The following is a 72,089-nucleotide window of genomic DNA, read 5'->3' as shown; positions in this document are numbered from 1 at the left end:
TTTCTGAGCACCGTCACTGTCACTCGCTTTCGGCTCTTTTTTCTTATCTAATGTCGCTGTTGACAAGATGAATTGCAAAGTGAACACCATCCTGTTAACACCATTTCTTATATTTTGTATTATGAATGTTCCTCTCCTTGTGGCCCCTCCATTCAGGCAGCATTTACTTAATTCCACGAATCAATTCGTACTTGATTCATCAGCTTTTAGCACACATGAGTGACTCAGCATGAGTGTTATCGTTCATGGCGCAGAAGCCATGAGTTATGATATTGTAATTGTCCATGTGTTCTTAATGTGATGCAGCATCCGGTGGGCCAAAGCTTGACGAGAAAGTAAGATTTCTGACGAATTTCCCAGTCGTCAATTGTACATACTACAATATATGCTGGTTCTGCTGTGAGAGTGCAGTCAGATCGAGAACTGGGATACAACAATATAGTTATTTGGTAATAAGGGAATCATTAACAAAGTAAATATTAGTGTAAAACGTAACATTCTTTTATCTGTGAAATAAAATAAAAAGTAATGCACTAGATCCTTTCAGTGAACAAACTATTTTCAGTTTGTAAACAAAAAATGTGAAAATAAATCTTTTATCGTTGTTTCATGGAATCGAATTTGCAGCACTTTTCCTGGACTTGCGTGGAGTTGGCGCAGGCTCAGCACGTTTCTGCCAGCCGTTGAGGGCTTTGCGCGAGACTCCACGCAGAGCATGGGTGTGGCTTGCGCAGAGGGCTGGGAAGGGGGCGGAATTAAAAAATGGAGACGAGCATGCCCAAAATTGGACGTTCCGAGGGACGGCCTGCAGGCAGTCCATCGCACGCCCACAATTGTGCGCCACAAGACGTATTCATGGATTCGATCAAGTAACCTTTTTGTCAGGAAATGGTCACTTAAGTCTTCATTCGATCCGCCACCTGAAGGCAGCCGTAAGTACACTTGCATGTGGGATTTCGAGCACAGAGGTGGGGTTGCATGTCAGATTTTGGGATGGGTGTACTCAACCGGCATTCCGAACTTACTTAGGGGTGCGCGTAAGCAGTGTAGCGGGGTGCATGAATGGTTTACGGGGGTTCGAATGCAGATTTTCCGAGTTTAGACCGAGTTTTGATTTTTTTATACACGGTTATCGGGATGCCTGCGCAGTGTCCCATTGATGCAAGTCTGCTTGCGGGGGACCCCGCAAACCGTTTGAATGGTGCATCTATTTGTGCCCGGGGGAGCATGCAAACGTAGCTGATCTGGCTGTTTATGCTTTGCGAGTGGGCATGTCGGGGTTGAGATGGCTGCGACTTGTGAATACGATTACTTTGAGCAAACCATTCCATTAATACGCAAGGCTGGTATTTTTTAATCCCTTGCAGGATTTCTGCACACATTTCCATTAATTGGGCCGTAATTGTCAAAGAGCATCTGAAGGACCAAATCTAAGATGCGCTCCTTCAGATGCAATTTTTTTCCTCTTCGAGCATTTGCGCAAATAAGAGGGCACTTCAGGCATTTAATAGCGCATCCCGAATATTTAAACGTGATGACGTTTAAATGCCCTGAAATTACAGTCAACCCCCTGAGCCATTTGAAAGAGGAGAAGAGTGATGCACAAATCATGGTGGGCCATTTCTGACCCTGTCATGATTTGTCTTTTAAGTAGCATTTCCCTCCCAATACTTTTTTTTCCATCATTTCACTGAGGTCTCTGTGAAATGCGCTCCCAGCAACCAGGTGGCAGCTGCTCCTGAAATGCTCATATCACCTGTGTGAATAAAGTGCCCTGATCATTTCTAAAGATAGCACAAATGAAACAAACTCATTCTCTGCACTCCTTTCATCTGTGCTTTTATTTGAGAATCTGGCCCAGTAAAATGTAAAATGCAACACTTTATTATAACCCCAATAGTGATGTCATATTTTATATAACAGTTCATGCCCAATTTATACCAAGTCATAGAGTTTAATAACATGTTGTTGGGGTCCACTCAGAGATCATGTACACTCTGGTTACTTGAAACAGGGACTTTAATGTCAACTTGCACATTAACAGGTTAATGCTTCTTACTGCCCCCTGTGCTGGTAAGTAATTGTCTTATAGGGATGGAGCAGGATGTAGTGTGAGACCAGCTGCATAGCAGGTGCTGGGCCGATGTCAAGAGGAGCGCAGGGTATGCCATGGCACCTCTCAGCTGCCACGCTCAGAATGGCGATTCCCAGCCAGTCTACGCCTTCTGCCGGGTTGCGTCTTCTCGCGAGACATTGGGCACAACTTTTTGCAAGTCCGTCGTCTCCGCATACCTTTTGTTGAGCGACAATAAGTTATTCCATCCCATAGTCTGCAAAATGTCCAAGTCTTCTCTTTTCTCTTTGTGGGCAAGTCCCTTCTAATTCTCCCTTGCATGGCGAGGTTTCCATATCCACTCTTCAGTCCCGCAGTACTTCACCCCTCCTTGGACTGTTCCCTTCTTGAGCTTGGATTCCTTCTAACTGCTCCCTCTCTTATTCTGGCTGCTCTTTGGCTAGTGCCTTGTCCCTGCCAGAACTTCTCTCAGCACTGTCATGTTCCTGAACCATTGGACTGTGCAATTCTGCTCATCTCTGTTCGTATAGAGCTACACGATCCAGGTTCCATCTTCTCCCGTCTTGGGGTGCACATGATTGGTCCCACGCTGATACACTCTCACTGGTTGACTAAAATTGGATCCTCTATGTGACAGTTCAATTTTGATAAGGTCACCCTCTTGGATGGTACTTTGCTGTGGACCTCTCCTCCTGTCATTCCACATTTTCATGTGATCTTTGCTTTTCCTCAATCACCAGACTTATTCCTCCATGTCTACGGTGTCATCTTCCCTTATTTTTGACAGCCATGGTGGGACTAAGGTGGATGCTGCACTGCACCCTTTGAGGAGGTGGAACAGTGAAATGGTTGTGGTCCATTTGGGGGCAAGATGATAGGCTGCCACGGCTTCCTTTACTGTGCTATGAGGGTGATATCCCACTGCTGTGGCTAGTTGCATAGCCCCATTGATGAACCTGTATGTGCGTTCCACCAAGCCATTTGCTTGAGGATGATACATGGCCACCTTTATCTGATGGATATTAATTTCCTTGAGAAATATTTCCAACTTCTTTGGGACAAGTTGGACCCCATTGTCTGTGACCAGTTCCTTTGGTAACCCTTCTCGTTGGAAGATATTTTTGAGGAAACGGAAAACGGTGGGAGAAGTGCTGTTCGGGACAAACTCTACCTCCAACCACTTCGATAGGTGGTCTACCAACATGATTCCATGATTGTGTTCTGGTTTCATAAATTCTAATGGGCCTATAAAGTCCAGCCCCAGTTTTTGCCACACCACTTCTGACACCTCCGTTGGGTGTAATGGAGCTTGCCTGACCTTAGGTTTTTTATCACTGTTGAGGCATTCATGACACATTTCCATCAATGCTCGTATGTCCTGGTCCATGCCAGGCCACCAGTAGGATTCTCTCACTCGCCTCCTCGTCATGTTGCTCCCCAGGTGTCCTGCATGAACCCTGCACATAAACATGGTGCAATTCACTCAGAAGCTTGTTTTAGATCTAGAAATGTTGACAAAATCCAATTATTGATATATAGGGTTCCACAGAACAAGCTGCAGACACATGTATCAATTGTCAGCTCTCTTTTTGCTCTATTGGTTTCCTTGGACCAATGGGCAACTTGTTTGATATCCTAATGACAGAGTGTCTAGTTGGCCCCTTGTAGGCTGACATGTTCTCCAGGCTGTCATCATGAGACATGCACTTGAAGTAGTTTCATGGGCCAACGGCCAGTGGAATTTTCCAGGATTCCTGGTGTTTCCGCCTCCCTGGTACACAGATGGATACAATATGCCTCAAAAATGTAAACAAGCAGCCGCTTTACCTGTGGGGTCTGATGGCCACCAGGTCTGTTTGCAGGCTTCGCCTCAGTCTCAGCGCCAGTTTGAGGCTCATGCACCTGGGTGACCATGAATGGGGCAGTGTAGTTTTAAGGATTTCAATCAGGAGACACACACCTTGGTCTCGATCTAGTATGCAGCGCACGACTGAAATGTTTATCTCTGTATATAGATTCAATATTGAGATGGTACACCACTCATACCACACCCCCTTTTCAAATACTCTGGGTCACAATGGATCATGAACCAGGCTGGTTGGTAAAATACAATAATTATTTATTTATTTTAAAATTCAAAAGAAATCATACACTTTTTAATATGGTGCAGCAGTCACCAATGGGGTGATAATTACAACAAGAATGTAAGCAATGCACTGGGTTTATCCTTCTAGTGCAACATATATACAGCACAGCGGAATAGTAACGCTTTTTGATTTAGAAAACATAGCACCCAAGTTAGAATTTCCCCCTGCAATGTTCCCTCAACCCCAAATAATTGAATTCCGAAGGGATAGAAAGACACAGCACGTAATCAGGAATAATAGGCAAGAATCGGAATCCAAATCTGACCTTCCCTCTCCCAAATAAGAGAGAAAAACGGATTTCAAACCCCTTGCAATGTGATGAAATGACACTGGGAAATGGACATATAAATAATGAATGTGTGTTAAACACCTTGAAGCAAATACAATTCCTCACTGGAGCAACAATGCAACGACACTAACAATCACAAAGAATGGATTACCAAGAGCATACAATTCAAAAACGGAAGGAAAGTTTAAAACAGATTGCAGCCAATTGACGTGTGAAAGTTGCTTTTTTTTCTTTCCCACCTAAAATTAACCAAACAGGTTTTAATAGAAATGGGTGAAATACACTGATATGGAGTGCGGGGGAATAGAGGTACATCTCAGGTACAATATGGAAGTGAAAGTAAGTCTCTAGCTGGTAATGGTATGATATGGAAGGTAGAGTGAGGTTCATTTTTTGGAAAATAGAGCAGTGAAAAGAGGAATTGCTTTTAAAATTGAAAGGCAAATCTTACTTAAACTAGATTTAATGGATAAGAAAAGAGAAAAGCCACCCGTGAATATATGCTCCAGTTGTAACCCTTCATGCTGTGTACCCCTTTTCTTAAGGGAAAATTAATTTATTTAAACACAATATCGCTGAATGATCTATGCAAGACAGAAATGAAGAGAAACGTGGCGCTAACACTAGAAATCAAGGGCAAGGTTGCATGGATAATTCTGACAGTTTTACAAGTTATCAGGATAAGGATAGGATGACTTAGAGTGGGGATAGGGACCAAGGCAAGAGAACCTATACTATGGGTTTCTATGGGATGGTGATCTATACTTACAGTCCACTTTTAGTTTGGGATTTTTGGACCATCAATGGTTCTGGTCACTACACAGCAGCACGCCTGGCAAACAGCGGGCAGTTCTGGTCACTGAATGGCACTTCTGGAATGGCAATTCTGGTGTCTGGATACTAAAGGTCAAGTGGATGGCAAGATGGCAAGATAGCAGGATGGCAGGATGGCAGCGGTTAATGGGCAGCAAGCCAGGCCGGTTGCTTCCCAAAAGAATACCACAGCTTTCCCCTTTGGTTATTTGGGAATTTTAGTGGGATTTCAGATTTGAGGCCTTGCTCAGGATCAGCACTGCTTGGGTTCAGCTATGCTTTGGCCTTGTAGTTGGGATCTGGAATCTGGATGGATGGAACAGCAACACAGCACAGGAACATCACGAAGAGTGTGTGGCCCTGATCACGACTTGGCTGTTACTGCTAATAGCGCCGGATCACGAGTTTGGCGGTAAAGTAATTTCCCATTCCCCATTGAGCCCATTCGGGAATGCCCCATTCCCCATTGGGCTCAATGGGGAATTTTTCGCGCTCTTAGTAGGCGGTAATAGCACGAATTTTCGGCGGATTTCCCCCAGTTCAGAGCTGGGGCGCAATCCGCCGAAGCCCTGATTCGGTGGACCCTTAAATCCTGCGGTATTAGCGCTACCGCCAGATTTAAGGGTTACCGCCGAAGTCGTGATCAGACCCTGTGTCTAGAGTCTTGTCAGGGACTCTTATTTATAAGGCATAGTGACATCATAGACTATATTGCTGGGCCGGCTTAACTAAGTACGCTTCTAAACAACTCAATTGGACAGGGGTACTAGTCCCCGCCTCACTCTTAGCTGGTTGGATTTCCAGACAATTATGTCAGATTTATGATGTGAGTTTTACAATGTCCAAAAACCTCCCACAGTTATTTTATAAAATTCAATTTTGCCACAAACGTACATTTATACAATTGCAATGCCTTGTCAAATTATATACACAGGTTATATATTTTGTGCAGCACATAGCAGTCAATCCTCCAGTCCTGGAGACCTTGTATCGCCCTTCTACCAGTTTTTTGCGATTTTCAATGGGAATTATATTACTCAAAATTATATAACTTTATACATGGGTGTGGATTATCATAAGGGATGTCACATTTGCAACATGGATGCTGTTTGTATAATCCGCAATACTTTGCCATTTCTGTCCCCAAGGTGTCAGTGAATTCTACCTTGTCTTAAAAGGAAGCTCAAAAAATCACTTTTAAACTGCGAAAATCTTACATTTTTACAAAGTCTTGCTGCAGAGATAAACCGTCTTTAAAGTTTATTTATGAAATAGTCTTTGGAAACAAATGGTAGTCCTTTGTCACTGGATCATTTTCTTTCTTTCTTCAACTGCTATCAACTGTCATTTCCTTCAAAGCAAGGAGAGGGTTTCTCAGCTGGATTGAAGGTTTATTGCCCCTTCACACTTCCAATGTCCTTGCCCTGGGAGTTCCATTGTCAATGGGTTAGCCTAGATTAGATCCTTCCCAACCTAGTAATGATCATTTAGGTGTTAGTATCTGCTGAGAGTTTATGGTGTGGCTCCCTTGCTCAGGGGGGAAACTTTTAGCTCTGCCATCTGGAATATCCTGTTTTTGAGAGCTTGGAAATCCACCCCATGTGGTTTAATATCTTCATTTTCTTATTTTGGGTCATGAATTAAAATAAACCTGTGAAATAAAATAGCCCATGTGTATGTTATCACCAACAACACAACCCCTTTACATCGCTAAATAAGGCAAACTATCATTATTTTCCTTTAGTTTGCAAAGGCCGATTTTTACATGTGTGGTGAAAAGTTAGCATTTCTTTCTTTAAATTCGGTTCTGCAGTTCCATCAGATTCCCACACTGTCTTTGCAGCTATAGTCATTTTCTTGAATGCATGAGTTTTATCGGAAGCACAGATACATCGAAACTGATGTGGCTCAGATAGTTAGAGCCTCTTTGAACTGCATAGCTTTGGATACTTTTGTAAAGAAATAAATGCATGTTCCTGTGTGAGTAAAGTGAAGTTCCTTGTTGATTTCTTTCAGAGTTGGTTTGACAGGACCTGTCATTCAGAAATCATGCCTGAAGCACAATGCAATATGTTGGACATGGCAGGGCCTTTTTAATCACAGTGGTTTAAGGATGGACAGATGGAAATAACATCAGAGCAGCATTTTTAAGGGGGATTTTGAGGTTTTGCAGCAAAACAACGCTGCTTTATCCCTTTATTCCATTGGTAGATGTTGGAAAACATTGGCAACCTCCTTCAGTGTGTCCCCTTGTCCCATCATGCCCCAAATGTGCTTGGAAAGAAGGCGCAGCCATCTTTTTGTTGCGGCAAATGCAGTTTTGAGGCCATGATGATCACAGGAGCTAGAAAAGCCATTTTGCTGTTTCTGCGCAAATGTAGCTTGGTGATGTGGGGAAATACTGTTGAGTGGGTCAATATATCCCAAAGTAGATACTTGGTCTGACTCTAGTCTGAGAGGCTGACTGAGGCTCTCTGGGGATGTCTATGTCCTGGGCACACTGGAAAATGGTCACGGTCACAGACCATGGCAGTGGTCACTTTCTGTTGGCTGGGATTGCCAGGGCATGGTCAACGGCACAATGGGCCTATTAAGTTTCTGGGCTTACCTGTGATAGGGCTATAGCCCCAACCAAGGGCAAGACCTTACACCAGGAAAGGTTGCAAGCTAATCAGTTGGCTCACATATGCCTGGGTTAGGGGCAAAGACCCCTGTCAAAGTGACCACAGGGCAAGGCCAAAAACCATGAGCAGTGAGTTTCAATAGTATTTCGGAGGTGCCCATGGCAGGGTCAAAGACACTCTTGATGTCAATGTGGCCAATTCACTTGATCACAGGCTATGGCGATTTGGCCAACCAGGTGACTAGGGGATGTGAGGAAAGTGAACAAATACATTCTCCAGGCAAAGCCAAAATTGCGCATGAGAACAGAACAGTACCAGTGGGCTCATCAGGTGGTTCTGGGGAGCAAGGGGCAAATCCAAACACTCTATCCTTAATAAAGTGACCATTGTTCCTGGCTTGCTGTCATGACCAATGTGTCCATAAGGTGGTTCAAGGGAGCCCAGTGCAGGGCTGCATGCACTGCTGATGTCGAACTGGACCAAGGTCATGGCCTTCCGCCATGACTATTTAGCCCATTGTGGTACTGTTGTGCCCATCGTAGTCAACCTAAAAACGGAGAGGCTTAACAATGCCATGCAATGAAAAAGGATCCAGGCACCATTAAAATGTTCACTGGGTGTGCAGGCAATGCCCAACTAGTCCATCAGATGGCTTTACAGGGAAGTGCCAGGACAAAGGATCTGGCTGGGATGTACAGCTCACTCAGCATGCACGCAAACTATGACCAGAAGCTATTTTCATTATGATAGTGTATAGCATTGAAAGCTAAAAATAGTCTGTGGAAAGAAAAAAACGGGAACATTGATGTCATGATAAACAAAATGAAATGAAATTAAATGGTGTTTTCATATCAAACAAATTAGAACACCTGCAAATTGATTATTTTGTAACCAAAAAAAGTTGATAGTTGGTATGTCAAAGCGCCTGTCTGAAGATGGTCAGTGGATTTTGCTGAGGAAAAAAAATAACTTCAAACGTACGTTTGATGTGTTTAATGGGCACCGTGTGTTAAGAGGTTTCCAGACATGTATGCCATTACAATATGATGAGGGTTGTTGACAATTGTTTAACATCAGTATCTCAAGTTTAAAAATGTATTTGTTTGAAAATCTAGTGAGTACTCTCAGAACTAGGGTTACACCGATTATTGTAAGAGCATTTCAAAAGGATAGCATATTTAGTAAATGGAGTTTACTCCAACTGGGTGGAGTGTGGGGGCCATGTTCCACTCTGTTTCACATTCTGGAAAGCTGAGATGCATTAGACATGGCTTGGTGTTATTTCTTATGCATATATCTCGTTTCTACTCCTTGATCCTTATTTAATATTAATTTGGTGGAATCCATGTTGGATACTTGATGAAAATTAAAGTTCCAATGCATGATGGAAAAACATGTTTTTTATTAAGGGCAATAAGTGGCTGTGCCATTTTATGGAGGGATGAAACAGAAGAAGAATGTGAAGGAAGGTCCCATGAGAGAGCCATGCTTGAAAATTGTCGTATCTAATTAAGATGCTATCTGACCACCTGTCTACTTTCCATGTGCTTGTTGATCAAGGCACTAGTTGCGTATACACAGTACCAGAGGCAGCCTTCCTTCCACCATACCAAAAAATTGCAGAATCAAGACTTTGATCATCAGCTTTTGTGGTAGTGCACAATTCATGATTGATATTTCATGAATAGATTTGTATAAGTGAGCATCTGATAATGGTTCTTCTTTGACTTTGTAGTGTGGTTGCAGTGGGCATAGACTGCTAGCTGGCCTAGAGAGCACATGTGTATACCAGTGTCATAAAATACCCTGTGCAAGAGTTGGGTCAACATCACGAGATGATGTTGTTTCTGTATTGCAGCCCACGCAGGTGTGAACTTGGGGCCTTTGGAAACTGACTCTGAAATAGTTTATTTATTCCATAGTTCTCCATGGTTCTGACATATCTGTTCCTACAATTCTATGATTCTATGATTCTATGCATTGCATTGATCTGTGGGAAACAGAGGTATATTTAGACCACATCATTGCATGCTTCTCTCATTTACAAAGCCATACGGGGGAGAAACTGTAAAATGGGGCAGGGGGGGCTGTAAACTAGTGGGGGGGGGGTGTCCCACATTTTGAAGAAATAGATTTAACAGAGCACAATTCCACTGTATTTGAAAATTCTAAAGTTCTCCTATTATGTTGAGCCAATAGGAATCTATATGCCCTGTGGGAGAGCAAAATTACTACTTGCTCCTTGAATATACTCGAGAGTGCTCATCGAGCCTATGATAACGTTGCAACCCCTCATACTTAGAGGTCTCCAATCTACAAAGTAAAATTGATATAAACCATGTTGAAGATAAGGTGATAGCCTTTTCAACTAAATCGTTTGATTTTCCTGCTAATTATTTGATTGCCAAGGTGAAACAGGCTGTTAAGAGATTGTAGAATGATACAACCATTGTATTAGGCCCTGTGGCAATGGGAGGTTAGGTGGTTATGTGTGTCATTAAGGAATGAAAAGCAGAAACCTTCAGATATTTGGGTGATTCAATGTTTTTTAGAAACAATAAAGCAGGCTTTAGGAGTACTATAACATAAACTATTTCTATTATATTAAAAAAGTGGGTGAGTAGTGGCCTCATAGACCAGGAGTAATATGCTGTTCTCACCAATAGACCTAACCTAAAGCTTTCAAGAGTCTTCAGTCACCATCAGTGAGATGATTGCCACCCTTACAAATGATGTAAACACCCGCTCTTGTTGGTGTGAACAATTCAACTTTCGATTTTTGACATTCATATATTATTGGTATATTTGGCAATTTCTGGTAAAATAGGCACAGTGACCTGCAGTCATTTGGAGGGAGTGAAATTGCCATGTTTGGGTCTGTAAAGGAGATCAATTACTGTTTCATCTGGTAAACTTGTGATGCAAATGGTAATCTCTCTTGTGGATACAGTATTTCAGCGATACTTCTGAATCATGGAAATGTGAAAGAGCAGCCAAGCAGGCAATTATCAAGACAGACGCAGGAGTTCTTTGTGGTGAGCTCTGCTGCTGCCTCTGCTATTGTTTGACTAGGGAGGCTTAGAGTAAAGATGGTCTGCTTGATGGCCCACTAGGGGTGTCAGCATAACTGCTATGAAGAGGAGTTGCATTTGTATGTTTAGGGGGATTTTATATCCTAGCAGATGGCATGTATTGCAATTGTGCAGAACACATTAAGTGACAAGCATGTAAGCATGTATTGAATTGAGGAACAATTGGTCACCAGTAACATGTGTTCACACATAATTAACATATGATGCCTGTGTATGTCCTAAAAGGGTGTGCACTTGCAGTGGTCAAGTTGGCACTAGCGAATGCAGTAGAGAAAAGGCACAGAATGCAGGTCAAAAGCTCTATTTGAAAGGAACATGTGTAAAAAAAAAACTCTTTTTTTATCTCCAGACATGGAATTCTCAAGAGCATATCTCTTCAATATTTTAGTTGAAATGTACCTCTAAAACATGGCACATACACCCATGCTAGATGTTGTTGATCATTTTGCCTCTACTTGTCTTCTTCTCATTCAAGTGGTCAAACCACCTGCCCCTGCATACTGTAGTCAGCGGTCCGCTAATTAGTGCATAATAAAAACCACATACTCAAAACATGGAGCACAAACAAGGCAAGAAGCAACCCTGTTTATTACAGCTGGGTGAGCACAAAACATCCGGAACTGTGGATTCACTCTGATCGAGAGGCAGACATCTGAATGAACTATGAACAGCAGTTTTATAACAAGAAATACAATAGACGGAAGTCAGAAGAAACACTTGCAAGTTGGAGGATTAGTTGTTTCTGTGCTTCCCAGGAATTTGCTTGGTTTGCAGTCTCCTCCTCCTCGATAGTTACATTAATTAGTGAAAATGTCATTAGGGCAAACAGTTCAGTAGTGTCTCATCACCTCTCCTCCCCATGTGGTACCACATTTTATTCACAGCCCACCCCGGAACATCTTGTTATTAATTAAACAACATTTTTGCTGGCCTCCAGCACCATAGGTCAGCACCATTGAGAATGGGACACAAGACACTGTTGGCTGACTGGCTGACTGGCCTGCAGTTACCTCACACAGTTCTGGATGTCTAATTTCCGATATGACAAGTATATTGAAGATCCTCTGCCCTGTCATTGTGGTCACGTGTTTTAAATTGAAAACTTCCCAGATCCAGCCCGCTTCGAACGATTTCCCACTACGTGTATTTATGAATGTGTTATTTTGTCCCTCCTCTCCTTCAGCTAATCATAGAGCAATGTGTTGGACCAAATTTACATCCAATGTACTGTTACACCCCTACCATTCTTGGCGAAGTCCTTTATACAGTTTGTCTGTGGCTCAGAGTACCTGTGTTATTTGACATGTGGCCACCTCCATGGTGCATCTTCTTTACTTGCACAGTTGGTAGGCGCGTCGCCCTATCTGGGACTGAATTACCACCTTCAACACAATACCATGTACACAACACACACTGGAACACCATTCTAAGTTACAAAACTGTTCTCATGAGCATCATAGAGAGATCATGTTTTCTGACAGGTTAGTACACACTTCCTGATCAAATAGAGCAGCTGATTCAAGTGCTGAGATGTCTTAATTGTTACTTAGTTAAATGATGATGACATATCTGTGTGTGGTCTTAACCAGTTAATTGACCAGACTTACAAATAATAATAATAATAATAATAATAATAATAACAATAACAAATGATTCAAATAATACTACTTTTTCCCAATTTAAAATTGCATGTTGCAAAGACGGATCCTCTATTTGAAGGTACTCTTTTCCATTGCTTTTGGGAAGCCCTGCCCGTGTACAAAAAATACATATTATATTATGTGTGCATAGCCCTTTAATTTTCCAGGGTGTTGTAGAGAATTTCCACCCGTGAGTGGCTGCCCTTCTCAAAGCAGTCATCCAAATCTCACATAGATTGCTGGATGGGAAAAAGTATCAGTTTCAACAAAACCAATGTTCACCTTAACTCCCCCTCTTCACATGACAGGGCCTCCCTAGAGGTACAGTATTTATGCAAAAAAGAGCATCAAAGTTTGATTTCATCCCCACAACATGACCCCCATCTCATTTAGAGGAGGTATTTCAAACAGAGAAAAGTAGTCATTTGTATTATACAACTTTTGCTGCCATGACGCTTTTCTTTGTAATACTTAAATGCAATTGCGATTTTCCAAGTTGCAACATGATTGCTGGGTCAAGTCTGAACACAATATTTGACACAACCTAATCTATTAACAGCACTGTGGTCTAAATGACGACTGATAGAATGAGAAATAGTTATACTATGCTACACACGCAGCTAACATGTATGGATAGACCAGCGTTGGGACATGGGGTCAGTGTAATGAAAAGGAAAATACATCAGAATTAGAAGGAGACCATCCACCCACACTCTAATGACATTCCTGTGCCTCAGAGGATGTTAAGAGATGGTGTTCAAAAGGAGCATGGAAAGCTGTCTGCCCAGGTCAAGCAGCAGGGAGAAACACAGGGGACACTGGCATGGGTTATTTCTTTTGATATACAATGTATTGTTGAGGAACAACCCCAGGAGAAAAAAAAACATCACTTCTACCAAGCATTCCATTGCATCCTCCCCAACACCCTGAAATGTATCTGGCAGAGCTGCTGAGATAGTCTAGTCCTTCACACATTTAGCCTTCATTCCAATTCCCCTTATCCCTTCTACACCCTGCCTCCCTAAATTCACTGCTGGACCCCCAAAAACTACTCCCCCATTAACTTTGCACAACCACCCACTACCTGAGCACTTGGTCTGGCTTTCCTACATTGTTACACTGAGCTCTTTTTTAAAGTTTACATTTAGGGCGACTTAATTTGGTGAACCATTTTTTTACAATTTGGTCAATTATCAGGGTAGAGGGCCTTGCTCCCCCACCCCTTTAAAATCAACTAAAAGAGTTGAGCACACCATTATTTAAGAGGGAAATTATAATTTGCACAACTGATCATTTTCTCATATGGCTGGTGAAGTTTGCTATGGAAGAAAGTTTTAATAAAGTGTTAATAAAGCAGTTTAAGAAGACTGATGATAGTGAATAATTAGGAGTCATTGTTCTCCTTCATTGTTCATACGGAAAATAGGGATATTTTAGCAGCATGCTTGTTTGAGTGCGGTGATCCAAGTAATGTTCTGTGGCAGTGACCTTTTCATAGGGTTGCTAGTTATCTGCCTGCATATATGCTGGGTGCTTGAGTGGTGATATCATGAATGGAGTGTTTGGGTATGATTGAACGGAATGCTGTGTGGTGCATGTTCCACCCAGGGCAGTTGAGATGATGTATCAAAAAAGGTGGCAGGCGTGTATGGGGTTGCTGTTGGTATTCTTGTTCCGTGAGGAATTGCCACAGCATTTCAATGCTGGACTGGCCATGTGGGTGGGACAAATACTGATAAAATAATGGATATTTCCCATCTGTGAATGGTACAGTGAGCAAAATGTGTGTGCTGCAAACTCTCATCTCAGAACAGGTTATCATGCAATGTTCTTTCTGGAGAGGAGATGATGTAGCCTGGGTGGTGGGAGACAGTGGGATCAGCTCTGATCCTATACTTAACTGAAGAATCTCCTGATGACATCGAATTAAAGTAACTTGAAGAATCTCCTGGCGCCCAGTGTATCCTTTGACCTGTAGATCCCACTTAGGGTCACAACATAAATTGGCGACGAGGTGGTCTTCAAGAACCCTGGAAAGGAGGTACCTGTGTGTTTGGGGCCAGAGAGAGTGAAGAGAAAGGAAAAATGAAACTGACTAAGGAGAAAGGAGAAAGGAGACTGCTGCGGGGGGTGCAGCACAGGATCAAGAAACTGAGGGAAAAGGGCAGGGAGCCCACTACCCCCATGATGAGTCCCACCACCCAGGGGGCGAGAGGGCGACTTGTATGGGTTCCAGGGGAAGCTCTGTGTAAGGAGTTTGGCGTCCTGGAAAGGCAAAGGGAAGTGTGGCATAAGTTGACAACCATGTACTATGCCCAAAGTATTGTTCCATACGAGACAGTTAGAGCTCTTACGAGTGGAAGGATTCCTGGGCTTTTAGGACTCGGTGTGCAAAGTAGCCAGAGGATGACCCAGAGAGTGAGAATGGTACTATGATTCACCTGGGTTTTCATCCTGGGGCCCTGGGGAAAAGCAGAGTGAGGCTGCTGCCAGGTAATGCATACAATTTGGACTAAAGTGGGTGCCCTGCGATTCCTCGACTGTTGCTACTCTTGCTCGGGGCCAGAACTGAGAGGTTGTGGCCGTACAAGGAGTGTCACTAAGAACAGTTTATTGTGCTTATGTGAACAGAAGGGAGAGTGCTGACTGTTGTGACTGAAGGAGGGAACATGGAGTGATGTTGGGTTGATGGAAGTCCAAGCCCGGATGTGCAGTCAGCAGTTGCGACCATTGGGGCTGCTGAGACCTGCTCTGCTCCCTTCATCGTTCACAATGGTGACGTCATCCGACCCGATATGGCAGTCAGAGAACAATGGAACTCCAAGGCCTGGGAACGTTCAGGTGCTTATGGCGTTGTGTTTTAGGTGAACGTCATGTTTAAAAAAAAATAAGAAAAAAAGGACCTTGATGCGTGAAGGGAAGCGTCATTAACGTGACCAGCAAGCGGGGCGTCATCAGAGGATTTGAGAGCCTGGATTAGTGTGACACTCACCTACATTAACTTGGCCGTGGGCAGGAGTGCGATCAGCAGGGCGTCGTATCGGGCGCTTCTAAGAGGGCGCTTTTCTGCGTTTCTACAAAGAAAAGAGAACGCAGGTACTTTGGGGCTTATTGCTGATGTTTTGCTGACATTGCAAGGAAGTTTGCTCTTGTATTGAAATATGGTTGAGTGATCCTGCTGTCAGAGACGTTATTTGTCATCTTTGGAATTCTGCATTTACTACGGTGGTTTTTGTTTTTCACCCACTTGACTAAATGTAATGGAACTGAAGTGAACAGATGTGCTATCTTTACTAGTTTTATTGAAGTCATTAGTTAGATGTTGAGATTTTATCTTAGTTGTTTGGCACGCTTATTTAGAATGTTGCCATGTTAATGCGAGCGTGGAAAACTTTGCTTTATTGTGTCTGGTTGGAATGACTGAGGAGTTCCAAACAATTCTCGACGTGTTTAAGGGTTTACAAGTGGTGTGTGCGTGTGTGAGTAGTGTTGTGTTGACTATTTTCTAGAGTAACCCTTCTAGGCTTTGCAGGTGTTCAAGTTACTACATGAACTTTAAAGTTCATGTCAGGTTTCTTATATGAGTGTTTTGATGCTTGATGCATGCATGGGTGATTGAGTTAGTGTATTAACATTCTTTGAGGAATTTCAGGTTGTTTAAGTTGCAACCATACGGCAACATGAACTTTTAGGGTTCCATTGGTAAACGCAGGTGTTTAGTTTTAGGAAATGTTAAAATGTTTATGCTACACTTTCAAAAATGTGTGGCTGTTGATGTGTTATGTACCTTGGGTGCATGTTATGAGCATGGGTGTGTGTTGCCCATTTCTGTGTGTTACATTTGCAGTTGTTTAGGCGTGAGGAGTACATGCCTGAGTGTTTGAGCATGGTTTTGTAGTAACTCGTTGTTGTATGGGTATGAGGTTTAGCATGGGTTTCTGATAACCCATTCATGTTGTAAGGGGCATGAGATGCTCGAATCTAGGTGTTGTGGCAGGGGTTAAAGGTAGCCAATTGTTTAGGAATGGGTGTGGGGCAGGACGCTGGCCGCATTGCCACAAGAGTGGTGGGACGGCCTCATTTCTTGTGTCTGATGTTGTGTGTGTTATGGGTGTGGTTCACCCCAAGGTTACCAAGTGGTATGTCATCCAAGTTGTGAGATGGCTTGGGTGGGCATTTCTTGTTGTGTTAAATTCATTTGCAGGGAGTGTCATTGTCGGTGGTACTTTCCTGTGAATTTAGGGCTACGTATTTCCTTTTCCATCTGGTTGTAGGAGGTCTTCGCCGTTGTTAGTTGTGGTGTTGGGTTGAAACTTGACTGCTGATGGCTCAGTTTGGAACGGCCGCCAAGCTGGGATCAGTGTTTGGGTACTTGGATTGGAATTCCTCTGGTTGTTGTGGCCCTTGTGTGAATGAGGTGTGAGTGAGCGTTTGTGTTTGGCAAGTGTGTGCGGTTCTGGTGTCTTAGTAAGATTTCCCGAGTTGTTTGTTTAGTAAGTTGGCTTGTTCCCGCTTAGCTGGGGCAGGACCTGGTTTATCCCGATGTAGGGAGTTTGACCTTGGGGGTGGCAGCTCCATGATTTACCGGTGGCAGGGGTAAATGAAAAGAGCAAAGAGTTTGTTGAGGGTTTATTGTTGTGGATTGTGTGGTTGCCCGATGTGGGGCCGGTTTGTGCTCAAAGGTGGCAGCTTTGAGGTTCCCTGGTGGCAGTGAGGAGAAGAAGGTGATCAGTGTTATATGTTGGTTTGAGAGAATAGTTGAGGTGGTCTGGTCCTGCCCTCTGTAGGTTAGTTATGTTTGAAGTACATCCACCCGGGTGCCTGGAACTGGATAATGTGAGTGTGTGTGTGACTTGTTGAGTGGTTATTGTGTTGGTGGGAAGGGAGGTATTAGGGGTTCTTGGCTGAAGGAAGAGCGGTGTTAGGGTTGCTAGTTATCTGCCTGCATGTATGCTGGGTGCTTGAGTGGTGATGTCATGAATGGAGTGTTTGGGTATGATTGAATGGAATGCTGTGTGGTGAGTGTTCCACCCAGGGCAGTTGAGATGATGTAGCGAGATGATGTAGCCTCGGTGGTGGGAGCCAGTGGGCTCAGCTCTGATCCTGCACTCAACTGAAGAATTTCCTGATGACAGCTAATTAAAGTAACTTGAAGAATCTGCTGGGGCCCGTGTATCCTTTGACCTGTAGACCCCACTTATGGTCACAACATCTTTCTAATATGTACTTCTTCTTGATAATAACACAATAGTTATATTATCTAATGCGAACATAGAGGAAGAGATTACAATTAGCAACCAAGACATCAAGTTTTAATGTATGTTAAAAACAGTACATAATCCAAGGCTGCAGGGCCAGATGGAATCCTAGAAGCATGAATACGAATACATTCAAATGTTGAGAATTAATTATGTCTGTAGACAGAAACTACATAACTAGCAGATGATTTCCTTCTAGAATGCCTCAGGAACATCTTTATGAGGCAACTCTTGAAGTAACTGAAAGAATGTGAAACAGAGAGGCAGATAATGCCTTATAATTAAACAGGCTTTGTAAAGTGGGTGCCCACCGCAGATAATTAGCTAGCACACAAACATAATCTCTAAATACAATGGGCCTCATTACGAGGCTGGCGGCCGCGGAATGAACGGTGCCGGTAAGGGACCGGCACCTTTCATTCCAGGCCGCCACATTAGGAGGTCTGCAGCGTGTCCCGCTCTGGACGCCTGGCCAGACCAGATGTGCAGAGCGGGACCCGCAAGCAGTACAGGATGCTAACAACGGGCCCATCATTAACGGGCCCATTGTTAGCATCCTCCTCATTCCCATTGAGCCATATGGGGGCTCAAATGGGAATGGGGACGTACCGGGTCCGGGTCCCAAGAAAGGGAATTACCAGGCCTGCTAAAGTCAGGATGGCCTGGTAATTCCTGGCTTTTAGCCTCCCCAGCTGATGCATCTGGTTCTCTCTCTCTCTCTCTCTCTCTCTCTCTCTCTCTCTCTCTCTCTCTCTCTCTCTTTTATCTCTCTCTTTCTCTCTCTCGCTCTCTCTCTCTCTCTCTCGCTCTTACTCTCGCTCTCTCTCTCTCCATCAAGGTCTACACAGCTTGGGGCCTTTTCCAACTGACAAACGTAGTCCTCTCTCTCTCCTTCTCACTCGTCTCCCTCTGAATACACTTTTATCCATGTCCTAATCTCAGTGGATTGGGCATTCTGTTTTATTAGTACTCCAGCAGCCATCTTTTTTCTTACCTGCACGCACCACTTGGTGAATTTGCTAGCCTTACATTACCAGTAATTCCTTCCCTGACATTCCATCTTGCACGCACCGGTCCTCTTCATCGATCTTCTATTTTGCGGTAACCATGGAAAGGGAGAAGGGACTACATGTAGTCCCTTCTCCCGTTTCATGGCGGACATTATTTTCTCACTTTTTAATTTTGTTTTCAATGGCCACCATGGAAAGGCAGACCTTCTCCACATTATGTGATGGCCATTTTTGTTTCTTTTTTTCTTTTTTCAGTTGCAAAACTCTAACAGTGTATCGCAACTGAAAAAAAACACTATTACTACTCTGGTGTTACAGGCCGTAGTACTAATAGCAATAAGCCTCTCGTTAGTGGTGCATTACCATAACTCAGTAATGCCCCCCCTGGCTGAGGGCTTATTTCCCAAAAGTGACATGACCTTTTTTCGTCAGATAACAATGTCTATTAGGAGTTTCTTCGTCCAAGTATTTCATAGGGTCATGTGTTATAGTGTCTTTGTCCCAGTCTTGATACTTCATCAGATCTGGTATTGTAACACATTCCATGGAGGCCATTGTATTTACCACTTGAGGGAGTTCCTCATCGGAATCAAAGTCCTTGTCCACTAATCGGGATTATCTCCCCCACAGGGATTGTATTGCATAGTGGGCAATCTCACAGGGGTTGGGGGTGAATTTCGTCAATTCCTCACAGCAGTCTGACTCCTTTGTGTCTGTTCATTTTCTACATACTGGGCTCACTAGCAACATGTTCAGTGAATTTTGCTACTGGCCCCCTTCTTCTTGGCCTTTTGAGTTTACACTTCCCTAACCCACCCCCTGCCATCTGTGCAGCTGCTCCACGCTGTTGCCACTTTTTCTGGCACTGTGTTCTCTGTTTTTGCCCCACTTGCCTCCAGTACCCTGTGCAGTTCTGCCCTTCTCCCACTTTATCTGATGCTCTCTATGTTTTCTTCAGCCCCCATGTCCAAGCCCTCTCTGCTGCTCCTTCCCTCTCTCGTTTTTTTCTTACATTTCTCTGTTTGCTTTCCTCCCTAGCCTATCTTCCAGCCTCTGTGCAGCACATCCTCCTTCCCTTCTTGCTTTTACTAGTGTTTCTATCTCTGTTTTCTTTCTCCACTGGCCTCTGGATGACTCTGTCCCCTACCTCCCAAACCTTACCTCTATCTCCTCTGCTGTTTGTGCTCATTGGCAGTAGGTCATGTGAGGACTTCAACTGGCCATCTTCTGCCTGACCATTGAGACCATCTGCCCACAGCCCTCTGTGCAGTACCTCTATTCTCCAGTCTCACTTATTCTACTATCCATCTCTTTGTTTTCTTCCCCACTCGTCTCAATCACTATGCAAAATTCATCCACTCTTCTTCCTGCTTTTTCTGGTATTTGTTTTACTCTTGTTTTCCTCACTCATCCTACCCTCTATGCAACCCCTCCCCTTCCCATCCCACTTTTAATGGCATTGTTCTTGCTGTGTTCCCAACCAACTCTCATCACTCATTGCAGCTCCTTCCATCCATCTTCCCTCATGTTCTGGTATGTTTCCCTCTTTTTTGTTTCCTCATCTGCCTACATTCCTATGTGCAGCTCATCCCCTTTGACAATTTTTACATGCTTTCTCTCTGTTGTGTATCCCTCATCCACCTCTCACAATCCACGCATTGTCTAGGTGAGTGGTGGCTTTGGGTGATATACGGCATACAGCACATAGAATACTAGCGAGTAGTTGTATGTGTATTGGTCTTTCTTTTTTAGCTCTTAAATGCAGACCTTTTGTATTTGTGAGGGGACTTCCTTTGCTTTTCCATTTGGGCACAATCTCACTTACAAAATTAAGTTAAATACTTACTTTAGGGAAAATTGCAATATGCATTTAAGAAAATGCATTTTATAAAAAGAAATTGAGGCAAATAATCCAAATATATGGAATATACCTGTTCTTAGAAGAGTACATAAGAACAATGAACCTATTGAAGGAACACATTTATTTTAGCTTAGATAATTGGTCTTGTTTTGTTATTTTGCTCTAATGTGAAAGTGTTTCTTAACACCTTTCTCTGGATGAATCAACCAGTTCCTAAAAAAGTGATTGTACTTTTTAGAACTACTATTTTTGAAGAAGGAATTATAACATAACAGTCCAGGTTGAAATTGGCTGTTAAAAATTCCTGTGGTGGCCCAATGCCTTTCCACTCTTTCATCCCCACTTCAACCTTCCACTGGATAAATGCCATGGTCTACACCACAGTTGGACCTGATTGTTTTTTGGAGTGTTTCCCTGTCCTCCTGTGACATTTCCTCACCAGCTGTGTTTGTCACATGTACCACAGCACCAGTCAGACCCTTTCCGCCCCATTATTGTGGGATGCATCAACCCACTCATCAAAGCCCTGCAACTGTGCATTGCTGGCAGCAGAAACATCAGAATAGCCACTGGAAAGCATGCTGCTCGCTCAAAACCAGCCAAAAAAGCGCAGTAAAAATCTGAAAGATAGGCTGTCATCCACTTGTGCCTATCTTAGGGAGCACAGGAGATCACTGCCTAAAACCACCATTGGGCCATCCACAAAGCAGCCTGAAACTACTTGGAAAAATCAATGCTGATTGCCAAAAGCAACACAGAGCTGTTTGGGAATTCATTTTCTTGATTGTCAAAATGTGCTAAAATTATGGCTCACAAATCACCAAAAAGATCCAACCTTCTTGTTGGGTTTTCCACATTATTCTACTGCAAGAATCCACATCAATACAATGTCAGCAAGAATCATATGCTATCAAGCTAAATCTCCTTTTAAAGATAAACAGCTGTCAAAAATGGGTGTTGTACCATTACTCGCCTCCGGCAGGTGCTGGCGATTTAAAATTCTGACAGGAGAGCTGTGTTTCAGAAGCTAAATATGCCAAAGAAGATAATTCCATCAAAATGCCATGTAGGGTGCTACACAGTGATTTCATGTTGAAAAAGACTTGATTTAAAGATATATTGCTTATTTTAAGTTTATAAAATGTATTTCTTTTCACGAGGAACTCTGTTAAAATTGACTAGAAGGTAATCTGATTTAATTAAAACTTCAAGAGGCCTTCTGTCCATGGGAACCCTTCACATCTGGCCTTCCTACCAAAAGGAGAGGATATCGCATGGACATGTTAATTAGAACTGTTGTTAGAGGAGGAGATTTCCCCTGCTGGCAAGAAAAAGAGGCAATAGATTCCTGACTGAATAGAATATGCTGATTTTGGTGTGCGTGGTCAACAACTGCTCTAGCAGGAAGGCAGGCCATGTGACCATCTGACTCACCCAGCTCTGGGGGCGGACCAGACTGGGATGTGGATTTAACATTGTACCAAATATATGTTTAAGGGAAATGGTTCTAAATTATTGTAACAGGCTGACAAAAATTTCAAACTTTGAGACGGTTAATATGAAAAATTCACTCACAATTGAAGACTAAGCTGGACGTCGTGTGATGTTCTGAGACCAAACTCCGGGATTTTTTAATATTGCAGCTGTAGTGTTTTTGCTATAAACATAAGAACTTACAGTAATATGCCCAGGGAGGATCTGCATGCATGTATCAAATTTGGTTCAGGACCAATATTGCAAAACCCACCAAAAGCGCGAATAAGTTGTCATTTATGAACCCAAGCTCGTAGGAACATGGGACTTGAACAGAATGTACCTTAAGTAATATGTGATGTGTATATGTATTATGAACAACTTGTGTATCTGGGAAATGTGTTTGTTATGAAAAATTGATTTTCTAAATAAAAGCAAAGGGGAGTGTTCTTTCCTTAAGCCATAAACATGACACCTGATGACACAGGATGACACACTACTCCCTTCTCCAGTCAGGCGACAGGAAATTCTCTAACCTATGAAATCCTTAATAGGTTGGGCATGTAGAATCAGCCTCCACACCCACTTTGAAAACACATGAAAAGAGACTGCTTAGGACAGATAGGGGACATTCTTTCCACTCGTCAACCGATTTTTTGGCGCAGCACCCTGCCGGAAGACTCCAGATCCAAATAATATCCAGACAGAGACTCCAGATAGATCCAGAGACCAGACTCTAGAACCAAGCTCTAGAACCTGAAGCAGAGGCCTAACCCAAAAGCTGAACTCTTCTCAGCAGGCCTGTAGAATCTAGCAACCTGATTCTCACATTCAACAGCTGGGCTGAGCTGTTCTATTCTACCTAAGAACCCTGTGCTAGAACCAAGATCCTGAGAAAGCAGAGCTGTATCCAGGACCTGCTTGATCCAGTCTAAGAAGCCACGCAGACCGCCGTGCAGTGCTGATCGCAGACCAGGGTGCCTGACCTGTCTGGTGGTGAGAGAAGCGCAGCCCAATCCCTTGACCAGATATTGATGGGGCCCATTTCCATTCCATTCCAAAACTAGGAGTGAGTATCTAGTCTAGAACTGTACAAGACCAATACAATCTTAGTTTAAAGTAATCCTCTTCCATTCATTTCAATATGTCCAGAACTGCATTATAGAATTTTGTGTCCATCCTGTTGTTGGTAAATCTCTAAGGCGCATCTGTCATTCCGAAATCTTGACTTTATTTCTGAAAATCTACCTTCACAAAAACATCCGTATCTTTTGAACTGCATGTCCTAGAAGCGAAACTTAACTGTCATTTTAAAGCTAAGATCTTGGGCTTTCCAACAAACCCACAACAACATTCCAATTCATTATAGTTTGTCCGTAATCATGATTTACGCACGCGGAAGAATTGCTGCGAATTGCAATTTAGCTCCATTTCACCACTTGTAAAAATAGCTGCTTCTTGCTTTCCACTGCTGAATTTCGTTTCCAATTTGATAATCATTCATGAATCATTGCTAGTGTTTACCTGAACCAATCTAAAGTAACTATCACTCATCCTGAATCTCTTTAGTGAATTAAAATCAATTTAGCATATTTTTCCATCCATTGCAATCACATTCAAAAGCATTTTGACCTGTGTTTTAAAATCATTCCTGTGTCTCTCTAAGCTTGCTGGGGAAACTGGAATTGAACTGCATTCTTGATTGTATTCCTGAAATCTCTGTGCCCTCATTTACATCTCTTCATATTGCATAGGGGCGGGGAGTGAGTAGTCACAGGGGAAAAAGTGATCATATTATCTTTTGTTGAACTCATATCAAGTTTATTTCTGGGTTGCATTCTTTCCCATTATTACATTTCCTTGAATTACATAAAGTATTCTCTGCTACAGTACCCTCCATATTCTTACTCCTAAGTGATTAAAGAGAGTGTCAATTTTGTAATATTACCCATTGTTGATTACCGTCCATATTCATAATTGTGCTATTCAAATATTATTTTTGTTCATAAAAGTGTGATATATATATTGTTTAATTATTCAAATAAACCTTTTAATTTGCAAACCAAACCTACTTCTTGGCTCAGTGAGGTCGGGGAGATCCAAAGAGAGGGGTGTTATACAAGGGTTCATCATCCAAATTTAAAGAACTTTGACATAAAAATATATATAAATAAGGGCTTCCATTGGGCATCCCAGACTAGGCATTGACTTAGTCGGAGTCCTGCATTGAAGTCACTTACATTATTAAGCTTAGAGGTCACCTTTAGCTGAACCTCAATTTCAGAGAAGGCCCCCATTATTACATTCAGATGGCAACTTCAGTTTAGCTTCAATTTCACCTGGTTAACTACTAGATCTACTAATATTAGCTGCACCCACTACAGCAGATTGTGACTGCTGCAGTAGACTTTTTGAAATATTTCAGATGTTATGACCCCATACAGATTGGTACTACTGTTTTTCTTGGAGTTGGCACTTGCTTATTCTAGAGGGCATACATTGTGGTGCATTTTTCAGTTATGCTTCCCAGGAACTTGGATCTTGATTGCTTGGTCCACCAACATAGAAACAAGAAAATATATAAACATCTATTCGCAATACATCTGCAGTAGTCGGGGGTCATTAAGAAAAACAGAAATGCAGAGAAACAAATGTTTGCATTGTGAATTTGTTAATAAATATATTACATTGTTTCGAATCTGTCTGTTTTTCACAACCTAGCTGGAACAAAGTTTGCAGAAAAGCTGACATAGACAAATTGCTGATTGCGAACATTCCATGAAATTAAGCATTACCTTAAATTCCACATATTTGTCAGAGTCAGATAATTTGTGGTGCATTTTGATTTAACATTCCCTAAACATTGACAATCTTCTCTACCATCCTCCCTTGCAATTCCTGTTGTTACTACTTTTACTCTGTCGCATTATTGATTTTTAAATAGTAATAAAATGAAAAATATATTCATCACGTAAAAGATATTGTTGTTAGTCATCAATAATAGCCCACATGAATAACGAATTGGAGTAACTCATTGAAAATGCAATGTTTATACACAATATATTAAATAATAAATTAAAAACAATATTGACTTCACTTTTCATATTGCCTTACAAGCTCACTGAAAAAAATGAAAATACATTGTGAAGTATAAACATATCATATACTCCTTTGAATATGTGTTCAACCGTGTTGTAATTTCATTGTGAGCTTATCATTCCCCCAATCCACCCTGGACAGAAAACAAAATGTCTGTTGGAATATAGATTGCAAGCACATTGAGCAAAGAAAATGGTTGATTAAACAAAATGGCTTACCGTTCCAACAGCTCTGTTCAATGAACTCTCCTCCCCAACACTTTGACACTCCCCTGCTCTCCAGACCCACCCTGCCATTGCTCTCCCAACTCTTCCGTTGTGCAGTGTGTGTAGTACATTGAGCATCCTCAAATAAACCATCAATTGCAAAGATTACATCACAATACATAATCATTTCTTGTGCCCCCATGCTCTTCACTCCACCATCCATCACTACCAAAATGCTAAAAGCAAAACAAACATTTAAAAGTTCTAATACATGTGCTTAGAACATTCCTGTGTTTTAGCATGACAAAATGTAAGGATCACAAAGCAAGGAAGCATTCAAGATGTTCCAGCCATGAGGATGAAGTTGATCATCATTCCCAGGTCAGCCACAAGAGACAAATGGGAAGGGCATGTGCTATACTCTGTGTCTTCCTTGCTGCCAGCTGTGCATAACAAGCACATCTCTATAATCCCTCAGACTCGGATGTAATTGGTTTGAAATTATTTCAGAAGTGTTTTGCTGGAAACGTTTGAGGAGGTAAAAGTGAAAGAAAGATAGAGACTGGCGTAATCAGAGCTCAAAATGCTGAAATGGTGCATTGCTGTTAATATATATGGTATGTTTTTTCCAGCTATTGACAGAAAGTGTTGCACTTAACTGCATTAAAACATAATGAAACTCCTCAGTGAAGAAATATGGAGCCTGTGAAATGCACAGCAACATTTTTGATGAATTGATAATAACACCATTCACTGCAAAAAAGTTGAAAGAAAAATGTGAGACAGTGAACAGAGCTGGCATCTGTTTCTACATCGTCTGTAAACGTGCTGTCAGGCACATGAAAAAACCATAGTTTAAAAGATTGACATTACTAGTTTAAAACTATACCAGCCAATGAATTCGCCTGCAATTTCATAAGCCAAAATGTCATACGTTTTTTTAAATGATTAACAGCTTCCTATTACACATGACGAAAAGGACTTCTATTTGAGAACTGACTATGTTCTTACTTATTGTGTAATCTATTTCATTCAAAGCATGTGAATAATATTGAATGTAAAACTAGTTTATTTGCCTGACAATAGTAATAGTGCCCAGTCCACTATTATTGTTGCAGATTAAGGGATATAAGTTGTTGTGATACAACTATAAATGGAGAGAATCATATTTTAAATGTATGAACTGTCTATAATGTCATGTTAGATTGTTAGAATATATAAAAGGAATGTATTATCTTTAATCTGTTATTTGAAAGCGTGTATAGAAAGCCCTACTATAATTCAATATATATATCCTATGGAATTATCTCTCTGCTAAGTCAGTGGAGTGGGTGGATCCGGGGACAAAGGCCACTAGGGAGGTGTTTTCAAAAGGATATTGTAGCATTTTAGTGAGACATCCAATTTGCTTTCTTACTATATTTAAACTCAAGTGAGATCTGATTTCTATAGAACAAATAGCATTTTCCAGTGCACAGTATCTTTAAACCATAACCAACTGAATGCAAGTAGAATGTTGTAGCATGCTACTGTGAAAGGTATCTGCTTTCTGAGCATATGTAAAGACAAATGAAAGGCAGTTCAGACTGGAACCCAATAGTAGCAATTTGCATGGTATGCAGTCCCTTCCCCTGCAACCATAGCCAAGTAAACTGAACCTTGGATGTTTTCACAGGTACAGTCAATAACTGACAATATGACCTGAGGTTTGCGCTTCATAAACTAAGATATAATTTATAAATCAACACCTGCAAAAGCCCAGTCTTTAAAAAGAGATAGGGAAGCTTAGTTAAACCACTTCCATTCCCGTAGGGAATAATGCAATTTCAAATGAACAGTTACATATTGGAAGTGAAATTTATGAGGAAGTGAGAGGACGGGGAAATAGATGCAGCCAAATCATACAAGGGCAATTGGGGGGAATAGTTGCTGTTTTAGATTGATACATAGTTTAGAGACATCAATATTATGTGCATTCCAAATTAATAGCACATCCCCCAAAACACCGGATTGTACATTGTGATGCAACCGGCCAAAGCTTGTATTTCATTTACATGCACCTTCGGTACCCACAGAACCACCTCAACACTGAGGGAAAATTGATTAAAATGTAATTCATATTAATGCTGATTGTAGGTAAAATTTCTCTGAAACTAATGCTTATCATTGATATTGTCTGTGTTAATTGACATCCGCTCCATAAGCTCAACTCAAATACTATTTTGGATGGTGTTCTCCTCCAGGAAGTGCACCTCTATGACTACCCTGCACTATTCCCTTTAAGCAACGACCTGGGCATTTGTTCTCCCCTGATGTTTGTTGGGGTATTTAAGGCTTAAGCAGTGCCTGTGGCACTTTATGTCAGTGACTGTAAATCATGTTCTTGCCCTTCGTCTACGTGCCCCTCCCGTCCCATTTCTTCTGGAGGCTTTGGTGCAACTCACAAACTTCACAACACAAACTAAACTTCTTCTATTGGCTGCATTTACACAAGGTTGCTAGATGAACTCATCAGAAAGAGATGCTGTGGGATGTACTACATTCCCCAGCGGGAAAATCCTGGAGGTGGTTCCTCCACGTATCCACCCGGTAAACAAAATTAACTATGCCTGTCTTCTCAATAAATAGGTCCACGTCACTGAGGACAGACAGTAAATTAGATTATTTACATTTAGAACTGGAAAGGAAATGCTTTAATCAGCAACCCAGATCGGTTTTCCAGTTATATTGTGCCTAACGCTCATCTTAAAACTGAGAGTTAACCGAATAAAATTGTTCCCATTTATAACAGAGTTCTTTATACACAATTCAGTCTGAATATCTTTCCATTGGCAATGTTTTCAGATAGATGGTCTTCTAATTCCACCAAATGTTGTCCATTCTGCCGGGTAGTGATATAAATAGTAACCCATTTCCAACTGGACTGTCCAAGCTACTCCAATTTGCGCAAAATGTGGTTTTTTCGAGTTCTTTGTAAATATCAAGCTTGTGCATTGTCTGATGTAGTTGTTATCTGTAAAATGACCCAGTCGAGAGATGTTTTGTTTGCAGTTTCAGGTTATTTGTCCATGGATGATAATGTCAAAATTAGTAGGTGTATGATATGCTGAATAGAATGAGATGTTATATATTTTACTATTCGTTTGTTGCCAATGTATTTATACAGGTACACACTTTTGTAATTATACTGAATATTCTAAACGTATTGTGATTGAAGCTTTTGATGTTGTATTATTATCTGTATTTGCACTTTTATGGGCTTGTTCCCGAAATAAAGTATCTTATATTGATTGATAATTGAATGATATGCAGTGGGTTCATGTGAATGAGAGTGTGTGTGTTCCCAAAAAATGGTGGGAATTTGCAGGAAGGTTGATTTTCTTCTGCAGACAACCTCTCTATGGAAACTATATTGTGGTGACTTCCCCAGCATACATTGACCACCTTTAACTCTCAAAACAGAGAATACATAAAAAAACTGCCCGTTTCTTTTGCCAGAAATGTTGTGTTGTGATTGTACAATAGGGGGTGCCAACTCAGAGAATGTCCCTTAGAGAATTCAGGGGCCGATTCATGGAACAAATGTGCACCGAAAATCGTGGCGCAAGCTGGCGCAAGTGTGAAAAAGCAAGCGCACGCATGTGATTCATGGAAGGCCTGCGCGTGTTTTCCCCGGGATGTGTGCCAAATACGTGCATGGCACACACGGGTGCACACGTCATTGGAACATCCAGAATGCCATGCGCGTTGTGCACAGCGAAAGCACAAAACGTTAGCACACACACCAAAAAGGGGGCGGAACGCACGGAATGGGGAACAACTCGTGACAATAAGGGCGTAACAGGAGACATACTGCTGGGAAGTACACGGAACACCCACACGCACGCGAACTACACATATTCATGGAATCGAATAGGGGAAACCCACACACGGCCAAAGACATGCACAGGGCCAAACACGTCCGCCACACGAAGGAAGGAGGTAGCATCCCTGCGCATTACAAAAGTGCGCACAAACAACAAACACGTATATACCGCTACGATGAATGTCCCATTCTGTGTCCACCTAGGAGAAATGACGTGTCACGCAATGCTCAGACATCCCAAAAAAGCCAGACAAAGAGATACGTGAGCTCTGTAGCCCACGTGCATGTAAAAAAACACACGTAGTTTGCTGTGGCAGCCAGGAACACTAAAAATGCATACGTGATCAACACGCAGGCTAGTATACCCGAAAAAAAGGGGTACGCGACTAACAGTGACACCCGCAGTAGGAAAAATAGCATGTGCGACTCACCGTCTGCCTTGCATGTAGGCGAAGAACATGGAGCCAACACCCATGTCAAAAGAAGAAGTACGCACTGTAGCCGCTGTGAAGTAATCGCGTGTGAACCCCAGTGTCTGGAAAACACATGCACCGCTTTCCACAAAAAGCACGTACAGAGCGATGGAAACCCATGCGGGAACTTCAACCCGTGCCAGGGAGACGCCCGCGTGCACGTTACATCACCTATGCGCTTACGCGCCAAGGGCCTTTCCTCGGAATTCACGCAAATGTGCTGTTTTTCACGTGCCAAATCACTCCGTATCAAGCTGGCCATGCAACAACACACAGAAAACCACGCTCCTGCCGAAAAAGCTGAATTACGGCCCCACACAGCCCCGAGCAGCCTCGCACAAGCCATCTGCTGCTGCCTGCCTGCCTGCTGCCACTGTGCCCTGTCATTTGGTGCCTGCACATCTGCCATCTTCAGGGATCCAGGTGCTGTGACCACCCTTGCTGGAACAGAAGACTCCCGACTGCTGTTCCATCACTCCACAGCCCAGCCCCAGGACCCAGTTGCTCACCCACACCTGCCTCGGGGTTGCCATGTCCGACACAACACCTTCCGGCACCAGTGGCAACCCCCCAGCAGAGAGGCAGAGGGATACAAGCTTCAGTGAAAAGGAATTTGGTATCCTGGTGGAGCAAGTTCTGGGGCATTATGATGCCCTCTTCACACCATCGCGCACCGACAAGGAAGGGCGGAAGAGGATCTGGAAGGACATAGTGGGTGCCATCAATGCGGAATGAGTGGCACCCTGTGACATCAAACACGCCCAGAAGCATTGGGAGGACTACACATCCAGGACCCTCAAGAAGGCCCGGCGCCTCTTGGAGGCAGAGGATGCAGTGGGACGCTGGGCCCTGCTTACCACTCAGCAGATGAGGGTTCTGGAGCGCATTCGCCCAGTGCTTCACAACCAGATCCTCAGGATGCAGGCCCATCTGGAGTCAAGCGGTAAGTGGCCATGCATTCACGTTTAAAACAGTGCATGTTGCAGTGTGCTGGTAGTTAGCTACTTGGCTGCATGTGTGGCATGGGTCATGTTTGGATGTGTATGTGCAGGGACATGATCGTGTGGCATGTGAGTCCAGTCAGGCGTGACCCACATGGATGGTGTATGTGTTACAATGCATCACGCGGAGCAGCATGCGGAATGCACACATGTATGCATGCCTGTGTCTGTACTTTGACGTGTTTGGGGTGTGAGAGATGTGTGCTGCTGTCATGGACATGCATGATGTACATGTCCATGTGTCTGAGTAGTGTGTGTGCCATGGATGCATGACACATCTCCGTGATGATGTGTTGATTCACTGATACAGCCTACTCATCATTGTATCCACTGTATCTGTGGGTATACAGGGCCAGATGCATGACCCTCAGGTGATGCGTGTGCATGTGATCACCATGTCCCATGATGCATGTGAGTTTCAGCCCACCATTGGATGTTTCTACGGTGCTGTGGACATGGATGCAAATGTTTGTTGCATGTGCCATGCCGGTTCTTGCATGTGTGTTGCCTGCACTGGCCCATGTGTTGTTGGGAGACATGATGGAAGTAACGTTTGACAGTGCCACTCATGTGCTAATGATTTCTGTCTAGGGGACTATTGTACAGTAACCTGATGCTTGTGTTCAATGTCTCCCTTTACACAGTGGTGAGTGAAGAAGAGGGCAGAGACAGCGCTGTGGAGGAAAGCTGTGGGGATGCCTCCACAGGCCGGCGACGCAAGGCCCAGTCGCCCTCCCAGGAAATTCCATCATCCAGGCGTGAGGGGACTGGTGCCGCGTCCACCACTATGGCTGCAGTGGAAGGGGTGGGTGAGCCCCCACAGGGGCCTGCAACGGCGGAAGACAGTGCAGAGCCATCCAGGTTGTTGGTGTGTACAGAGGAGGAGGAGGCCACTACAGAGCCGCACATGGGGCCTGGAGGGGGTGGTACCACTGGTGCAAGTGGTGCAGTCCGGGGGCAAGGGCAGGAGGCAGCACAGGTCACCACGGAGGGGCCTGTGCATGTCACTGTCCCTGACACCGTGACTGCATCACCATGCACCAGCAGGGATGCCCCGTCCCAGGTCCGTCCGCAGGTAGGGGGGAAGGTCCACGTCATCTGGCACTCCTCTACCTGCGGACGAGGGGACCCATGACAGGATTGGGTCCGTCCTGATTGGGGTCACGTTGCGCACACGTGTCATTCGTGATGATGTGCATGGTTCCTGGGTGGATCACGCATGTCATCACGAAGAGCTGTGTGGAAACGTGTCCCAGTTGGGAGGGATGATGGTCGGGGGTTTCCTCCATGTGTCGGCCAGTATTGTGGCCCTCTCCTCCTCTGTGCACACTATACGCGAGTCGTTCTCCGTGCCGTCTTCCGGCCCAGATGACAGCAGGGCCCCTTGTGGACCTCCCCAAACAATGCAGCCAGCCCGGTGGAGATCCCATCCCTGCTACAGTCGGGAGTCGGAGGTACAGCAGGGGTGGCCACTCCACCAACTGGACCCCAGCAGATGGAAGATGTGCCTACATCATCGGGCAGGGCATGTGCATGACAGCGCCAGGGGATTCCATCAGCCCGGAGGCCTTCGTGGTGGCAGAGACAGTTGCGTCGGAGGCATCAGCAGGCTCAGCGTGGGAGGCATCATGGCTCGGGGCCATCAACACCCCGGGGGCAGGCATCGGCCGAGGGGCAGGAGGACCCCAGACTGGGAGTGTCTTCCGTGTGGCAGCGGTTCGGCCAGCATATAGATGCGGAGAGGGGGCGGGCGGAGAGGGCAAGGCTCAGGGTGGTCAGGGCGGAGAACTCCATGCACTGGGCATTGAGGCGGGTGGAGGGCCTCGAGGAAACTCGCAGGGAGTTGAGGGATTCCATGGCTGCATCCCTGCGAGACCTCGAGGCCAGGCAACAGGCCCACCTCAAACATCGATGTGGAGTTCGATGATGCCCTGGCCCAGAACATCACTAAATGAGCAGTGGGACTTGCCCACCGCCTTTTTACATAGTTCTTTAGGGTTAGGTTTCCTTTGTTTTACCATGGATCAGTGGTTTTCTTTTTTGTTTATTATTTAATTCATATTGACATTGGCGATGGACCACTTTTCTTTTTCATGTCGTGGATTTTTGTTTTTCATTGGATTTCCTTTTTTTTGGTAATAGCTTTCATTATTTATTCATTTGCAAGTTTGATTTTCATTAAATATTTTCATTATGTTGTTTAATACATTTCTTTTAACTTCATGATTGGTTTTGTGTACTATCATTGGTTTTGTGCATGTCTCAATGAACATTGCCCCAGTCATGTGTTGCCACTGTGTGGCTCTGTTGGGCATTTATGCATGGCCATGATGGTTCTTTTAAGACTCTCATGGCATGGGTAATTTGTGAGTGGGTGCGTTGGAAGGTTTCATGCTTGTAGCGGGGGGTAGGGGGATTCGAGTTGGCATTAGGGCCATGGGTCTGTTTTTTTAGGCCATGTTGTTTGGTGGGCCATGTGTTGGGCCTGCTGGCAGGTGCCCGTCAATTACATGAGTCGGGGCCTGCTGGCAGGTGCCTGCCAATGGGGGGTGGAGGGACATGAGTCGTGGCCTGCTGGCAGGTGTCCTCAATGGAGGGTGGGGGGACATGGGTCAGGGCCTGCTGGCAGGTGCCCATCAATGGAGGGGCGGGGGGACATGAGTCGGGGCCTGCTGGCAGGTGCCCTTCAATGGGGGGATGGGGAGACATGATTCGGGGCCTGCTGGCAGGTGCCCGTCAATGGGGGGATGGGGGGACATGAGTCTGGGCTCCCAACTGCATGGTGCCATGTGACCTGCCTGTGGGGCATGCCCAGGGGTCATGGCCTGCCTGCGGGGCATGCCCAGGGGTGTGGGGTGGTCCCCTGTGGTGTTGGCTGCCTGTGGGGCATGGGGAGGGGGGCACACACGGGAGGGCACACACTGCCAAATCGCATGTGAAACTCCACCCGCACCACCGGAATACACGTACCCCGCTTGCGCCATGCCAATCGCGTGTGAAACTCCACTTGAACCCCAGAAATACATGTACCCCGCTCATGCCAGGCCTATCGCGTGTAAAACTTCACACGCATGTCGAGGAATACACATACCCCGCTCGCGCCAGCGAAAACACGTGGAAAACTCCACGCGCACCCCGGAATACGCGCAGGCAGTCCATCCGCCCTCCCCATGCCCCGCAGGCAGCCATCACCCCAGTCCATACCCCGCAGGCAGCCCATCACCCCAGTCCATGGCCCGGAGGCAACCCATCACCCTGGCCGTGCCCCGCAGGCAGCCCATCACCCCAGTCCATGCCCCACAGGCAGCCCATCACCCCAGTCCATACCCCACCGGCAGCCCATCCACCCTGGGCATGCTCCGCAGGCAGCCCAATCCACATTGGGGACTTTTCCCATGTGTTTTCGCTGGGACGAGCAGGGTACGTGTATTCCGGGGGTGCGCGTGGAGTTTCACACGTGATAGGCCTGGCACGAGCAGGGTACATCTATTCAGAGGGGTGCGTGTGAAGTTTTACACACCATTTCGCTGGCACGAGCGGGCTACGTGTATTCCGAGGGGTTCGCGGGGAGTTTTACATGTATAAATCCATGAATACGCTGTGCGCCTAAATGGGTTTTGGCACATGCGGCTGGCGCAGACTGACGCACACACACTCTGTGCACCAGCCACGTGTGCCACTTGTGCGCCGAATTCTATGAATTACCCTCAATGTTTCTCCACAATAACAAATCTAACAGTTTATCAGTAGCCAACTTCATTCGCTCTACAGATATAGAAATCTTTAAATGCAGCGGTTTTTGAAGGGGAAAAACACTGCAACACTAGAGCACCATTTATGTTGGTAATAATAGCACATGGTTACGTTAATATCCACAAAACACAAAATGATGGAACGTAATGGCACCTGCAAAGAATGTCACAACTTATTGAAGTTTGCAAATTGCAAGTCACCTCGCACAGCTCTAGAACTGTCAAGTAAACTAAACATTAGCAAATGCAGGCTCGTTAACAACTGATTAATAATCCATTGGTGATGTTTACATGCCAATCAAGATATCGATATCTAACATTGTTGGCATCTTTAACTACATAGATTTGGTTAACGCAAATTCACCATTGTGTCATTTACCTTTGAGAATGCAGGTCAGTGTTGTTTCCAGACCGCAGTTGGCATTACTGCCTTCTAGGCAAAAACATTTTTACGAAGTAATTGTAGAAACAAAGACTAATGCATTAAACACACCTGGTAACTCCACCAAACAAGCCCCTTTTGTAGCTGCAAACCCAAACGTATAATTACTCAATTAAAGGATAACATATTGTGTCGGTCCTGCATTCGTTTACTTTGCAGGTATAATGGCATTGGAGTCGTTGCAGATGCCATGTTTTACAAAGCACAGTTTAGCAAAGGTCAAACAATCCTTTAGATTCATAGGTGGGTGATCACTGAGAATCGGAAATACTGAGAGGAGAAAACCCTCCAAAAATATAGGACTGATAAGGGAAAGTGTGATGAAGGAAAGGACGTTGAAACTATGATACCTTTCTATATGTCAGACAAAATGTGGTAATTTCGTAAACCATTCTAACTTGCTTCAACAAGATTTAAAACATTGTGAACAGATTTGGATATTTTAACTTGGCTTTGTACACCTCGTTCCATCACTGAGACAACTCTTTCATTATTTCACTGTCCACACTCAAAGCATCTCCCCGTTGTTTGTGCCAGACAAATGCATGCTTATTCAAAAAGGGTCATCAAGATATATTTTTCTAAAATGCGCTTTTTCAAACATTGTGTATATATGTGGGGGTCCATACGCACCAGGGGTTTCGCGTATTGGAAAGTGCATCCCAAATTCACAAATGAAAGAAACGTTTTGCATCAACTTGTTCCACTTTCCACTTTTGAACAGGCGCAGATGGGTGTGCGATGCCTCTGAGAGTTATTCTGACATTTGTTTGAATGGTTCTATACCTCTAAAAGGGATAAATATGTATCTAAAAATAAATGTTTTTTAATATTGCAAAGACACGTCCTTGAAGGCCAAGCTAATATGAAATGTGCTGTCAGGATCCACATGGGTGATGGCAGCCTACCATACATAGCGCACGTCTGGCATCAGTGTATGCAAGGAGTCTGGCTAACTCATTATTTGCTCAAGTGAACAGTCTCCAAAAAGTGACGTAGGCATTTCTTAGAGACTTGCAAGTAAAGCATTTGTTCTATTTACCTGACTCTGACAATAATGTCACTGTTGGAAAGGGACGAGTCGCTCATGACAGAATGACAGAAAGGGTGTCAGACGCGATTGGAGAGTGATTATGAACATAGACAAAGACAAACATGTTGGAAAGGCCAATTTTTTGAATATTGGTTAAGTGTGGCATAAGGGAGCATTGCATGATGTCAGTGCTGCTAGACAGAGCTAATGAAGATAAGGGCTCACGTTGAGGATACACGCTTAGGGACGGAGTCCACCCACTTTATTCAGAGGGTGGATTCAGTCCCCCCAGCTAAAAGAGAAACATTGGATGACCTCTTTGAATTTATTAATTAAAGCCGACCTCGGGGATCAAACTGCAGTCGTCAGGTTTGTAGGCCGGACACTTCACCACTGTCTATATAACCTGATGAAAAATAACAAACAACTAAATGTGAAATATCACATTTCAGTACTGCAAGTCCCAGGGAAAACATTTGTATTGGTTCCTGGAGTTTAAAACATGCACACCTTTTAACATTTGCCAAAACACTATTAGAAGAAAATATCTGTATTGGTTTTGTGTGAGTAAGATTTTATGAAAGGCACATGCCTTTCGTCTTGTTCAATGTTGGTGGTTATGCAAAGCCAATTTAATGAAATGTCCACATTTAACCTTGATATGCTAATTTCTGGTGTCATATTCCATTGCGTTTGTTGATGAGTCCCCCTATTTTATTTTTAGGACTTAACCCCTGAGAAGATACATACAAGAGAGGAGCTTTGGTGTTAGCTGAATGGTCATGCTTAACCAGTGCCTTCTGTTCAAATCTCTGGCCTTTTTGTAAGAGTCATTGGAACTGTTTCTGCTGTTCCAATATTTGATGAATGTTTCATTTTTCATGCTATATGTAAATTGCGTTTTAAAAACAATCTTTAACCTTCACACAGAACTGTCTACATTGGGGTGAGATTTGTTGATCAACTTCAAGTTTTGTTTCAATAGTGTACTGCATCTGCTTCAGTTATATTGGAAAGAAATTCAATGACATTAAAGAGTACTTCAGTCCCATTTAGAGTTACCCTGGTGATATTTGAATGTGTACTCATGTTCCACATCTCTGACCCCCCCCCTTCTTTTAGAAGGCCAGCCCAGATAAAAGAGGTTTCCCAATAAATTCCTGATGCAAACATCATTACTGTAAAAAATATCACTGTAAAATGTAGGCCACAGTCTGTATGCCCTAGTACTGCTGATGCTATTTCTATCATTATTTGAAGAATGTTTCAGTGATGTAATTTCCATCACTGCTGCACCTGCGGATTTGAGAAAGAGAAAGAGAGAGAGAGAGTTTTAGTTTATGTAGCTCGTGCTCTAGCAGCAATGCATGTACTGTGACATTTCTCACATGCACTACTATGGACAGCATAGAGCTCCGTTTTTGAGGTAGTATTGTAATCTTCTGTCTGCATGCCCGGTAGGGTGACCTTTTGGGCCCTGCAAAAATCTGAGAGATGTATCCAATATCTCAGCCCCTTCACCATCACTGTGAGAAGGGTGGAGAACACGACTTCATAGGGCCCATGGAACCTGGGATTGTTACATTTTCGCACAATGCTTCTGACATAGACCAATTCCCCTGGAAAATGGTTGTGCGGGGGTGGTGTCAATGTTTTAGGGCAGTTGTTGTTTGCAGTTCCTCTGTCTGTGGTGGCGCCATTTGTTTTGCAATACATCTTATTGCACTTGTCAGTTGGTACATGTATTGTTTGAAGTCTTCCCCCAGAATTGCTGCTAACCTGTGAGCATCGGATGCTCTCCTGACAGGTGATAGGGTGTCTGCATGTGTCTGCCGGTCACTATTTCATGGGGGGACAGGTTGTGGTCCTTACTGGGTTGTGTGCGCAGATGGAACAGAGCCAGGGGCAGGCAATACACCCAATTCTTTTTTAGGGTGTTACATCATTTGGACAGTCTGCTGTTAGGGAGGCCGTTGATCCTCTCTACTATTCTATTGGCTTGTGGGTGGTAAATCAAGAACATGCAGTGTTTAATTTCTAAGAGTGTAGTTATTTCCTTGAAGAGTTCATTAAAAAAGTGGGCACCATTATCTGACCTTAAAATGTCACCACTCCCCAGTGGGGGAAGACCTCTATAACAAGGGATTTTGCAGCACACTTGGCATCTGGGTGGGTGCATGGGCCAGCCTCAACCCATCGAGAAAATGGACACACCAACACAATTAGATATTGTGCCCCATTGCATCATTCCCCCATGACTGCATAATCAATGTGCAGCTCACGGAATGGGCCGACAGAGCGGGGCTATGTTCCTCTCAGTGTTCTCAATGTCATGCCTGTATAGAATACTTGGCACGTTGTACATTGCACCACGATTGTTGCAAGGTGCTCCTGTAAGTTTGGCACAAACCAATCCTCCTGAATATCTGCTGCAATGTGGTGTTTTGAGCCTTAGGACGGTAAATGCAATTGCTTGAAGGCTCTATGCAATAATTCCATGGGCAGGACTACCTTCTCTGTACTCTGCTGTCTTCATAAAAGATCTGTGTGTGATTGCACGCACACACTTTTGAGCCACATGTTTTGTTCTTCTGGGGGTGCCCTAAACTGTAGCTCAATTAGTTGTGTGATAGGAAGAACTGTGGATGCCTCTGCTTCTGGCCTGGTGGTTGTTGTGGTCATGACATATTCTGCTGAGGTTGGTACTGGGAGATAGGCTGCAGCTTTTGTTGCCACATTAGCAGTAGCATTTACCTATGAGATTTCGTCTTTGTTATCGGTATGTGCTGCACACTTGACTACCGCCACCACAGTGGGCTCTGTGAGGGTGGAAATCTGTGTGTTCAGTAGGGCAGCATCCTGTACTGGTGAGCCAATGGCCCTTCTGAACCCCATCCTTCTCCGCCCGACATACCTGCATGCACTGTGGTGACATAGACAGAATCCGAATAGATGGTAACACAGCCCCCTTTAGAGGGCTGCAGGGCTTCTATGAGCACTACCAGTTCAGCTGCTTGTGCAGAATAAGGAATAGGTAATCTTATCATAACCATCGTTTGTATTCTCCATCTTCTTGGCGTATCACTGCAGCTCCAACTTGTCTTTCCCCTGTCTCCTGGTTAATTGATGGTGACCCGTCAATGAAGAGAACTTCTCCCTCTTCTAGGGGGTTGTTTTTGGGGATATTATCATCTTCTGCTTCACAGGATGCAAAATCATGCAGCAGCTAATCCTCAGCTGTGCATGGCTGAGTGAGGAATGTGGCAGGGTTTACTGTCTTGCACCTTATGAAATGGTTGTGGGGGCTAGACAGTATAATCTCATATACTGCTGCCCTTTGTGTAGTGATTATAGACTTGGAGCAGTCTAATATGGCAAAAAGTGAGTGTTCCACATACAACATTACTGAGCACCACATGATAATTGTGGAGCTTTGTTCAATGGCAAAGACTGCAGCAGCAAGAGCTTGTTTGCAGGCGAACTGTCCCTGCATAACAGAATCGAGCCTGCCACTGTAATAGGCTAGTGGTCTAGGATCAATCGTGCTCTTTCGAATGAGTACTGCTGTCATGACTGTGTCGTTTGAGTGGGAGAAAATTTAGAATTCCTGTGTGCAATCATGGGTGGCAAGGACAGGTGCTTTTAAAATTATTTTTTTAAGTCATTGAAACTTTTTACCATCTCTGGGGTCCACTCAATTTTGTTACTCTCCTTCTAAGCCTCCTTAAGGCCTGTAAAAGTGGCCTGGTGTATACTGCATAGTCTAAGATCCATGCCCTGCAATAATTGAATAATCCTAGGAACGTTTGTCCTTCACTGTAAGAGGTTTAGGAGTGGCACAGACTGTTGCTGCCCTATCATTAATTATACTTTTTCTATCTTTAGAAATGAGTTGCTCCAGGTAAAGCACCTCCTGCAGGCAGTATTTGAGCTTCGTCTTGTCCACCTTCTACCCTTTTCTTGCTAACACCTGCAGTAATTCAATGGAGTCCCTTCAACAGCTTTGCTCTCTGTCACTGCAGACCAGTAGGTAACTACGTATTGAATGAATGTGCCAGGTACTTGGCTGTTCTTTTAGTCTTTATGTAGTATACTGTTAAAAATGCTGGGGCTCTCACAGTACCCCTGGGGCAAACAAGTGTGCCCGTTGCACTTTGCGCCCAGGGTAAAGGCTGTGAGGTATTTTGAATCTAGGTGTAAGGGAATTGAGAAAAATGCATTCTTCAAATCCACTACAGTAAAATGGGTAGCCTCTTTGAGGATGCTGCACTTTAATATCCACTGCGCGGAGTAACAGATACAGCGCTTTCCCCTGAAAACCACGCCCACTTAGCTCAGCTTGGCGGCGCAGGGGCTCTGGAGGGGCTGGTAAATGCCCCCTGTGCTTTCCCCTCGCTCCCACTGACTCCCAGGGCTATGCAGCACTTATCTGATAAAGGTGAGGGGCCGAATCGCTGCTTCGGAGGCTCTGGGCCCCTCGCGTGTGATTTCCATGGAGCTGCTGGGCGTACGTCCTCTCTCTCCGGTGTCTCAAGCACAAGCCCCGTGCCTCGGACTTGCGCATGCACATCAGCGCACCATACCCAACACAGCCTTTCTTTGACTCACGGACCCGCAAGGCATGCTGGGTAGTGTAGTCCTGGTGTGCGTTTTGCTGGGATGTGTAGTTTTGGAGTGCTTTTTGCATGCAGAAAGGGCAAAGCAGTCTTCTGTAAGGCTGTAAGCCCTTCAACAAGGGTTTCCCTACTGGCCCAAGTCTGACAGCCCCAATGGTTCTTTGTACATGGCCAGGTCTGTCCCTGACACTCTGTATGAGATGAGGAAGCTGAAAGTGGTGTTGGGATTGGCATTAAGTTTGATAAGTAGAATCGTGTGACCTTCCAGGTTGTCGCAGGGACAGGATCTGAATTGGAGATGATTTTTGGCTATGAGGGCAACTCCTCCTCCGACTGAGTTAATGCAGTCGGATCTAAATATGGTGAAATCTGGGGGAATGGTCAATGTGAGTGCTGGACCCGATGCTGGGTGCAGCCAGGATTCAGTGAGGACTAGGAAGTCGAGGTGGTGGTATAATATGAGGTCATGTATCTCAATGAGGTGGGTGCCTGGGGATCGCACATTGAGGAAGGCTCCTTTGAGTTAGGGCGAGGGGGCTGGAGCGGTGGTGGTGGGGTGGTGAGCATGGAGCTGGGTGGAATGGGTATTGCGGTTGCTGCTGTCTGAGGTTGGGATGGCTGTGCTTAGCATTACAGTTGTGGGTGAAGTAGTGGTGTGGTAGACTGTTGTTTCAAGGTTGGGCGACTCAGTATTTATGGTGTGGGGTGGGCTGCGGCGAGTTTGTGATGAGAGTCTGGTGCATCTGGTGTTACCTTTACAAGGGTAGGTGGTTGCTGGCAGTGCTGGGTGCCGTCTAGCCGCAAGGCAGTGTGTCCGATGGGATCTGCTGCAAGGGTGGGTGTAAGTTTTGCTGGTATGGGTGTAATTGCTGGAGAGAGTAACATCTTTGGTGGGGTTGCTATTGATGCATTTGGGCGTGTAGGCTGTGGGCCATGCTGTTGATGGGTGAGAGAAGGGGACGGTTTTAGGAAGGAAGGGGGTAGCACATAGAATGAGGTGGTGGTGGGGACAACCTAGCTTGAAGAGACCATTGCATGAGGGTAAGAATGCTCCTCCTGAGCAAGATGGTGAGTTCATTTTGATGAGGCGGGATAGTGATAAGCAACAGTTTGTTAGTGATTGTGCAGATTGTCATTTTAGCATGATGGCGTGGATAAGTCCTATGCACAATAGGTAGGTGATCATGGTGGATAAGAGTTGGCTCCAGCTAGCCTTGCTGTGTGGATGAGTACGTAACATGCTGTGGAATTAGGGCTTGGTAAGTGTACGCTTTGGTGGGAGAGATCACCCTCTCAGACTCCATCTACGCTGTGAGTGGTGGTGCTGAGCACGGGTGGGTGGTTGGATACAGTGTACACGTGGAATGGCTTGGAATATCCTGGTGTATGAGAGAGGCAGGTGGAGGGGATCACAGATTGGTTGTGAAAGGGGAGTAGTGGCAATGCTAGTGGTGCTGTGTGCTGCAAGAGCAGGTGTGGATACGGTAGTGGTTTGGTCCAATATTTGAACAGTTATCAGTCTAACAAATTATGTCGAGGGCAAAAGCAGAACATTCACAGTATCGAGCGCTACATAAGCATTCTCTAAATGCGGAATTGGTGCAAGCTGCTTTTTTAGGCAGTTAGCAGTCTAATGAATTATACAGGACAAAAACACAACATTAGCAGCATTGGCAGTGTAATGCGCTGTATAAACATTCTCTAAATGTTGTATTGGTGCGGGCTGGTTTTTAGGAAGTTAGCAGACTAATGAATTATACAGGGCAAAGCACAACAATGACAGTGTAAGGTGTTGCATAAGTGTTTTCAGAATGTCGCAGCGTATGGACAGTAGTCAATCTGCCAGGAATGCGCTGGGGTTGTTCCGGTTATGCAGATTATGACATGGTATATCACAGGTTTGCGGGCATGTACGTTACATTCGGTAGGAGGTAATGTTAATACGAGGATGCAGAATAGTTCGTATTTTGCATCCGTGGTGGCGTAGTAGGTCGCAGGTGCTGTGCTGGGTGATATAAGTAGGGGTGGGGTTTGCTTGAGGATACTGTTACCTCGACCGCTTGTCGTCCCTGCTTCCCGTCTTTCCCGGCTCTGACAGGCTTGGGACAGGAAGGGAGCTTTAGATCATGGCCCTTCGTGAGATGGGCTGGCTTACGCCTGTCGGCAGTGGATTGGTGCAGATAATGCGATAGGCAACCACTGCAGGCATGGGCTGCAGGTCCTCTGGGTAGTTAGATTGAGGATGCAGCGTTGGTGAACACAACTGACATCTTGGGGTGTTCTGAGCCTCGTGGTATTCAATGGTGGATGCGGGCACTCTGTAGAGAATCAGCAAAATATTTTCTAATAAAGTGGCAAATAGCCTCAAACAAACATGTATTCAGTAGCGCGATCCACCACACTGGAGTGAAAGCAAACAGCTAAATACAGCTGCGGGTGTCATGTTAATTCTATTCCAAATGTACTATTGTTGAGATATCTCACATATTGATTGAACTCTTCCTCAGTACCAGCCCATACAACAAAGACATCATCAATATATCCCCTCCACAACTTGATTTTACTCTTATATTCATTGTTCATCAAAACATGTGTTGTTTCGGAATGACCCATGAAAAGGTTGGCAAAGGGGGGGTGAATATTTGGCACCCATAGCAACACTTTTAGTTTGTAAATAGTGTTCTTCATTCAAAATGAATTAATTGTGGTTCAATGTGAATTCCCTAAACTCTTTGATCATTGCATTATTATTATAGTTAGAAGCTGAGTGATTTCTGAATGTGTATTCTATTGAGTTTATAGCTAATTGATGATCTATGGATGTATAAATTGCTTTGACATCCAATGTGCCTAATTGATAATTTGGGCGCCACTCTATGACTTGTAGTATTTGTAACAACTGTGTTGTGTCCATAATGTATGAGGGAGGATTAGTCACCTCCTTTCTGATATCATTATCAATATATTGGGAAAAACCCTGTGTCACCCATCCTATCCCACTCACAATCGGGCGGACCTATGGTAAGCTTTAGAATGTTTTGCATATTTTCAGCGGCTTTTTTTTTCTTCGGTAAGTATCCCCTTTGTGTAGCAATTATCAATAGGATATGATCATTCTTTTACCACTACCTTAGTGGGATTTGCCAAAATGTTTCCATACCACTCGGGGGTGGCCAAATGTTCTTGAGCCATATGAATATAATCCTCTTTGTTAAGGATAACGCTTCCCCCTTTATCTGCTTCCTTTATCGCAATTCTGGTGTCTGTTGATAATACGTCCAGTGCTAATTTTTCATCTTTTGTTAAGTTGTAACATTTGATTGACCTATGATGTTGGTCCATATGTTGGTGGATTTCTTTGAGGTCTACTTTGTGAAACTTTGCTAGAGCACTCTATGAGGTCAGTTGGAGAGTAAATTTGGATTTACTTGTGAGCTCTTTCATTCCTAGATTCCTTGGGTGTATCCCAAGTTCTTTACACATGGATTCCAGACTGGTCTGATTGTCTGGTTCCAATTTCATAAGTAACTGTGTGTTTTCAATGTCTGTAATAATGAGATCACTCATTTGCTCAGCTGCTTCTTGAGGATTATAGGTACTGATTTTATTAGCAAAAAATATTTTTTTCAACTTGACTTTCCTCACAAATTTAAAAAGATCTATTTGAAATTATATAAAATTAGTATGCATCATAGGTGCAAATGAAAAACCTTTGTTGAGGACTGATAGTTCAGATTCTTTCAGGAGTCTGTTGGATATGTTTATGACAAGGTTCATCCCTGTCTCTTGGCCTGTTGTGTCCTGGTTTCTGATCTGGTTGTTCATTTGGACTGGTCTAGTTCTTCATCCGAATCGTCTTCTGACCCATTATTGCCCCCGTTAGGCGACTTTGTGTTAATGTATGTACCACTGTTGGTAGCTGGAATCTGAAATGTTTTGTAACTGTTCTTTGATTTCCCTTCCTGTATCATATTATTTCTTCTAAAGAAAACCTTAATTGATTGACAGCTCCCTCTGCTGTTGTATCTCTATTTGTCAGGTCACCCTCTGAGTCTACATCTGAGCTCCCTGTGGACAAAGCCAGTGTTGATTCTTTAGATAGTGGTCTGCGATTGTCATCATACTTATTCTGAAAAGTGTAGACCCTATCATTTCTATAATCTCAGTCGCCCTTGAAATATTTTCTGAAATTTTCAGGATGAGACCTCATTCCCATACACTTTTAGGATATCATTCATTGCTTTATACATTTTTTTGTTTAGTTGCTTCTGAACTGTCCATTTCCACAATTTCTTGTTTTAGTTTCTCAATGAGTTGTAAGATTCTGCCATGCTCCCAGGTGGCATGTTAGACTAGGAGTTTGATCATGACCTTGGAATTAGCATTTACATTTTCCCACCTTTGCTCCCGCTAAATCTTTGTAGTCATCTTTGTAAGCTAAAAGCTTATAAACGTAGTGCCATTTGACAAACTTAGGAAATATTAATATCCTAAATCCCCTTGGAATTTTGTCATTCTCCAAGTAGTTAATCATTGAGGCTTGTTCCCAATTTACATTTAAAGAGCTGTTCAATAGATGTCTAATAGATTTCTGACGTAGTGTTTCTGTCTGGTGAGTGGTGGCTTTAACAGCATTACCTGTGCTCCGTAGTGGTGAAATTAGCGCCAGTCTGTCCTCATCCTTATTGAGTAAATACTCAGCCATGTTTTATTTTGGTTCATAGTTGCACTCACCCTTTGAACTTAAATTAAAGTATCACAGTTAGGAAATTATCAAGGTGTGTGTGTCTGTGTGCTCAGGATTCTTCAATCTGTAGATTAGACCAGCTGCAACCTAGTTAGGATAGGTATAACCCCACACATATTCTATGAAAACCGACTCAAAAAATTAAACTAGAATGATTGCACTTGATCATAAGTAGTATGTGTAGGTTTATTCCAATTACAAAGTCGTATAGCATAACACATATTTATAAAAATGTTACATAGGAGCAGCCATTGCATTCATGTCCTGCCCTCCTGCCTTTGAGAATCTTGTGTTAGTATGTGTAGTTTTATTCCAATTGCAAAGATGTATAGCATACTACATTTGTAAAACAATGTTACAAAGAAGCAGCCAGCGCATTCATGTCCTGCCCTCCTTAGAGAATCTCCTCAACAAGTGTTTCGACCCACCAGTCTTTATCAAAACTTTAATACAGTTCTAGGCAGTTATTCGGATAGCAATTAATTGACCTGAGTTTGCAAATAATACACATTTTCTTGTATAAATAATGCTTAGATCTGGATAACATGATCATTGGGTAAACATAGTTATAATTCGCATTGACATAATCAAATTGGACAACACACAAATGACACAAAACAGAGAAGAGATGGAGAGAAAAAGGCAGCATAGATTGGTAAATAATTAATTGTACTAAGGCATTATAACCATTTACAAGTTTCTATGTTATTACATCCACTATTAGAATTGCAAGAAATATTCAAAACGACATGTGTACCTACAAGAGCAACATCCACCATAACGGTAACCATGCACCAATTATATGTCACCCTACTGTCTGTCTGTCGCAGTTGCATGAATAGCAGTATTAGAGTGGCATTACTAGAGTGTCCCTATTCTGAATAATCGTAACAGGTCCTCATTGTGAGAAATCACTCACCTAATTTTACGTGTATTGTCTTGAATACAAATGCTGTCTTGTAAATTTCATAGAACCAGGTTCTACAAGACAATACAATCATATAAGAATGTTTTTTTATTATTTTATATTTATTTGCACATGCTGCTTGCCATGGTGTGCCTGGATGAAAATAAGCAAGCTAGATCAGCTTTTGTTTTGTACAAAGCCTAATGCCCAGAATCTTGTGAACGCATGCTAGCATTTTACCAATCACTAGTACAATTTAACAGTCAACTCACTTTTTATCAGCCGGTGAGACTACTTCAGTCTTCCTCTCAAGCTCTCTGAGGTTTCGCAGAAAACCAGCATGGGGACACACCGTTTCTGTACTGACCATGCCACCGCTCCTGCCGCAAATTTGGTGAAAATCCGCCCAGCAGTTTGGGCTGTAGGCATGAGAAAATGTTCTCCACTATGTCTATGGGACCGCCCCTATAACGTTGTCCCCCCCGATGAAACCTCATCAAACTTGCCAAAAAATTCCAAGTGGGCCATATACTTTTTTTACAAAGTTGCTCAGCTCATAGGAAGAGCACTTTTTGGGCGGTTTATAACCTTGCTTCCCGTGGACGAATCCTCACCAAAGTATATGGCCTGCTCTGAATTTGTTTGCCAAGTTTGGTGAGGTTTCGTCAATGGGGGGCAAAGTTATAGGGGGATCCCACATGTTTATTTTTCCATTGACTGAATGGAGAAAAACTTTGCTCATGCCTACAGCCGAAACCAAACCGCTGGATGGATGTTCACCAAATTTATGGCAGCAGTGGCGGCTTTGGTGGAAATCAGTCCAGTAGTTTCTTTTTTTAAATGACCAAAAGTAGTTCCCCAAAAATGTGTGATATCTGGGTTTGGTCAGTGGACCCATTTCCCTGTTCAGTCTGTGGACAGGCATCTGATTGGCTTAGACAGTGACGTGATGGCCGCGATGGTGAAAAGCATGAAGTGCGTCAGATATTTGAAAACACCTGCCATGTTAGATTCGTGGACTTCAGCCGATGTCTGCGGACACTGCGGTAAAAACACAACATTATACTTGTGAAACTTATCAAACAATCTTTGGGGAGGTGAAGTGTGATGTGGATGGGATGAGATATGCCCATAAGAAGGCAAAAACCGGGTGTTTTTCACCATAAATGTCTGCAAACGGTCTGGATGTTCGCGACCAGTCCTGTGAAGTTCAGGGACACTTCAGATGTTCAGGAGCAGTTCTTGGATAGCTTATAATTTTGGCACTACTCAATGAAACTGCATGAACATTTGGAATTCTATTCTAGACCTGGTACTAAAAGGCTTTTCCTAGTTTGGTGGGATTCTGTCAAGAGGGGGCAAAATTAGAGGGGGGGTCCCAAAATATTGTAAAAGCTTATAAACGTAGTGCTATTTGACAAATCTGCACAAAAGTTTGTAAAACAATTTTAAATCTAGATATAAATGATTTTGTAAAGTTTGGTGGGATTTTCTTAAGAGGGGGCTAAATTAGAGTGGGTCTCAACATTTTTAGATGGCTTATAACTTTTTTGCCGTTTGATGAATGTGGACAAACATTTTCAGAAAGATTAAAGACCCAACCTTGAATGTTTGTGTAAAGTCTGACCGGATTTTGTCAAGTTGGTGGGTAAGTTATATGACTATTGTATGTACATATATTTTCACACTTTTGAAAAAAATAACATGGACGGATTTGAAGCAAACTCGTGCGTGTAAGGAGCATTGGCAAGGACCAGAAAGCATGGTTTTGCAAACGTGCATGTGTTTTATTTTTTGACAAGTGTCATAATGTAGGTACAAAACATAGTTATATACCTTTGGGGACTGAAGTATAGCCTGTGGCCATGGGCAGCGGCCAGATTGTCCGGGTCATGGTATAAGGTCATGACCCGGATAATCTGGCTACTGGCCTTGACCACAAGGATGAAAATTGTGTTAAAGTGGCCATGTCCACCTGGGACCGGCTATGTGATAAAGTTATTCAAAAGTAGGATAAGTTTGAAAGGGAAAAAAAGTTGCTGGTGGTAATATGGTCATAGAGTTCTGACTTTGACTTCTGCAGGCTACCATGGAAAGGGAAGAGAGGCTCTGTAGCGAGCCCCACCTTCTTTTTCCATGGTGGCCATCTTGGAAAAGGATTTTCCTCCCTAAAATCAATTTTTTAGCACCCCAGGACCCACTTTGGGAACCAGGGGTACTAATGACCTTTATCCCCCATTGCAGGGTCTGCAATAGAGGATAATGCCCAGAGCCCTCATTATTTACTTATTTAATTATTTATTTATTCATTTATTTATAATGCGCCGAAGCCTGCGGGCATCAGAGTGCACACAGACACACTTCACTTTTTACAAGTGGTATAATGTAGGTACAAAAAATAGTGATATACCTTTGGTGACTGAGGTATAGCCTGTAGCAATGGGCAGTGGCCAGATTGTCCAGGTGATGGTATAAGGTCCAGACCCGGACAATCTGGCTACTGGCCTTGACCGCGAGGGATGAAACATTTTTTAAAGTGACATGTCCGCCTGGGACCGTCTATGTGATAAAGTTATTCGAAGATACTGAGCCCCACCTTCTCCTTCCATGGTGTCCATCTAAGAAAATGATTTTACTTCCTACAGCGGGACGCCAGAGGCGTCCCGCTTTAGGTAGAAACATCTATTTTTTAGCACCCCGGGTTCTTGCTTTGGGAAACAGGGGTGCTAATGGCCTTTATCCACTATTTGCAGGGGCTGCAATGGAGCATAATGGTCCGGAGTCCTCAGTATTTCTTAATTTATTTATAACGCGCCAAAGCCGCAGTCATCAGTGTGCACACAGACACACTCGCTTGGGCTGATAACTTGGGTTGCCGGGTCATTATCCTCAGTTCCAGACCCTGGAACGGGGAATGAAGGCCACATTATTCCCATTAGCATAACACAAAATGCTAATGGAAATGTTGGAAAAACTTATTGAGTCTATGTATGGTCACAAGGCACTGTCCGGAAAGGTCCACAGTGACGTCAGACGTTCGCGGACGCCAACGGAAGCAAAAACAGTGGAAAAAGTATAGAAGTGTTAAAAATGATGCTATAAGGTGGGAAATGGAGTTTTACGGTGAAATGTTGTAAATTGGACACAAATGTTGCTATATTGTGATAAGTATTATATTAGTAAATTGTAGGAAAATAGCATGCACTGGTAAAAACCCATGGAGATCTCTGAAAAAAAACTTTGTTAAAGAGACATTATGGTTAAGTTGCACCAATAAAAACCAATGAAATTCAATTAAAGACATAGTTAAGGGGACGTTATGGTTAAGTTGCACTAATAAAAACCTATGAAATTCAATGGAAAAACATTGTTACAGGGACATTATGGTTACAGGTAAAACCGAAAAACCCTTGAAATTCGCCAGTTATGGTAAGCTAAGCAACCATAACTTGTGCCGCCACTGTGTACTGCTAAGACTAAGACCCAGGATATCAAAGATGACATCACAAATGGCATTGATGTCCAGGATGTCCTCAATTAACCAAAATGGGGGTGTCCTAAGGACACTACACCTATTTGCACTGTCCTCAATCAAGATGGAAGTGTCCTTAGGGCACACAAGATGTCCACCTGTCTGTAATTAAACAAAATGGGGGTGTCATAAGGACACTATACCTGTTTGAATTGGCCGTAGTCAAAATGGGGTGTCCGCAGAACACTAAAGACGTCTGCATGTTCGTAGCTATGCAAAATAAAGTGTCCTAAGAACATTCCCCCTGTTCGCATTGTCCATAACCAGAATGAATAGGTCCATAGAACACATAGCCCGTCTGCCTATCTGCAAAGTTGTAGCACACCCTTGCCCCTACAAACATCGTGTCTGTCTGCAACTGTCCACTGCATGTGTGTCACACTTTTAATTAGTTTGGGGACTGGAACACTGTCCGTACAATGCCCGCACGCATGCGTAGACCCGACCCCGTGCATTTGATTTCCTATAGACAACCGTCCCATTCGCCAATGTGTCCTCGACGTCATCTTGTGACCGCACCTGTGCTAAGCTTAACAAACACTGTCCGGGCCCCCGGGCACCTAAAAAGTTTTGTTTTTTTCAGCAATCCAAGGTATTTTCCTGGAAAATTCACCCTTGCACATGTCGCATACTATGTCCCTGGCAATTTACACATTGTTTAGCCCTTTCTTGGTGTTCGAAATGTTCGGACACAGCGCGGGTGTCTGCTGACATATCGTAAAATCTGAGCATGGGGAATTAAAATTGAAAAAGGGTGTCCCATTTTCCCTTTCAGTTTGGCTTTGAAAAGAGCCTTTTTTTTTGCAGATGCTTCAGAAACACCTTTTATTTTGTATTTGTTTTTTTTTCCTTATTTTCCTGCAAAAATCTTCACATTAGCTTCTCCAAAGCAACCCTTATGTTCCAAAACAGCATGGCAGTTCCCATAAAAGATAAAGGCATGCCATCTTCTTTAAATTAATCAACATTACCAGAGTCAATAGTGTCATTGTTGCAAAAGAACATGCCAGCTCTAAGCATAAAAGCAAACATGCCTCAGTTGATTAAACACCTAGCAATATTGTTTTGAGGACAAAAAACTGAACTATTGTCCCATATTGCCTTAGGTACCAAACCAGAAAAAATGACCTTGGCATTTGGAAGTAGTTTCATTACTGCCTGAACCAAGTTTTTGAGATCTTTTAACAAAGTAGGGGCACTGACATAGCCCAAATGCAAAGCACCACAGTTCATGACAACGACATGTGGATTGTTAACTCTAGCCGTATCTTGGGAAACTTCTACCATTGCCTGCAAATTGAAACCAGGCACAGTGCTCCACACTACCTCCACCTGGGAGGGACATTTCCTCCGAAAAATGGGGAGACAACATTTGTGTCATAAGAATGCATTGGGCAAAGATGTATTTTCGGCGGGAGAACGTGAAAAACATAACAATATTTTTCATAGAAAAATTGTGAGTCTCCCGCCAAAATTTCGGCCATGCACCCAACAATCTAGGCCCTGGTCACAACCACTGCAGGATAACACACCCATAGAAACAAACACCAACCAAATGACCACAACCCAAAAACATAATGCACCTCAAAACTATCAACTTCAATTAACATTCTAAAAAATAAGTACAACAAATGTACAAACTCTTCAATACATACCCTTTTCACCCAATACTCTTCTAACGACCCAAAACCAACATCATACTAAAGTAAAATAGCCAGTACTGCGCCCACTGGTAGTATTTCCGCGGACAACCGCGGTGACCACGGACACCGTGAACACATCAAAGCCTTCTCCCAACTAAATAAACACAGCATTTGACCCATCTCTTACTCCCCCACCCTCTCCAAGCACTCATACACACCAACACACTCCCCAAAATTGGATTCATGATCACTTCCAGCGCATGACGGCGCAATCCAATATGGCAGGTGCATCTAAACAATTTGACGCACCTCATGCCTCATCCTAGCCAATCAGACAGCATGGTGTGTGGCCGCCGACATGACGCAAGCCGATTATCCAATCGGTGTCCTATCCAATCGGTGTCCTGTCAGCGGAGCGAACAGGGAAGTGTGTCTGCGGAGCGGACATAGATATCACTATTTGCCTTACGTTTTGGTCAGTTAAAAAAAAACTACTGAACGGATTTACACCAAATTAACAAAAGCATGCTTTCGGGACCAAGCCGCTGCTCCTGCTGCAAATTTGGTAAAAATCCATCCAGCTGGTTTGGGCTCTAGGCGCAACAGATATTTTTTCCCATTATGTCTATGGGAAAAAAAGAAATTTTGGGACCCCCCAATAACTTTGCCCCCTCTTGGCCCTCACCAATTTGCAAAAACATTCAGAGTGGGCCATATACTTTTTCTGCAAAGTTTGGTGAGGGTTCGTCCAGGGAGAGCAAAGTTATAAGCCGTCCAAAAAGTGCCCTTCCTATGGGTTTAGCAACTTAACCATAACCATACGGCTACTACCGTGGGCAGTGTAATATATATGTAAATTATAGGGCAGCGATAGCCGTTCTATAGGTAAGGTGAGTCGGACTCCCATAGGAACTCCTCAAAATTCTATTGTTTTGATTCGAGTCACATATCTGAACGAAATTTCAAAAGTCATTAAGGACTTGCCGGCCCCCGCCATACTGCAAAGTGTCGTAAAGATTCATTAATAAATAAAAAAAGTTCTTAAGCATCCCAAATATTTTTTGCCAAAAGTGCAGCCTACATGCCTTTAATGTTCCCATAGACAAAAAACGGTACATTTTTGCCAAAGTGCCCAGCCCAAACTGTTGGACGGATTTGGACCAGGTACTTAACAACTTGGACACGAAGCGTTGACTCGTGATCCACACATGGCTTGGGGTTATTCTGTGAAGTAGTTATTTATAAATTTGATGGAGAAGGGTGTGCCCCTTCTAAAAAATGATAGTTATATCTCCCATGGTATATTAAAGGATCATGGTTTTTAGAAATGAAACAACCGCCATCTTGTTTTTCATTCAATGCGAGAGATCCACAGCTATAGCCGAGGATATGGGAAAATGAAATACAGGAAAAAGGCAATTTGCAGAACAAAAATCATGCAAATGCCATCAGGCTAGATGTGGTGGGGGTGGTTAGAGAGCACCAAGTGAAATCTGGAACTTGGAGGGCTCTAGGGACTGAGTTTGCAACACAAAGCTTTCTGTAACCTCGGCTATAGCCTCGAATAGCTGACATGTGAAAGCAAACTGTGTCACAGAAACAGTGTGTGTTGTGGGGAAAGGGAGAGCACAGGGGAGGTCAGGATGCCAACTGGAGAGTGGGGGAGGTGGCACAGATGAGGGGAGCTCTTGGTGATGGCCTGGGGTGGTAGGAAAGCATTGTTTTCAGCCATTTTGCAGATATTTGTGGCTATATTCTGGGCTATAAAGGACTACCGATTACTGCGGATAAGATCAGTTTCATGCCAGCGGCTATACATTTTGTGGTGACAGTGTTTTATTTCTTTTTAAAAGTTATTATTAAAGGTATATTGATGTTGGGGGTCAAAAAACACTGTCCATGGTCAGTGACACAGTAGGTATTTGGGAATCTTATGTATTTTGGCTGTGTGTTTTCAGATTTTCGTACATGTGAGATTGCAGAGAAAAACATAAGAAAATAGTTATAAAAAATGAATACAAAAAGGAGCCATCGAACTCTAGTGTTAGATGCCCCATACACTTTTTTTTGTATGTGTGTTGTCACTCATGCAATTATATCTTGTGCCTATTACATGTCTCCCTACCTAGTTTTTTTTTTTTTTTTTTTTTTTAAAGGTTCAGTTATTTATTTGTGCACAGCAGGTTGATTTTTTAACAATAGCCATACCAATACCTAAGGTGTCAAAAAGGTGACAGATGTATGATAAAGAAACATGTACAGTACAGTATAGTCACCTAGTTTACTTCCATGTATAATTTTCTGCTTTCTTTCTGTTCAGCTACCTTGCATAACTACATGAGCATTGTTGTACTGTATTGATTTTTCAAGTTCTATTGTACTATAAAACCCAAAGTGAGCCCCCGCTTTAAGTAACAATTCATAACTGCAGTTCTAATAAAAGTCAATGAACTGTAGCCACAGGTATAATAAAATAAATCTTTGGGTTTTTATTTTATTGTATTTGTGTATTTATACGTGATAAGTAGTCCTTAAAAGGACTATTTTGGGGTACATTGAGTGTAGTATTTTATCACATTTGGAGTACTGTTTTGATGTTATCTAGGAACGCTGAATTTCCTTCATTGGCTGGGTGTACTCCATCATGTCTGTAGAAATTGGCCATGTAGAACTGTATGTTGTTGTTTGAAATCCATAATTGGTTGTGGTCTCTCATGAATGCTGAAACTACTTTATTAACATTTTTCTGTGATTTTTCAATTTTACCATTAAATCTGTTAGTCCATCTCAATTTTTGCCCTGAATTTCTCAGACTTAACAATTTTGGAAAAATTTGGAACCAACGCATTCCCCGCAATCCAAACCATTTAATTAATTATAAAACCTCTGAAACCTAGGTCCATGTTCATATTTAGTTTATCACAAAAATCAGGCAACCAAAACAGCCAACTGTCTCCGATCAGCCATACAGTTTTCAAACCAGCCATGATATCTGTAGTCTTTATTCCAAGAAAATGATTTCTAGTTTGAATTTCTAGTAGTTTGTTTGAGCAGGATATGTAGGATATTTTTGTATTCGAGTTTGTAAGTGGTTGATGGCACTGTTGTAATTTTCCGTGGCTATCTTGTAGCCACTCATTGTGTGGCATTGCTATCCACAGGTAGATGTGGCACCCTGTGCAGATGAGGCTGTATTGTGGCAAATGGCACGCTCTGTGTTTGTGGATGTGTGGTAGCCACGACTATCTGACAATTTGTGTGGAATGGCATCATCGATGCATCCAATGTTTTGGGGGCGTTGCAGAGACCATGCAAGTAGAGGAGGACCTTGATGTGTAGAGAGGGGGGCTGGTAGGCATGTTAGGGAGTTTGGGGGGTATATATTTGTATTTTTAGATTTTAAGTATAGCCGCTACTCACTGCAAATGGACTTGCCGAGTTTTTCTATAAATGCATATATATAGAGGTATGTGGGTGGACACGTCAATGCTTTCCATCATTCTGTTGGTTGTACGTAAAGGCCTGGTTATACTTAAAGACAAGTCATTCACCATACATTTTCTGTGCAAGAATGATATTGTTATGTGGCGCGTTGAGTGTGGCAGAGGGTCCTGTGTTACTGGGCACCTAATTTGCTTCCTTGCTACATTGTTACTCTAAATAATTGACTGCATTTGCTTTTGGGGATTCTCACGAGTGCCACATCTCTGACTCTGTAACTTTGACCTGATGGCCATCACCGGTGCTGCTATCAACGTATTATGCCTTGTCTCAGGAATTGCTTGCCAAGAACCACCTATTAAATCTCACCTCGAGCGCATCAGCGCACGTCGACTGTGGCAGAGTGTCCTGTGTCTTGGGGTCGAGGAGTTGAGTGGAGAGGGGATCACCCCTTTCTTTTTCATATACCTCACCTACTGTGTCAATATTCAAGGTAAGAGCACTGATTAGCTTCAACTTCCTTTCAATAAGTAATGACTCGTACAGCTACATTGCAATGTGCAACTGCTAACAACAAACGCCATGCAAAGAAAGACATTAGGAAACTGGGTGTGGTTTCTGAAACCTTTCATATTCCATCAGCACAAGTGGCAATTACTACTTTCTTCGAGGCTAAGCTCGCAACCGAGCCTCGTCACTCTTCGATGTCAATAAAGGAAGACTCTGGTCAATCTTTGTTAAAGGCCATTGATAATAACAACTTGCTGTTGAAGTTGGTTGTTAATCTGAAACTGGCCTCTTTGGGAGGCGAGCAGCTTTTGTCAGTGGGAAGAAATCTGGATGACATAATTAACATCAACTTTTCTAACTCCCCAGATATGGCAGCTTTTGCCTCGCACCCCGATTCAGTGTCCACAAATGAATCTAGCATTGAAGATGAAGGTTCTAATTTGAACGTTACGTTTCTGGGAAGCAAGTCAGATGTTAAGAATAACTTGGATGCTTTTGTAGCAAATATTGAAGCACAATCTTAGGCACTTGCCTTATTAATGGAAGAACAATGTGCAGGAAAGGTACTTATGCTGCAAATGCTCGAACTCTTCACTTCTTTAGCTTTGAAAATTTCAGAAACTTTGGAGCGGCAAAATGAAACAAGGGAGCCATCAAAAAAGCATAGTGAAATAGTCTGCAGTACTTGCTTTTGCGAAAATAAGTCTCTTGAAATGAAAGGCCAAAAAGAGATTAACACAATGCATCCTTCTGAACCAACCCAGAAAAAAATCCCATTGGGATAGGACTTAGAGGAAATGCATATTCCTCTTCCTACAGAGCTAAAAAATGTGTTAAAGAACAAACCTCAACCTTTTGATTTACAGTCACATCTTGATCCATCCAAGGTCGCTGTAAAAACAGCAAAGATAAGACAAAATGGAGTTCTCTCACCATAGACGACTCCAGCCAAAAGCGCACACTAAAAGAAAAGCGGCTAACCTTTCAAAATAAAGAACGGGTAGGGAAAGACCCTGATGTAGTACCAACTGATTTAGCTAAGATAGCAACTAGAGCAGACACAAACGTGCAGATATGGAAAGCGTCACCGCCATCGGAGAAACCAACTGCGGATGTGCAGATGAGTATTCCGATCATCCATCCTAACGCCTTGAAAGGACATGGGCACTGATTTATTCTAGAGAAAATTGCTCCAATTGCTTATAGCCCATTCCAGAATAGGTCTGTTCTTTTATCTATATTTCATCAGATTCCATAATTTGAGGTAATGCAATCGACAGGCATTCTGAAAATAGAGTGACCGGCGTGGCAAAGTTCCACGAATTGGGTGTTGGTCGAATTTGAATCTCCTTTAAGGGTGACATTGTTAAAAACTCGCACAGAATTACTCTCCCATCTGTGTTTCACTTTGATTGCCTGCAGGAAGATAAAAAGGAATACTCTACCGCTTTCAGAGCATGAGCCTCAGTTGACCAGACAAGTCGCCCTGTCAAACTCCGAGCAAGAGGCTATTCGAACAGTCCAAATTCAAAGAACTAGAGTGAGAGAAAGCGGGACAGAAACTGCCTTTGGATGCCAGTATGCTCCAAAAGTGGGGCAAATTGACCTACTGAGACAACAACCCGTCTAAAATGGCTATCATGGAACACCAAGGGCTTTCGCTCATTTTTGGTGCACGTAGAGGGACAACAACTTCTGGAGGCTTCAGATGATTTTATCTTGCAGGAGACCTGGTGCACTAAAGCCATTTGTATCGATGGCTGTCAAATTCTGACTCAAAATGCAACCTCCCCAAAGTAAGGGAGAACCAGTGGTGGTCTGGCCATAGGTGCTAAAGCACATTTAAAATTGTTCCTTTTCCTCAACAGAAGAAATCTCATTACATGCTGATGGAATATTGCAGGCTTCCTCTGTTAAATCTGAGGAAATATTGATAATTGATATCTATAACCCCCCCAGGGCGGCCTACAAACGAGAGCTATTCAGAATATCATGATTGATTCTTTTTCACAAGAGTTTGAGAGATCACTGGCTGGTCACGTTGTGATTGCAGGAGATCTCTGGGTCCTAATTCCTGGTTTAATATGGGGGACGTTTTTGATTTAAAATTCCCAGTACCTCTTTTGGTTAAAGACCACAAGTCTCATCACACGTGGTCAAATGGTATTTTCAAAATCCTTTATCGATTATGTTATAAACAATTCTGTTCTGAGTACATCTTACACATAATAGGTTCAGTGATCATTGGTTGGTATGTGAAATTGTAAAGTGCCCCTTTGTTACCTAGGACTTTAAACTACTTAGGATGGTCAGCTGACAACATCAAATATAATAATGAGATCCTGCATCATGATCTACCTGGTCTGGTAGCTGCTCTAGATGTGGTGGAGTGGGATTTGGGAAAAATGGTTACGGCTAAAATACAATCTTTGCTAAGCAAAAATTGGACATCTAGAAATATTAACAACATTGTGGAAACGAAAAAACAACAATGTAGGGATTGTGTGACTGTGAAGGCTGACTTGGAATTAAATCCACAGGAACGATGCAAAGCACTAACAAATTTGTCAACCAAATGTAGAAATTGGTTGAGACAGCACAGCTCTCTATTAGAAACTCAAATTGGCAGAAACTGTTCTTTTGGCTAAAGACACATAATATAAGAAAATTCTTGCAGTGCTATAATGATTTCAGAAGTGCTTTGAGAAGTGTACTGGCTTTTGGGCTGCTACACTGCTGGTGTTCTGATTCAACTGACTTTATTACACTGCCTCTAGTCGCCAAGAGGAAGTCTGCTGGCATGGAAACGCAGACTGTGCTTTTCCCTTTTCCTCATCATACAAACTCCTCCTGCAGCCCAGCCCCTGACACGCCCACCTGCCAGCCTCGTTTGTGATCAGCTACTTCAAATACTCTGGTGCTCGCGAATCACGCGCGCATATCCAGAAGTGCATTGAGAAGTGTACTGGCTGTTGGGCTGACATGCAGCTGGTGTTCTGAATTAACTGACTTTATTACACTGCCTCTAGTTGCCAAGAGGAAGTCTGCTGGTGGGGAAACACGGACTGTCTTTTTCCCTTTTCCTCATCATACAAAGTAATTATTTGGACTGAGCATGCGTCTAGAAGCACCACTGTGCTTTGTGCTTTCTGTTGTCTGCGCTTGTGCCCCTATCTACGACCTGAGTTCATTTTTTTGTTTCTTTTCCCCGCTTCCCTTGTCCTGCAGCTCCTCCTGCCGGCCCACCCCCTAACACGCCCACCTGCCAGCCTCGGTTGTGATCAGCTACTTCAAATACTCCGGTGCTCGCGCATCGCACGCATCCGGAAGTGCATTGCGAAGTGTACTGGCTGTCGGGCTGTTAGGCGTGGGCGTGCAGCGGAGAAACTGTATGATTTTATTAATATTTTGTTTACCCTCATTGGATATATACTTCAGTTTAGCTGAATTGTCATTTAAAGAGGTACGGTTTGTTATAGTGTAAGGGGTATTACTCTTAACTAATGCGCATGGTGCACAGAATTCCAAGCTATTCCCATAAGATTGGGGCTAATATTGTTGACATGGATCCAATGTAATGTAAAAAACGAAGCAGCAGATTGTTGTGATCATGTTACTAGACTTAACCCTAGATTATGGTGCAGTCTCTATGAAGTGAAAAATTTGTTAAATCCTCTGCTGCTCAAAAAAAGTGGTCTTTGCTGGAAAATTTGAATGATAATGATAGCCTTGAAGACACATATGTAATGAGTACAAAGAGTGTACACCAACAAATAACAAAAATGAATGTGGATATTGATAATAGTATGCAGTCTATGCTTGCAAATGAAAAAAGGGAAATAAATGAAGTGGTCTTAACCTCTATACCAACATATAATGGCAATGTAGATTTACCCAATAAGCAAGAATATTTGTATGATTATTCCCCAAAACGTTTTCTGAGTATGCATGAAACCCTGTTTCCTCAGTCCATTGTGAATGTGGAAGAGAGTGGTCTCATCAGACCCCGGGCCGAAACATCCTTGCTGGCTCCTGTCGTTCTGACTGAGCTGGATAGAATGGTGTGGGTCTATAGGGGACCCTCTACCCCGTTTATGGCTAGAGGGGGGGCGTAGGTAATGTGCATCTACATGAAGCTGCTTGCCCCGAGACTTCCCATCACTATATGGATAATTGCTATATCCACAAACAACCATCAGTCCCACTGAAGACCACAGGTCTAGGGCTGTGGCATCTGGGGATGGTGGGACATTGTACACCTAACGTGGACACTCAAAAATGCTCAAGCCCCTCCTCCACTAATCCACCACCTATTCAGGAACATGAAGCATCACGCATCACACATCCCTTTGAGGGACTCAATATGGAAGATACCACATCTACATATGCATCCTTTCCAGTCCTTACTCGAATATTGAATCTTTTGGGCAGGGGCCATGAAAGGACACAAGAATTAAGATTAATATTACTTGAAAGTGCAGAAAAATTTGGTAGATTGGAGGGATATGTTTATGCCACTGAGATCCGTAATCCTCCCTTTGGGGATAGAGGAAAGAATGATCTAAAAATTACACATGATCAGAATACTCAAACTTTACCTGAAAAAGTAAGTGAAAATAGGGGTTTTAAGCATACCCCCATCGAGGTTACACAGCTAATGGTCAAATCATATGCAGAGGTATTGGCACATGGTAAGTTAAGGGAACACCTGTAAATTCAAATGAATTGGAGGAACTAATGAGAATGGTCTCATCCAATTCAGATAACATCAAACATATGGAGGCTCTGCTTGGTTCAATGCTTACATCTTCATGTACAGGGCCGTCAAATCCATCTAACTGTGGCCTAATTACCAAGACTCCACAATACAGGACTAATTTAGACAGTCCATCGGCCCTTTTAGATGTTATAGAAGATGAAGCTAAATTTATGCAGGCCTCGGATGATGGTAAGGGAGTGGACACCACTCCAGAGCATGATGTAGCACCTGAACATGGCATTTCTCATAGAGAGAGGAAAATGCGAGCTGGGGCCCTCAAAAGAAGAGCTAGGAAATCTAATGAACTATTTAAAGCTACAAATAGAAAAACTGAAAATCTACCCTCTCTCAAGATAAAAAACACAAACACAAATATTAGAGACATTTGCGGCCTGTCTGTCGAAGAAGGTGTTTTTGATTTTACACAATTAGATGAGGAGAGTAAAAAGGCTTTAGACTTGAAGGACACTTCACTGCCTGGTAAAAAAAGGTATGGAAGATGTAATTGAAATAGACTGTGACAAAGCAACCGATGGATCGGAGAAGGCCTATGGAGAAGCTGTAAATACCTTTACAGATGCGATGAGCCAAGAGGGAGTGAAATGTACTACAGCAAAACAAAAACTAAAAAAAAATGATATAAAGAAAAAAAGAAGGCACTATTTTGGGGGCTACCGAAATTGACAGAATAACTAGGAGGCCAGAGCTCCAACAATGTTTTGCCTGTAAAACAAAGGTGGTTACAAATAATAAATCTCTGGATATTGGCTCTCTTGATATTATAAATAACCAGAAGGCCATATCCTCATCCCATCCCTCTGAACCTAATACTGAAGATTCTGGGAGCATACTCAAAACTGAGGAAGCAGAGGAAGGGGTGGGCGGTGAGGAAATAAATGGAAACACCAGCTCCAATCTCATTCCTAGTGAGGATATTAAGAATCTAGTCCAGCAAGTGCTAATTAATCTACTTGAACACTCCTCTAAGTTTGGGGTGCAATTGCCTTTACATATTAAGAAGGTACATGAAGAGGAACCTAATAAAGGTAATCCTAATGATACTCATTAGCAAATTCCTTAAAAATCAACCATAGTAAAACTGTTGTTCTCTGTTTAATTGACAGAAAAAACCTAAATAAATTCTCCTGGTTCTTAAATAATGAAAAACTACCAGTGTGATCTGCTATACTATATTTGGGCTACCCCATATTTGGGGATAAGTAAAAGGCTAATTATCGTGACTACCTTGATAAGAAAGTCAATCCACTTATATGCCAGCTGCGGAAAATTGACACTAAGTATGGCAAATGTTCTATGCTTCCCTGCTTACGTATGTACATAAATAAAACAGTGGCACAGTTATGCTATGGTTTGGAATTTGCCCCTCTTTGGTGTAGGGGCGAAATAGATAAGTATGAGTCACAAATTCTAAAATCTGTGGTTAGATGTCTGCCTCAGTGTGTGCCCCTTCCTGCTATTCGTTACGCACTGGGGCTCTTATCCATTAAATGTATAGTGGAATGGCATAGGCATTCATTGTATAGTAAGCTGCTTTCTTGCAGTGCTACTACTCTATACGGAATGATGGGAAGTGGTATTAGGAAGGGTATGGCCTCTTCAAAATACCTTGCTGACATGGAAATGGAAGCACATGGAACTCTTGACAAGTTGGGGGTTTCCCGTGAACTTTTAACCTCTCATCCAATGAAAGTAAAGAAATGACTCCTTCATTATGACTGGAACTCCACGGTCAAAGAAGTACTGAATACAACATTATATAGTCAGCTTGTCCCAAATTTCAAAAAGATGGGTGTTCCTGAACCATATGTGCTTAAATTCCCTGACAGATCCTGTAGGCAACAATTTACGAGGTTTCGCTTCAATGTCCTTGGTACAGGTGAAATTATGGACATTAGGTCAGGAGGTACAGATTCTGTCTCCATGTGTAGATTTTGTAAAATAGTGGCTCTCACAGAAACACTTAAACATATTCTGACAGAATGTGATGAATTAAGATTGGAACAAATTAGATGTTTCTCTGACTATGTATCGAATACTGAACATGTGGATTTGAACCTTTTATTGCTAGTCATGCCACATGGTACAAGAATTAAGTTCCAGTTGGCCGTATTAAGATACTTGAAGATACATTATGAAATGATGTAATTCTAAGTATATCGCTCTCATAGCCTGTAAATAAGGAATTGTTGTGTCTGAATCTATCTAAAAAGAATATTCTGTCTTCTGCCCAGAAATCAAGTGATAACCATGAAGTCTATAAACTAAAAATATTAGGCTAAACTCCTACAAATAGGGAAATAGAAGTCTACGTGTTTTAAGCAGTTATGTGATTCTTCCAACTGTAATTTTTTAGAGATGAAGTACTATTTTTGATAAGTTGTGACGCTGCAAGAACTATTCATTTTAGGTTGTGTTTGTTTTAATTAATTTGTTTAATGATTGGTGTCTTGAATGTAATTCCTGCTGTTTTTTGTTCTTTTGTAAAAAAAAAAAAAAGGGCGGGATTCGATTGTTCATGTATTTTATCTTCTCAACATATTTTGTAAAGGTTACTGTTTAACCAAAAAAATAATTATAATAATAATAATGATTTCCGAAAATACTTTTCTCTGCAAGAAATGAATCCTAGATCCCAGAAGGCATGGTTACTTTTTATTCAGGATCTGTATGACATACCAGCCTCACAGCCCCCTGACCTTAGTATTGATTGCAACAGAGACTGTAAGCTCACCACTGTTATACCTCAGAGTCCATTTAAGTTTGATATTGAAGAAGGAAATTTAGTAAGATTGATTGTGAAATCAAAATCCTCACAGGCCCACAGGCCTGATGGAATCCCCAATGTAGTTTTCAAAGAACATCTGTTGTTGTGGGCAAGGGTATTGAACGCACGCTTCTCTCATTCTGTCCAGATTGGTAATATTCCAGCAAGCTGGCAGAGATCTGTTTTGGTCCCTATTTTTTAAAAGAGCAATAGAATGAAGCCGTCAAATTATCGCCTATTGACAGAGATGGACTCCATTCAAAAGCTTGTTGCCAGTGTTCTTCTTGAGCAATTTATGCTCTGGTTAAAAGAAAAAAAAATAAAAGAAAAAAAAATTCTAGGCATTTTTCAAAAAAGTTTTAGAAATAAGTATCATACTACAACCAATATCCAATTTCTCCTCACCACTTATATGAAATGTAGTGATCATGGCTTGTTTTGTTGTTATGTGAACTTCACTAAGCCTTCGATCTGGTATCACAACCCAAGTTATGGGAAAGCCTGCAAAAATGGGGTATCGATCCGCAATTGCTGTATTTTATACAATCTCTATAGACAAATACATCAATAGCGGTACGTCTTAGTTCCAAGGGCTACTATTTTGAATTTACTTCAACAAATAGTGGACTGAAGCAGGGATGCATATTGGGCCCAAATCTGTACAATGCTTATACAGCTGACTTGGATCCCTATTTGCAAACCATACGAAATTTCCCGCCTAGGATAAATGGCACTATGGTCGTCAGCATGTCTTATGCAGATGGCATTATTATATTTGATCAGAACCGCATAGGTTTACAGCGATCACTTACTACGCTCTCTGGTTACTCTAGGAAAAATTATATAGTGATTCATAAACTTAAAGAATGTAGACCCTTTTCAATGAGATACGCCAACAGTGTTATCTTTTCTACTACATTTGGAAAATCTGGGGGTCCAGATTGGAAAAATCAAAGGCTATTTAGCTGCACTTTCCATACTCAAACGCACCTTGGAAGAGGCATCTTATTTCAAAATTCCCTTAATAATTCAATTCCTTAAAGAAATCGTGAATGTGTTTACTCCTACACCATTACATGTACCAACTTGGGACCTTAACTTAGTTTTAAAGTTTTTAACATGTGCTCCTATCGAGACACTTCACTCCTGTCTCCTAAGACTGTTAACTTACAAAACCATTTTCTTAGTGGCAATAACATCAGCCCTCAGGGTGAGTGAGCGGCAAGCATTATCCTGTTAACCTCCTTTTACCACCTTTTACAAGGATAAAGTTGTTCTTGAGGTAAAACCATCCTTTTTTGCACACAATTGTATCTGACTTCCATATGACACAGAAAATTGTGCTTCCCACTTTCTATCCTCTACCTCATCCTGTCAAGGAAGAGGAAAGATTCCATAGACTCGATCCAAGGAGAGCCCTACATTTCTATATAATTAGGATGGCAAAGCTGAGACAACATGATCAATTTTTCATTGGCTATACAGGGAACAAGCTTGGCATGTCAGCCACTAAACAGACTTTATCCAGATCTATTATACTGACTGTTTCGGAGTGCTACAGGTTAGCTGGGAAAGATCCTCTGGAGGGTTTAAGGGCTCATTCCAAGGCAGCTACATGGTCCTCCTTCCACACGTTCACAAAACGTTACTGTTTAGACACTTCTAACAATGAAGGAAGATTTGTAAAGATAGTACTATGCTCCATTCTGGACAAACAGTAACTCTCAATTCTTACTTCCTCCTCCAAAACAACTTAATATTGCTTTGGGAGGCTATCAAAGATGAGGAATATGTTGGAGGACACAATCCATTCGAAGAACAAGTTGCTTACCACTGGTAATGTTCTTTCGACTGGATGCTCCTCTCACATATTCCTCATCGCCCTCCCAACCTACCCCACTGTAAAATGTACAAGCTTTGGACCTTTTTGCCATTTTAAAGTCTGATAATTTGAAGGCACTTATTAAGGCCGTTAATTCTGCATTTGCTTGCAAAAAAACGCAACTGAAGTCAACGGGCGATGCGCGTAGTATATGTACTCGACAATGATGTCAGCCGAGATGGAAGCCATCAAGGGACACCTAGTTGTGTGTCTCAATGCACAGCATCTCCTGATGACAAGAGAAACATTTTTCCAAAGCAGCTAAAGCTGCAAATGAAGATATCAAAAATGAGGAATACATGGAAGGAGCATCCAGTGGAAAGAACATTACTAGGGGTAAAAAACATTTTCTTCTAGTATGGCCTCTGCCCAACCATGTTCGAGGCAATGGCAGATCCTTTTCCATCCTTGCCACCAAAGCATGGAACTCCCTTCCACAGTCCCAACGACAGGAGGAATCTGAGAAGGCCTTTCGTAAATGGCTAAAAATTATCTTATTTCAATAACCCCCTCTTGCTTTCTCCTGCTTCTTTGGTCCTGTTGTTTTGTTGTCCAAGCGTGTGTTTGTTAGCACCCTGATGCCCTCGGGTTTTGGCACTTTAGAAATAAATAAATACATATATCTCTTCATTTGGCCATCCAACTGCCTGCCCTGCAGCAAAGATTACTGTCAGGGTCTGCATTGTATCTGCCAAATTGGAGGTGGGAGAGCTCACAGAGGAGGAGTACTTTGAAAATAGCACTGGGAGTGTAGAATTGGCTGGTACACTATGGGAGGTATTTAACGTGGTGGTGAGGGGAGCAGCCATATCTAAATCCAGAGGTCTGCCAGGCGGAGTAATGAAGGGGCTGCAGGAGGCAGAGGACAAACTAGAGACAATTATGCGAAGAGGCCCAATCTCCCTTGAAGAAACCCAAACCATACGTCAATTGCAGCTACAATGTGGAGAGCATTGGGAGAGATTATGCAACCTGAACTACAAGAAATACATAGAGAGACATCATGCAGGTGGGACAAGGGTAGGCTGTTAGCCTGGTTAAATAAAAACGAGACACCAAGATAAACAATTAGAGCGATAAGGGGAGAGAATGGACAAATACTTGATACTCAAGAAGGCATGAGCAGTTGGTACTTTGAGTTTTACCAGCAACTATATGAAGACGTTGGAGGGGGGGGGGGGAAGCGCTTGAGATTATAGAAAAACTGGAGGACATCGGCCTACCCAAATTGGAGACCGTGTAGAGAGAGAACCTAGAGGCCCCAATCACATTGGAGGAACTAGAAGCAGTGGTCAAGCTCTTACCTACTAGCAAGGCCCCAGGAGCGGACTGACTCCCCAGCGAGTTCTATAAAACATATAAGGCAGAAGTGCTCCCCCCGTTACTGGCAATGCTAAACAAAGCGTTAGAGAGAGGGATGCTGCCAGAATCTCTGAGAGAGGGGATCATTATCCCACTTCTTAAGCCTAACAAACCGAGCACGGACTGCAGATCTTATAGACCGCTATCCATGCTGAACTAGGACAGTAAGATACTCACGGTTGTGCTTTCGAATAGGTTGAGACCGGTTAATAACAAACTCATACATCCCGACCAGATCGGAGATGTCCCACACAGGAGCATATCCGATAACCTCAGAAGGCTCCATCATGTCATAGAGCAAAGTGAAAGAGACCCGCACGAAGTCGCAATAGTTTCACTAGATGCAGTGAAGGCCTTTGAACTGTTAAATGGCCTTGGCTGATGGCAGCTCTGAAGGAATATGGAATTGGGCCTACGTACTTGAAGTGGGTTAAGCTACTGTATAGTGCGCCACTGGCTTGAGTTAAGACGGGAGCGATCCTCTCAGAACGATGGCAGCTCAATAGGGGCACTAGACAGGGATGCCCTTGGTCCCCGATGCTCTTTATTTTGACACTGGAACCCCTAGATATATATTTGAGGCAACAATACGGATAGGTGGGGATTGACACGAAGGGGGGGCACACCTAATTTCAATGTATGCTGATGATATGGAATTGTACTTAAAGTATCCTGAAGAGAAACTGCAATATATTTTGGAAGCAACAGAGCGGTATGTGATGCTTTCTGGCATTACAGTGAACCCCAAGAAATTGTGTATTTTTCTCCTGGCGAGATATATAGGGATACCACCAGTGTTACAAATACAATGGGAGACTAGAACCTTTTGGTACCTGGGGTTCAATATCTATCACACGGTGAGGGATGAATACAAATACAACACAGAGAAGGCGGTGACCTACACTGAAAACAGTATGAGATTCTTGGCTAAACTCCCTCTGGCCATGATAGGGAGGGTGGCACTGTTGAAGATGGTAGTATTGCCTAGGCTGCTGCACTTTTTTGAGAATATACCATACATGATACCCAAGCAATTCTTCGTTAAGCTCCAAAGCATATGTAGAGGGTTCATATGGCATAATACCAGGAACAGAATAGTGCTCTGGAAACTGCAAAACATGTATTATCAAGGGGGCATTAAATTGCCCAACTTCAAAAAAAAAACTATTTAAGATAACACACTGAGATACTCAAGAATATACAGTGACAAGAATATCCTTTTACATCTCCCACTAATACAGGCATAGAACAGTTCACAGCGCACAATGAAAAGGAATGTACCCAAATTGATACTTTCCTCCCAGCAACCCTCACCCTCAACAATCAATTTGACTTTATTTCTTTTAATGGAAGGCAGTGGCAGGGAGTGGGGAACACAAGGGAAACATCTTTTTTTTTGTGTGGTGCTCACAGAAACAATATGGGAGACAAAAAGGAAAGGGGGAAATGTGTTCTCTGAAACACAATGGTAAAATGTATTTTTAAATTATTTATAACAACTGCTAAGGGAAAGAATAGAAATAAAGGTATTTTGTTTTTCTTACACTAAAAGGACAGGCAGGACTGTGGGGAATCTTAGTCAACACACAATGTGAAAATCGGATTTTGGGTGACTTGTTCACAAAAGAAGAAAGAGGAGACAGAGATGCTATGGGAAAAATTGTTTTGCCACACCTGACAATAACACACAGGGCTTTATAATGTATTATGAGAACAGGATGGGAATATCGATTTTGGGATGTTTAACACAAAGGCAATGGGAGAAATGCAAATTGAAATTCGTTCTTCAGAGCACAATGGACTCAGTGACAATTTTGTTTTTACTCGATGCGCACACACGGGGAAGCAGTCTTTGGGGTTTCATTATTTTGGCAAATCCTTATGACTATACTAACTCACATAACACTGGGAAAAGATTGTTGGTTTCGAATTCCACCAATACAGATTCCGTGGATTCAATGGGGGAATTCATTTATTTGCTTTGATAAATATGCTAAGGATCTACACAGTCAAATGGGGGATTTATTTTCAAGGGGACAATAACTAAAATACACAGGCAACCGGGGGATTGGATTTTTCAATAGGGAAATATCTAAGGCAATGCTGAAAGAATATGGGGTTTATACAATCTATGGCTTGGGGTATTTCTACTTACAGGAGAGTTCTGGACTGGAGGTCAGGGCACACCACTGGGAGAGAAAAAGGGGTCAGTCAAGATCTCTGTTGAGTCCTCCAAGGGGTCCCAAATCAGCTTTTCAATCTCCTGGCTTCTATGCACTCCAAGATTAGGCCTCCCTCTGCTGAGGTGTTTCTCCAGATTTTGGCAGTAGATCACCTCCTGGGATTAGTGGGTAAAAGTCCTGCTCTTACGCAATTTAGCTTAGTAATAGGGCAGATGTCATCACTAATGTGTCATGATTCCAGCAGAAGGGATTGATTGGTTGAGTGTCACTAGTCCACTCCCATCTGTGTGCTGATATGTGGGAGTGTTTTGGGACACCAGGGGAGGAGAGCACTTAATCATCTAACTTCAACAGATGGGCTCGATCTGGTTTGGGGACTTAAAATTAAAATCTCATTACCTTGCAAGTTCCCTTAACTTCCAAAACTTTACAGGTATGAATACATTTTTGACACTTAGATTTTACTGCGAGTCAAATCACACTACTCAGGAGTAAGTATGTCATTCCTGTGCAGAGCTACAATTTTTCTTCATTTAATCTGGAACCATATCATTGAAAAACATGTTCCTTTATGGGCATCATACTGATCATATTCTACATGTTTTATCAATTGTTCGCATCACTGGTAAACACAAGTAGGCCCCAATCACGTTTTCATGCATAACTTTAGTTGTGTTTACCTCACAAAAATCGTTTTGGGATGACCATAAGGGGTGAATTGTCATCTTTCCGGAAATTGTACAACAACCACTATTTTGTGATGTACATTGTCCATTTTATGCGATAACATGTGATTCTCTCATTTAAAAGCAATGGAGCAGTTTGTATTCTGTGCCACTGTGTCCCCCACCTTTGCTAAGGTTTCAATTTCCCTGTTCATGTCTGCGATGTCAAGAGAGGGCTCTGTATTAAGATTAGCCTGCCCCTCCTTAGGCTAATGGACACTAATGGGTTTTCTTTATGGGCCTTGTGACCCGGAGGTCAGAAGTGCGGCAGAACAGACCTCTTATCTAGTCTCCCACCACAAATTTGATCTCACAAATATTTATGATTGTATTTTTAAGGAAAGGCACTGAGGTTTGAAGTTGCAGGCCTAGATCTCCAGGACACCAGGGACCCCTGGAATGCAGTTTCATATCTTGAAAAAAAAATGGCAAGCAGCACAGGGCCTTTCAAACTCAGCCGTTAATTGTCTTTTAATTCACATTTCACTTTAAAATGAACTCTTAGAAGGCAGACAGTTTCAGCATATATAAGTGTCACTAAATGCGAACATCATAATCTTTTAGTGGCTTTGGTGAATTCAGTTTCAATGCAGCTGCTTGAAACACAACCTTGGCATTTTTAATTTAAGATTCTGTGGACTGCTCTTTCATGTTTCATGGAAATGTTAGTAGAGCTCTTCATGGATGTGACAAACATTTGATTTCCACTTGTCTTTTGCTTTCTTCATGCAAGACAGCTCACCAATTTTAGTATCTTCAGATTTTTAGGCCCGCTTTCTCTCCATTTTGGCTATAATTCCATAGACCTTATGTTCCACATTATTTTAGGGCAGTCCTTTTACTTAGGGGCATGTTCCCCCAATGACTCTGGCCTTTTTATTTATGGCATTCATGGATATTTCACCCCATAATGTCCAGCTCTACCAAATATACCTTCTGCAAATTCTCCACCCCCAATTCCCCACACGATGAGTGCTTTGTAGAATGAAACAAACAGGCACTTCCTTGAATACACCCTGCCTCACATGAATTACACATGGAGATAAATTCAATAAAATGCGCTACCTGGCACAAGTCAACATTCCTAAGCACAAAACCCTATAAAACACCCTGGGAATAGGGCCTATCAAACTAACATTCAGTGTTCATAAACCTGAACATTGAGTTGTGCTTTAGGCTATTAAATACATTTATTGAAAGGATCACAGGGGCGGTGTCGGGGCCTTTCAACTTTTTCAGTTGAAAGGATCTCAAGCCTTAGGGGGCCCCTAGCAACTGCCCATATGATGCTAGTCAGCAGTCTTATAACAGGGCAATATATTTCTTTCTATGTTACTTTCATTCTGGCCCTTTAAATATGCTTTTTGTAGAGCTCAACTTACAAGCTGTGCTTGCCGAAGCCCTTTAGACTGTGACTTCCCTGGGGGTATACAGAAGTGTTATCATCTCATTGAACTTTAACACCAGTTTCTCCACATCAGCCACTTGCTGACAAAGAAGGATGTATCGCTTTTCAGTAAGCACTGAATAACGCCCAATGCAATTACTGTCACTGCCACTTGGTACGGCGGTATTACCGCTGGATTACAATTGGTGGCGGCATTGCAAGTCCCCATTCTTTTTAGTCCATAGGACAAAATGGGGCATTTTTGGCTGTATTGCTGTGGCAGTAATTGTGCAGAAAATGGACAGAAAGTCATGGATTTTGCCTCAGCTCATAGCTGGAGGTTAATCCTCCAACTTTCCACCTAACTCGTAATTGGACGGTGCGGTAATGCAGCGGTAACTCTATTACCGCTGCATTTTTGCTGCACCACCCAACTTGTGATGAGGCCCAGGGTTTCAGCTTCCTGCTGGCTGGCTGCCTCATGATGGTTTTGTGGGTATTAACCCAAAGCTGTATTTCTTTAAATCCATTATATTGTATGCACCCTAACAGCGCCTATACTGTTTTCTGCTCTAAGCAAGGGGGCCCCCAACCACCATGTTGAATTGGCCCCCAACATATCTTCATCAGGGCCTGAGGGAACCCATCTTGTCTGTACCATTTTAACACTGCATGCCCACACGTATCACTCTTAAACGATAGTGCCACTCAGATCCAGCACATAGCAATATCTTAAAAGCTATAATTCAGTTATAATTCAGTACAACCCTCCTCCCGCCACCTGCTCCACAAAATATACAATCCAATGCTGTTACTTTTCGCTTATACGGTTTCATGGGGAAAGCAGTTGGAGTGTGCCACTACCTCTGCTCATCTGCTGCTATGGTAGGGTCACTTAGTAAAAGAAGGGGTCCAAAGGGGCAATGATATGGGAATCAGAATGATGAGTGACTGATCACATTTGTCAGCAACTAACAAGTTGCAAAAACATTTCTGCCATTAATGCTTTTCCACCAGGGTAGAATTAAACATGCAGGTGGACGCATCCACCACCTTTTTGAAGAGGGCAGAAGCTGTCCTTCCTCTTCAAGTTATTTTCAAAATAATCTGTCCCACTTAAACTGTGTTGTCGGGGTGCAAACCCAGGTCACATGTCTGGAAGGTCAATCGAACTGCTTGTCACAATGATGCAAAATGGCTTATAGTGATATTCTGCTATACAAGACATTTTTTATTACAAATTCTTAGACATGAAAGGCGCGTACCTTCTATATTTTGCCTGCAATCTTATATGGAAATCAGTCCTCTTGGAAAATGCTTATTTGTGATGTAGCATGGCATGATTTAATAAGGGTCAAGGGTAAAGCAATCACAACGAAGTTGCTAAAGTCAAACAGAAAAAAATCCTATTACACTTTATGATACATTCATTCCGGTGACATCACTACTCATTGCACA

Source organism: Ambystoma mexicanum, chromosome 1q (genome assembly GCF_040938575.1).
Source record: "Ambystoma mexicanum isolate Mex_15411 chromosome 1q, UKY_AmexF1_1, whole genome shotgun sequence".
Taxonomy (NCBI): domain Eukaryota; kingdom Metazoa; phylum Chordata; class Amphibia; order Caudata; family Ambystomatidae; genus Ambystoma; species Ambystoma mexicanum.
The sequence above is the reverse complement of the archived record's forward strand: the minus strand, read 5'-3'. Positions refer to the sequence as shown.